The sequence below is a fragment of the Triticum urartu genome, chromosome 5A (genome assembly GCF_056163025.1).
Source record: "Triticum urartu cultivar PI428250 chromosome 5A, HENAU_Tu73, whole genome shotgun sequence".
Lineage (NCBI taxonomy): Eukaryota > Viridiplantae > Streptophyta > Magnoliopsida > Poales > Poaceae > Triticum > Triticum urartu.
In genome coordinates, this window is record NC_141877.1 from 658709898 (window position 1) to 658781986 (window position 72089).

Sequence of the window (72089 nt, forward strand, 5' to 3'; positions counted from 1 at the left end):
CTGCTATTGGTTATTGACCGGAGACGTGTCTCGGTCATGTCTACATAGTTCTCGAACCCGTAGGGTCCGCACGCTTAAGGTTACGATGACAGTTATATTATGAGTTTATGCATTTTGATGTACCGAAGTTTGTTCGGAGTCCCGGATGTGATCACGGAAATGACGAGGAGTCTCGAAATGGTCGAGACATAAAGATTGATATATTGGAAGCCTATGTTTGGAACTGCTCCATCTCACGTGATGATCGGACATGGTTTAGTTGATATGGATCACGTGATCACTTAGAAGATTAGAGGGATGTCTGTCTAAGTGGGAGTTCTTAAGTAATATGATTAATTGAACTTTAATTTATCATGAACTTAGTCCTGATAGTATTAGCATATCTATGTTGTAGATCAATAGCTCGCGATGTTGCTCCCAGTTTATTGTGTTTCTAGAGAAAAATTATGTTGAAAAATGTTAGTAGCAATGATGCGGATTGGATCCGTAATCTGAGGATTATCCTCATTGCTGCACAGAAGAATTATGTCTTTGATGCACCGCTAGGTGACAGACCTATTGCAGGAGTAGAGGCAGACATTATGAACGTTTGGCTAGCTCAATATGATGACTACTTGATAGTTTAGTGCACCATGCTTAACGGCTTAGAATCGGGACTTCAAAGATGTTTTGAATTTCATGGACCATATGAGATGTTCCAGGAGTTGAAGTTAATATTTCAAGCAAATACCCGAGTTGAGAGATATGAAGTCTCCAACAAAGTTCTATAGCTAAAAAGATGGAGGAGAATAGCTCAAGCAGTGAGCATGTACTCAGATTGTCTGGGTATTACAATCGCTTGAATCAAGTGGGAGTTAATCTTCCAGATAAGATAGTGATTGATAGAATTCTCTAGTCACCATCACCAAGTTGGTAGAACTTCGTGATGAACTATGATATGCAAGGGATAACGGAAACGATTCCCAAGCTCTTCGTAATGCTGAAATCAACGAAGGTAGAAATCAAGAAAAATATCAAATGTTGATGGTAGACAAGACCACTAGTTTCAAGAAAAGGGCAAAGGGAAGAAGGGGAACTTCAAGAATAACGGCAAGCAAGTGGCTGCTCAAGTAAAGAAGCCCAAGTCTGGTCCTAAGCCTGAGACTAAGTACTTCTACTGCAAAGGGACTGGTCACTGGAAGCGGAACTGCCCCAAGTATTTGGCGGATAAGAAGGATGGCAAAGTGAACAAAGGTATATTTGATATACAGATTATTGATGTGTATTTTACTAGTGTTCGTAGCAACCCCTCGGTATTTGATACTGGTTCAGTTGCTAAGAATAGTAACTCGAAACGGGAGTTACAGAATGAACAAAGACTAGTTAAGGGTGAAGTGACGATGTGTGTTGGAAGTGGTTCCAAGATTGATATGATCATCATCGCACACTCCCTATACTTTCGGGATTACTGTTGAACCTAAATAAGTGTTATTTGGTGTTTGCGTAGAGCATGAATATGATTTGATCATGTTTATTGCAATACAGTTAGTCATTTAAGTAAGAGAATAAATTGTTGTTCTGTTTACATGAATAAAACCTTATATGGTTACACACCCAATGAAAATGGTTCATTGGATCGCGATCGTAGTGATACACATATTCATAATATTGAAACCAAAAGCTGCAAAGTTAATAATGATAGTGCAACTTATTTGTGGCACTGCCGTTTAGGTAATATTGGTGTAAAGTGCATCAAGAAAATCCATGCTGATGGGCTTTCGGAATCACTTGATTATGAATCATCTGATGCTTGCGAACCATGCCTCATGGGCAAGATGACTAAGACTCCGTTCTCCGGAACAATGGAGCGAGCAACAGATTTGTTGGAAATCATACATACTGATGTATGTGGTCCGATGAATATTGAGGCTCGCGGCAGGTATCATTATTTTCTGATCTTCATAGATGATTTGAGCAGATATGAGTATATCTACTTGAGGAAACACAAGTCTGAAACATTGGAAAAGTTCAAAGAATTTCAGAGTGAAGTGGAGAGTCATCGTAACAAAAATAAAAGTTTCTACGATATGATCGTAGAAGTAAAATATTTGAGTTACGAGTTTGGCCTTCAGTTAAAAACAATGTGAAATAGTTTCACTACTCACGCCACCTGGAACACCACAGTGTAATGGTGTGTCCGAACGTCATGACCATACTTTATTAGATATGGTGCGATCTATGATGTCTCTTACCAATCTACCACTATCGTTTTGGGGTTATACATTAGAGACAGCTGCATTCACGTTAAATAGGGCACCATCTAAATCCGTTGAGACGACACCGTATGAACTATGGTTTGGCAAGAAACCTAAGCTGTCATTTCTTAAAGTTTGAGGTTGCAATGCTTATGTGAAAAAGTTTCAACTTGATAAGCTCAAACCCAAATCGGAGAAGTGCGTCTTCATAGGATACCCAAAAGAAAATGTTGGGTACACCTTCTATCACAGATCCAAAGGCAAGATATTTGTTGCTTTGAATGGATCCTTTCTAGAGAAGGAGTTTCTCTCGAAAGAAGTGAGTGGGAGGAAAGTAGAACTTGATGAGGTAACTGTACCTACTCCCTTATTGGAAAGTAGTTCATCACAGAAATCTGTTCCTGTGACTACTACACCAATTAGTGAGGAAGCTAATGATGATGATCATGTAACTTCAGATCAAGTTACTACCGAACCTCGTAGTTAAACCAGAGTGAGATCCGCACCAGAGTGGTACGGTAATCCTGTTCTGGAGGTCATGTTACTTGACCATGACGAGCCTACGAACTATGAGGAAACGATGATGAGCCCAGATTCCGCAAAATGGCTTGAGGCCATGAAATCTAAGATGAGATCCATGTATGAGAACAAAGTATGGACTTTGATTGACTTGCCAAAGATCGGCGAGCCATTGAGAATAAATGGATCTTCAAGAGGAAGACGGACGCTGATAGTAGCTAGAATTGTCGCAAAAGGTTTTCGACAAGTTTAAGGTGTTGACTACGATGAGAGTTTCAGTACTGGAAACAGGGAATTTGCCATCAGCCAGCTCTTTGCCATCTGCCAGCTGATGGCAAAGAACGTCTTTGCCATCTGCCAGCTGATGTCAAAGAACGTCTTTGCCATCTACTTATAAAAAACAGATGGCAAATAACTGACAGACGGCAAAGAACATGATTGCCATCAGCCAATTCTTTGCCATCTGCTAGTGGATGGCAAAGATTCTTTGCCATCTGCCAGCAGATGGCAAAGAGGTTGGCAAATCCTGTGGCCGTCAAGCGTGCAACGGCGTACCAGCCCCACCTCTTTGCCATCTGCCAGCAGACGGCAAAGATTCTTTGCCATCTGCTGGCAGATGGCAAAGAGATGGGGTTATTTTTTTCCAGGTAAAAAAAACTGTGGGGTTATCCCCTCCCCCTCTCTCCCCACCCATCCAGGTAAAAAAAACGACCTTCGCATCTCATCCACACACCGAACAGCCCCCGTCGATGGCGCTCTAGGCTCGCCCTCCGCCACCCTGTCGCCGGCCCCGTCGCTCCCCCGCCCCGTCGCCGTCGCTCCCCCTCCCCGTCGCCGGCCCTCCCCCGCCCCGTCGCCGGCCCTCCCCCGCCACCCTGTCGCCGGCCCCGTCGCTCCCTCGCCCTGTCGCCGGCCGCGTCGCTCCCCTGCCCCGTCGCCGTCGCTCCCCCGCCCCGTCGCCGGCCCTCCCCCGGCCTAACTATGGGTCAGGCCAGCCGCCGCCGGCGCCAAGCCCCCGAGAGACGCCACGACCTCCACCGAGCAGGAGTAGCAGCTCGCCTTCTCGTGGCGCGGCGCCTACGAGGAGCCGTCGCCGTCACCATCGGTGTCCTCGACGGAGGCGCAAGATCCCGCGGCGCTGCGCGTGGGGATCATTGGGTTCGGCAACTTCGGGCAGTTCATCACCAGGGGCATCCAGCGGCAGGGCCACGCCGTGCTGGCCACCTCCAGATCCGACTACTCTGACTACTGCTCCGCCCACGGGATTCGCTTCTTCAGGTGACCAGCCATGCCAACCCACGAACCTATCTTTCTTCGATTCCGGTCGGGATGCAACTGCAAGGGGATCAATCGATCATGCTGTGAAATGCTGACAACAACAGAAGCTTGGAGGCGCTGTGCGAGGAGCAGCCGGACGGGCTGCTGGTTTGCAGCTCCATCCTCTCCACGGAGTCCGTCGTCCGCGCCACCCCCCTCGCCATGCTCCGCCCCGACACCATCGTCGCCGACGTGCTCTCCGTCAAGCAGTTCCCCCGCAACCTCCTCCTCGAGGTACTTACATCAAATACAAATCTTCAACCCAAACTGTACTTACCATTGATGATCACACCAGTACCAATACCACTATTTCTTCTCGTGCAACTTGGACGAGCTAGCTATTTTTCCTAAACAACAACAACAAATCATTCAGATGGTTTAGACTATAAGTAAATGGCAACAATGTTCAGTGTGAATATCAACAAAGTATAGTTAAACCTGAATGAGGCACCCTTTCATTTTTTTTCATGTTGACCAAGTTATTTTTAGATTCTCTGTTTTGACATTTGTTGAAAATAAGGTGAGATCCACCTTTTAATTTATTGAAAGGAAAGTGAATGGCCTCTGATGGATTACTACCCCGTTGTAGATAACAAAGGAGTATAGGTCAAAACATCCTTGAAGGAGCTAGCGAAGGTGAGTAGTGGACATAACATGGCAAAAATGTGTCCTAGTTGGACTGAATACAAACAATCAATGGCCTATAAGACCCTATGATCTCTCAGCTCACCATGTATGCAAAAGGAAAATTAATCCATTAGGTTCATGACATTTCAGCTCATATTTTTTCTTATAAGAGGGATTATACAGTTTAATACCCTATGACTCCCAGCTCGACATGTATGCAAAAAGAAAATTAATCCATAAGTTTCATGCCATTTCTGCTCATATAGTTTTTGATATAAGAGAGATTCTGGAGTTTAGTAGAACACGGCGTGCACAATTATGTGTTTCCTGTTTTTTAGTACTATTTATTTTGATTTTACAGTACATGAGGGAGCATTTAAACTCTTGTGCAAAAACTCCATGCTCGAAAGAAATAACCTATATTGCCTCCATCTGCTAACTTCTGACTGTTCTGATTTAAAATTTATACCTACTCATGTAGCAAAAAAATATAAAAAACCCCGTCACAGAACATAGTTCATGTCAATATCAACAACAGTATATGAAATCCAGAGGTACATACAAATTATGATCCTTCGCAGCTATTGTTATTGTTCTGTAACAAACCAAGAATCGATTGAGCTGAATAATCAACAGATTTTATTGCTGCATGCAGAGCGGTGCATAAGCACACTTGATGATTGCACCCTGTTATTGTTGACTGAACTTTGTTTTCCCTCTCAAATAATGTTATCACAAAGATTATTTCATTATGAATCTATGTCCTCTTCCTATAGCTTGCGTACCTAACTCCCTGGGATAATATAGCACCTTGCAACATGTGTGATAGTTCAATGATTACTTCATCTTTATAGGCCCAACTTAATGTCAAATCCATCAAAGAATGCAGCATATTCCCTGATCTCTTTCCTTTTTTATCTCCTAGGGTACTACCGCATCTGAGTAAATATGCATAACTAAACAACATATTCACAGGCAGATTACAGAGTCACCAGAATACTTCCCTCCAAAACAATTCAGCTATATGAATCAAACAATATGATTTGTTTTTGTCTTGTCATACATATACCAATTGGTTACCCATATCCATGCAAATGTCTCTTAATTGGAATGGAAATTTAACACACTTTTGATTCAAAAATTGAAACAGAGCAAGGCTGAGCACTCTTGAATTAGTTAGAATGCTTCACAAATCCTGTAAGTTGGTGAACTAAATCACGACTACTACTAATGCATGAATAGCAGCAGATGGTAGACCTTTTTGGGAAAATATATTTGATGCATCTTTATAAAAAGTTGAAATGTCTTGGCTGGAAGTTCATCCCAGCAGCTGGGTAGAAGTCAACACATACAAACAATCTGAAAGAAAAACCTGCATGTGAACTCATCTAGGTTTCAGTACTGAATATGTCCCAAACTCCCAATAACAGTCAAGAAGGCGGCGTTGAACTGGTTGGTGAAAAATCATTGTACCTAGCACCTTGGGTGAGTTTGCATGTAAGTTCACACACATGCAAGAATGGTGTTTATACTTTCCAAGATTTCATGATCAAGCTTGATACCACCTGACACGGAAATATATAAAAATATGATTTCAGCAAGGTACAATCAATATTACGCAAGAGACATGCCATGCATACATATATATAAAATTTATTTTCTTAAGGCAATAAAATTAAAATACCCTTTATACGTATATCTTTTGAGTTGAATCCTAGTATCATTGTCCTAATAAGTTAGAAGCTTATGCTAATTTAGCATGAGGATAGACTGAATTTTCAGTTTACACACGTGATGCTTATGCCTGTCAGTGCATGTGCTGAAGCAGCCAAACCAACATGTTCAACCTAGTGTTAAAACATACAGTGGAATCACGTGGAGGATCTTCCGCATCTTTTCCCTATATAAGAAGTCAACTACAGTATGGCGCATTCAGTAAAGTATTTGAAAATAAGTGACATCCACATCGAAGTTGTGTTTGCTTCATGCAACTACATGCATATACATTATAGCAATCTCACTACAGGAAAAACTTTGTAAGCTGTGTATGTTTCATACATGGCAAAAGTTGTTTCAAACTCGGCGAACTGTAAGCCAAGTGTTACACTCGGCGTATAGCACACAGCTTACAACTGGTCGGCTTAGTTGATTGATAGAGTAAAACCCGCATTAAAGAAAATGACTGCATGTACGTCACCATCATCATAGTTATCGTGATCAATCTCCTAGAAAAGTTGGCAAATTGAGCAGAAGAAAAGTTGGCAAATTGAGACTAAAACCCGCTTTGTTTCGTTTGTTGGTGCTAACTAGAGTAGATGACAACATTAGCATGCACAAGCCTCATGCCTCTGCTTCGCCATGAGTGTACATGAAAGAAAAAAAGTAGCTCTTATAATTTGCAAAAAATAAACAAGAATGGAGTGGCTGCGTAGCATGTTTCGGTGTTGCGGCCAGGCGAACACTTTGGTACGTGGGCACCTGCTAATTAATTCCGTCATTAGCCCTCGTGAATGGTGCGGATGATGGTGGACACCCCACGAACATGTCCACTTGCATCTTGACTTCCTCTGCACCCATCATCGTGACTTCTGACATGGTTTCGTCTATAGGATGAAATTAGATGCTACTCCTTGCGTTTCAAAATAGTTGACAGTCAAGGGTAGAAAGAACTCATAGACATGATCTATATTGACAACTTTAGTTTGGACAGAGATGAAGTAATCAATTTTGGACATGTGGATGGCATTCAAATATGTCGGTTTCGAAACTGAATCAAGAAGGCCACAACACATAAAAATTGTAAACTATGGCAAGCAGTTTGTAATATCTGCTTATTTGGATGAACATATTTTAGCTCCTAAATATCTTCACATGCTTAGCTAGCTCCAAAATGACATAATAACCTTACTTAGCTCTAGAATGACCTTAGCATGGTTTACACCAAATGACTTAGTATGCTTAGCTAGCTCAAAATGACATAATAACCATACTTAGCTCGAAAATGACCTATTTTACAGATATAAGTTGCATCATAATAATCTTCACATTTTAGTTGCATCATAATAATCTTCTTCTTCTAGTCTTCTTCTTCTAACTTTCTTCTTTCCCATTTTACAGATTTGCTTAAGATCACAGAAGCTTGGGTTGATGGAGTGCTTGTATTTAGTTTTTGTTTTGACCTTGTGAAACTTGCTACCTATGGATGAAACTATGTAATATTGATGAAACTATGTATATGTACGGATGAAACTTGCTACTATTGGTAACATGTATTGGATATATGTGTTCATGACTATTGGTAATATGTGTTGAATATGCTATATTTGTCATATAAACATATTTGTGTTTGATTTCTGTGAAAATGAATTGATATAAGAAAAAACAAAATTAAATGGGGCAATATAGTCACTTTGCCATCGGCTGGCAGATGACAAAGAGCTTTGCCATCAGCTGACAGATGGCAAAGAGGCCACGTGTCATCTACATGTAAAATTTGGGCTGGCCTATTTGGGCTCTTTGCCATCTGCCAGCAGATGGCAAAGCTCTTTGCCATGTGCTGGCAGACGGCAAAGCATGCAGCCTTTGCCATCCGTTGGCGCACGGCAAAGAGCCTGCATACTTTGCCATCTGCTGGCAGACGGCAAAGAGCCTGCAGCCTTTGCCATCTGCTGGCTGACGGCAAAGTATGCCGTTAGCCTTCTAACGGGGCTAACCCCGTTAAGAGGCTTTGCCATCTTCCAGCTGATGGCAAAGCCACAAGCTCTTTGCCATCAGCCAGCAGACGGCAAAGAAGCCTTTGCCGGCAGGGTTTCAGACAAACTGTATGCCATCTGCTGGCAGATGGCAAAGCCTTTGCCATCCGCCGACCATGCCTTTGCCATCTGCCATGGCAGATGGCAAAGTGCCAGATTCCAGTAGTGTTTCTCACTCGTATCTATGCTTAAGTCTGCCCGAATCATGTTAGCAATTGCCACATTTTATGAGATCTGGCAAATGGATAAACAAAACTGCATTCCTTAATGGATTTATTAAAAAAGAGTTGTATATGATGCAAACAGAAGGTTTTATCAATCCTAAAGGTGCTAACAAAATATACAAGCTCTAGCAATCCATCTATGTACTGGTGCAAGCATCTCAGAGTTGGAATATACGCTTTGATAAGTTGATCAAAGCCTATAGTTTTATACAGACTTGCGGTGAAGCCTGTATTTACAAGAAAGTGAGTGGGAGCACTACATCATTTCTGATAAGTATATGTAAATGACATATTGTTGATCGGAGATAATGTAGAATTATTCTGCAAAGCATAAAGGAGTGTCTGAAAGGAGTTTTTCAAAGAAAGACCTCGATGAAGCTACTTACATATTGAGCATCAAGATCTATAGAGATAGATCAAGACGCTTGATAAGTTTTTCAATGAGTACATACCTTGACAAGATTTTGAAGTAGTTCAAAATGGAACAGTCAAAGAAAGAGTTCTTGCTTGTGTTACAAGGTGTGAAACTGAGTAAGACTCAAAGCCCGACCACGGCAGATGATAGAAAGAGAATGAAAGTCATTCCCTATGCATTGTCCATAGGTTCTATAAAATATGTCATGCTGTGTACCAGATCTATTGTATACCCTACACTATTTTTGGCAAGGGAGTACAATAGTGATCTAGGACTAGATCACTGGACAACGGTCAAAATTATCCTTAGTGGAATAAGGATATGTTTCTCAATTATGGAGGTGACAAAAAGGTTCGTCGTAAAGGGTTACGCCGATGCAAATTTTGACACTGATCCAGATGACTCTAAATGTCAATATGGATACATATTGAAAGTGGGAGCAATTAGCTAGAGTAGCTCCGTGCAGAGCATTGTTGACATAGAAATTTGCAAAATACTTACGGATCTGAATGTGGCAGACCCGTTGACTGAACTTCTCTCACAAGCAAAACATGATCACACCTTAGTACTCTTTGGGTGTTAATCACATAGTGATGTGAACTAGATTATTGACTCTAGTAAACCCTTTGGGTGTTGGTCACATGTCGATGTGAACTATGGGTGTTAATCACATGGTGATGTGAACTATTGGTATTAAATCACATGGCGATGTGAACTAGATTATTGACTCTAGTGCAAGTGGGAGACTGAAGGAAATATGCCCTAGAGGCAATAATAAAGTTATTATTTATTTCCTTATATCATGATAAATGTTTATCATTCATGCTAGAATTGTATTAACTGGAAATATAATACATGTGTGAATACATAGACAAACAGTATGTCACTAGTATGCCTCTACTTGACTAGCTCGTTGATCAAAGATGGTTATGTTTCCTAACCATAGACATGAGTTGTCATTTGATTAACAGGATCACATCATTAGGAGAATGATGTGATTGACTTGACCCATTCCGTTAGCTTAGCACTTGATCGTTTAGTTTGTTGCTATTGCTTTCTTCACGACTTATACATGTTCCTATGACTATGAGATTTTGCAACTCCCATTTACCGGAGGAACACTTTGTGTGCTACCAAACGTCACAACGTAACTGGGTGATTATAAAGGTGCTCTACAGGTGTCTCCAAGTTACTTGTTGGGTTGGCGTATTTCGAGATTAGGATTTGTCACTCCGATTGTCGGAGAGGTATCTCTGGGCCCTCTCGGTAATGCACATCACCTAAGCCTTGCAAGCAATGCAACTAATGAGTTCGTTGCGAGATGATGTATTACGGAACGATTAAAGAGACTTGCCGGTAACGAGGTTGAACTAGGTATTGAGATACCGACGATTGAATCTCGGGCAAGTAACATACCGATGACAAAGGGAACAACGTATGTTGTTATGCGGTTTAACCGATAAAGATCTTCGTAGAATATGTGGGAGCCAATATGAGCATCCAGGTTCTGCTATTGGTTATTGACCGGAGACGTGTCTCGGTCATGTCTACATAGTTCTCGAACCCGTAGGGTCCGCACGCTTAAAGTTCAGTGACGATCGTAATAAGAGTTTTTGTGTTTTGATGTACCGAAGGTTGTTCGGAGTCCCGGATGAGATCGGGGACATGACGAGGAGTCTCGAAATGGTCGAGACGTAAATATTGATATATTCGATGACTATGGTTGCACATTGGAAGGGTTCCGAGTGGTTTAGGCATTTTTCTGGAGTACCGGGAGGTTACCGGAACCCCCCGGGAGAAGTTATGGGCCTTATGGGCCATAAGAAGGAAGCACACCAGCCCACAAGGGGCTGGTGCGCCCCCTTTGGGCAGGAGGCCGAATTGGAGAATGTTTGGGGGTGCGCCCCCCTTTCCTTCTCTCCTACTCCTCCTTCCCCTCCTCTCCTACTCCAACTAGGGAAGGGAGGAATCCTACTCCTGGTGGGAGTAGGACTCCTCCAGGGCGTGCCATAGGGGCCGGCCCTCTCCCCCTCCTCCACTCCTTTATATACGGGGGTGGGGGCACCCCATAGACACACAAGTTGATCTTCGTGATTGTTCCTTAGCCGTGTGAGGTGCCCCCTTCCACCATATTCTACCTCGGTCATATCGTAGCGGTGCTTAGGCGAAGCCCTGCGTCGGTAGAACATCATCACCGTCATCATGCCGTTGTGCTGGTGAAACTCTCCCTCAACACTTTGCTAGATCGGAGCTCGAGGGACGTCATCGAGTTGAACGTGTGCAGAACTCGGAGGTGTCGTACGTTCGGTACTTGGATCGGGAAGACGAACGACTACTTCCTCTACATTGTGTCAACGCTTCCGTTGCCGGTCTACGAGGGTACGTAGACAACACTCTCCTCTCTCGTTGCTATGCATCACCATGATCTTGCGTGTGCGTAGGAAAATTTTGAAATTACTACGTTCCCCTACAAGACGTTATGAACGCTTGGCAGTCACGTGCTGATGATTACTCCCTCTTTCAGTGCGGCATGCTTTACAGCTTAGAACCGGGGCTCCAAAAGCATTTTGAGCGACACTTAGCATATGAGATGTTCGAAGAGCTAAAAATGGTTTTCCAAGCTCATGCCCGGGTCGAGAGATATGAAGTATCCGACAAGTTCTTCAGTTGTAAGATGGAGGAAAATAGTTCTGTCAGTGAGCACATACTCAAAATGTCTGGGTTTCATAACCGCTTGACTCAGTTGGGAGTTAATCTCCCGGATGACGCGGTCATTGACAGAATCCTTCAGTCGCTTCCACCGAGCTACAAGAGCTTTGTGATGAACTTCAATATGCAGGGGATGGAAAAGACCATTCCTGAGGTATATTCAATGCTGAAATCAGCGGAGGTGGAAATCAAAAAGGAACATCAAGTGTTGATGGTGAATAAAACCACTAAGTTCAAGAAAGGCAAGGGTAAAAAGAACTTCAAGAAGGACGGCAAGGGAGTTGCCGCGCCCGGTAAGAAAGCCGCTGGGAAGAAGTCAAAGAATGGACCCAAGCCTAAGACTGAGTGTTTTTATTCCAAGGGAAGTGGTCACTGGAAGCGGAACTGCCCCAAATACTTAGCGGACAAGAAGGCCGGCAACACTAAAGGTATATGTGATATACATGTAATCGATGTGTACCTTACCAGTACTCGTAGTAGCTCCTGGGTATTTGATACCGTTGCGGTTGCTCACATTTGTAACTCAAAGCAGGAGCTGCGGAATAAGCGGAGACTGGCGAAGGACGAGGTGACGATGCACGTCAGGAATGGTTCCAAGGTCGATCTGATCGCCGTCGGCATGCTACCTCTACATTTACCTACGGGATTAGTTTTAAACCTCAATAATTGTTATTTAGTACCAGCTTTGAGTATGAACATTGTATCAGGATCTCGTTTAATTCGAGATGGCTACTCATTTAAATCCGAGAATAATGGTTGTTCTATTTATATGAGAGATATGTTTTATGGTCATGTTCCGCTGGTGAATGGTTTATTCTTAATGAATCTCGAGCGTAATGTTACACATATTCATAGTGTGAATACCAAAATATGTAAGGTTGATAATGATAGTCCCACATACTTGTGGCACTGCCGCCTTGGTCACATAGGTGTCAAACGCATGAAGAAGCTCCATGCAGATGGACTTTTGGAGTCTCTTGATTACGAATCATTTGACACGTGCGAACCATGCCTCATGGGTACCAAGACTCCGTTCTCAGGAACAATGGAGCGAGCAACCAACTTATTGGAAATCATACATACTGATGTGTGCGGTCCAATGAGTGTTGAGGCTCGCGGTGGCTATCATTACGTTCTCACCCTCACTGATGACTTGAGTAGATATGGGTATGTCTACTTAATGAAACACAAGTCTGAGACCTTTGAAAAGTTCAAGGAATTTCAGAGTGAGGTTGAGAATCAACGTGACAGGAAAATCAAGTTCTTGCGATCAGATCGTGGGGGAGAATACTTGAGTCACGAATTTGGCACGCACTTAAGGAAATGTGGAATAGTTTCACAACTCACGCCGCCTGGAACACCTCAGCGTAATGGTGTGTCCGAACATCGTAATCGCACTCTATTGGATATGGTGCGATCTATGATGTCTCTTACCGATCTACCGCTGTCATTTTGGGGCTATGCTTTAGAGACTGCCGCATTCACTTTAAATAGGGCTCCGTCGAAATTCGTTGAGACGACACCGTATGAATTATGGTTTGGGAAGAAACCTAAGCTGTCGTTTCTAAAAGTTTGGGGATGCGATGCTTATGTCAAGAAACTTCAACCTGAAAAGCTCGAACCCAAGTCGGAAAAATGCGTCTTCATATGATACCCTAAAGAAACTATTGGGTATACCTTCTACCTCAGATCCGAAGGCAAGATCTTTGTTGCCAAGAATGGATCCTTTCTAGAAAAAGAGTTTCTCTCGAAAGAAATAAGTGGGAGGAAAGTAGAACTTGATGAAGTATTACCTCTTGAACCGGAGAGTGGCGCAGCTCAGGAAATTGTTCCTGAGATGCCTGCACCGACTAGAGAGGAAGTTGATGATGATGATCATGAAACTTCAGATCAAGTTGCTACTGAACTTCGTAGGTCCACAAGGACACGTTCCACACCAGAGTGGTACGGCAACCCTGTCTTGGAAATCATGTTGTTAGACAACGGTGAACCTTCGAACTATGAAGAAGCGATGGCGGGCCCAGATTCCGACAAATGGCTGGAAGCCATGAAATCTGAGATAGGATCCATGTATGAAAATGAAGTATGGACTTTGACTGACTTGCCCGATGATCGGCGAGCCATAGAAAATAAATGGATCTTTAAGAAGAAGACAGACGCGGATGGTAATGTGACCATCTATAAAGCTCGGCTTGTCGCTAAGGGTTTTCAACAAGTTCAAGGGGTTGACTATGATGAGACTTTCTCACCCGTAGCGAAGCTAAAGTCCGTCCGAATCATGTTAGCAATTGCCGCATTCTATGATTATGAGATATGGCAAATGGACGTCAAAACAACATTCCTTAATGGTTTCCTTAAGGAAGAATTGTATATGATGCAGCTGGAAGGTTTTGTCGATCCTAAGAATGCTCACAAGGTGTGCAAGCTCCAACGCTCGATCTATGGGCTGGTGCAAGCATCTCGGAGTTGGAACATTCGTTTTGATGAGATGATCAAAGCGTTTGGGTTTACGCAGACTTATGGAGAAGTCTGCATTTACAAGAAAGTGAGTGGGAGCTCTGTAGCATTTCTCATATTGTATGTGGATGACATACTGTTGATGGGAAATGATATAGAATTCTTGGAACGCATAAAGGCCTACTTGAACAACTATTTTTCAATGAAGGATCTTGGAGAAGCTGCTTACATATTAGGCATCAAGATCTATAGAGATAGATCGAGACGCCTCATTGGTCTTTCACAGAGTACGTACCTTGACAAGATATTGAAGAAGTTCAATATGGATCAGTCAAAGAAGGGGTTCTTGCCTGTATTGCAAGGTACGAGATTGAGCACGGCTCAATGCCCGACCACGGCAGAAGATAGAGAAAAGATGAGTGTCGTCCCCTATGCCTCGGCCATAGGGTCTATCATGTATGCTATGCTGTGTACCGGACCTGATGTAAACCTTGCCGCAAGTTTCGTAGGAAGGTACCAAAGTAATCCCGGCATGGAACACTGGACAGCGGTCAAGAATATCCTGAAGTACCTGAAGAGGACTAAGGATATGTTTCTCGTTTATGGAGGTGACGAAGAGCTCGTCGTAAAGGGTTACGTCGATGCTAGCTTCGACACAGATCTGGATGACTCTAAGTCACAAACCGGATACGTGTATATTTTGAATGGTGGGGCAGTAAGCTGGTGCAGTTGCAAGCAAAGCGTTGTGGCGGGATCTACATGTGAAGCGGAGTACATGGCAGCCTCGGAGGCAGCACAAGAAGCAATCTGGGTGAAGGAGTTCATTACCGACCTAGGAGTCATACCCAATGCGTTGGGCCCGATGACTCTCTTCTGTGACAACACTGGAGCTATTGCCCTTGCCAAGGAGCCCAGGTTTCACAGGAAGACCAGGCATATCAAGCGTCGCTTCAACTCCATTCGTGAAAGTGTTCAAAATGGAGACATAGATATTTGTAAAGTACATACGGACCTGAATGTGGCAGATCCGTTGACTAGACCTCTCCCTAGAGCAAAACATGATCAACACCAGAACTCTATGGGTGTTCGATTCATCACAATGTAACTAGATTATTGACTCTAGTGCAAGTGGGAGACTGTTGGAAATATGCCCTAGAGGCAATAATAAAATGGTTATTATTATATTTCCTTGTTCATGATAATTGTTTATTGTTCATGCTATAATTGTGTTATCCGGAAATCGTAATACATGTGTGAATACATAGACCACAACACATCCCTAGTGAGCCTCTAGTTGACTAGCTCGTTGATCAAAAGATAGTCATGGTTTCCTGACTATGGACATTGGATGTCATTGATGACAGGATCACATCATTAGGAGAATGATGTGATGGACAAGACCCAATCCTAAGCATAGCTTAAAGACCGTGTAGTTCGTTTGCTAGAGCTTTTCCGAATGTCAAGTATCATTTCCTTAGACCATGAGATTGTGCAACTCTCGGATACCGTACGAGTGCTTTGGGTGTGCCAAACGTCACAACGTAACTGGGTGACTATAAAGGTACACTACGGGTATCTCCGAAAGTGTCTGTTGGGTTGGCACGAATCAAGACTGGGATTTGTCACTCTGTATGACGGAGAGGTATCTCTGGGCCCACTCGGTAATGCATCATCATAATGAGCTCAATCTAACCAAGTGGTTGATCACGGGATCATGCATTACGGTACGAGTAAAGTGACTTGCCGGTAACGAGATTGAACGAGATATTGGGATACCGACGATCGAATCTCGGGCAAGTAACGTACCGATTGACAAAGGGAATTGTATACGGGATTGATCGAATCCTCGACATCATGGTTCATCCGATGAGATCATCGAGGAGCATGTGGGAGCCAACATGGGTATCCAGATCCCGCTGTTGGTTATTGACCGGAGAGTCGTCTCGGTCATGTCTGCGTGTCTCCCGAACCCGCAGGGTCTACACACTTAAGGTTCGGTGACGCTAGGGTTGTTGAGATATTAGTATACGGTAACCCGAAAGTTGTTTGGAGTCCCGGATGAGATCCCGGACGTCACGAGGAGTTCCGGAATGGTCCGGAGGTGAAGATTTATATATAGGAATTCAAGTTTCGGCCATCGGGAAAGTTTCGGGGGTAATCGGTATTATACCGGGACCACCGGAAGGGTCCCGGGGGTCCATCGGGTGGGGCCACCTATCTCGGAGGGCCCCATGGGCTGAAGTGGGAGGGGAACCAGCCCCTGGTGGGCTGGTGCGCCCCCCCATGGGCCTCCCCTGCGCCTAGGGTTGGAAACCCTAGGGGTGGGGCGCCCCACTTGGCTTGGGGGGCACTACACCCCCCTTGGCCGCCGCCCCCCTTGGAGATTGCATCTCCTAGGGCCGGCGCCCCCCTAGGGGTCCTATATATAGTGTGGGGGAGGGAGGGCAGAGACACCCTAGCCCCTGGCGCCTCCCTCTCCCTCCCGTGACACTTCTCCCTCTCCCTGAGCTTGGCGAAGCCCTGCCGAGATCACCGTTGCTTCCACCACCACGCCATCGTGCTGCTGGATCTCCATCAACCTCTCCTTTCCCCTTGCTGGATCAAGTTGGAGGAGACGTCTTCCCAACCGTACGTGTGTTGAACGCGGAGGTGCCGTCCGTTCGGCGCTAGGTCATCGGTGATTTGGATCACGACGAGTACGACTCCATCAACCCCGTTCTCTTGAACGCTTCCGCTCGCGATCTACAAGGGTATGTAGATGCACTCCCCTCTCCCTCGTTGCTAGATGACTCCATAGATTGATCTTGGTGATGCGTAGAAAATTTTAAAATTCTGCTACGTTCCCCAACACCAGGCGCCGCCGGATCTCCTTCGTTATCCATGCCAGGTTCGTCCTCTTCCTCAGCATGCAATATTGGGTCAAATTGAGCCATATCTTCGAAATTTTGATCAGTTTGAACACCGTTTTCTCCAGGAACCCGCACAGGCATAAGAGAAGAACCAGTACCAGCAAAAACATCATCACATTGATTAGTACAATTGTTGTCGCCCCCATGATCAAAAGACCGAAGATGTGGAGGAAGAAGGAGGATTTCCTTGCGGAGAAGTGCACCGGCATTTGGATGAAGAGATGCAAAGGGAAACACAGGCTTATCAAACACAACATATATAGATATATAGACCCGACTAGTGGGAACATCAAGGCATTTGACCCCTTTATGCATGGGGCTATAACCTAAGAAGACACATCTTTTTGAGCGGAAAGCGAGTTTACGTGTGTTGTAGGGTCGAAGATTGGGCCAACATGCACAACCAAAAACGCGAAGAGATGTGTAGTTAGGTGTGACACCTAGGAGTCGTGTAATGGGTGTTTCAAATTTGATGAGTTTGCTTGGAAGCAAGTTGATAAGATATGTGGCAGTTAAAAAGGCTTCATCCCAAAATTTGAGTGGCATGGACGCATTTGCTAATAATGCAAGCCCCATATCAACTATGTGATGGTGCTTTCTTTCGGCAGACCCGTTTTGTTGGTGAGCATGAGGACAAGAGACATGATGGGATATGCCAAGTTTTTGGAAGAAAAAGTTCAATTTTTCATACTCACCACCCCAGTCACTTTGCATAGCAATGATCTTGGAGTTTAGTTTGCGTTCAACAAGATTTTGGAAATTGATAAAAACTTGGAACACATCACATCTTTTCTTCAGTAAATAAATCCAAGTAAATTTACTATAGTCATCAATAAAGCTTACATAATAGGAAAATCTACCAACGGAAGTAGGAGCTGGCCCCCATACATCTGAAAAGATAAGTTGTAGTGGAGCAGTAGATACACTAGTAGAAATAGGGTAAGGTAATTGATGACTTTTTGCTTGTTGACACGGATCACAAACTGACTCAACACTAGGCTCATAAGCGAGTTTATTTTTGCTAAGAACATATTTAACTATGACTGAAGATGGATGACCCACGACTATGCCACCTTGATGATGAAAGCTTGGTGACCCACTGTTTATTGGACCACGAAGATGATGATGATATGAGTAGGTAGAGGCCTCCCACACACCGTCCTCTAAGAATGATTCTCCTTGTTCTCAAGTCCTTAACCAAGAAAAAATAAGGATAGAACTCTATAAGAACATTGTTATCAAGAGTTCGTTATCAAGAGTGAATCGATGAACGGAAACAAGATTTTTTGATGTTTGAGGAACGTGCAAGATATTTGTCAAATGTAATTTTTTCACGGGGTTTTCAACAATTGAACTACCAATGTGTGTGATATCCATACCAGAACCGCTTGCCGTGCGAATTTGGTTGCCTCCATTGTACTTCTCCCGCATCGTCAACTTGTCAAGTTCACCTGTGATGTGGTTTTTTGCTGCACTGTCGGCATAGCAATTTGTGTCTACGCCATATGAGGCGGCATGTGCCTCCTTTTCTTCTGGCTCGTTCTCCTCATAGCGCCACCAGCAGACCCGTGCACCTCCTAGATGATGCATGTAGCATATTTGGCACTCATAATAATCATGTTGCTGCTCACACACCTGGTGCTGCTGTTGCTGCTGTCGAGGACGCCCTCTAAAGCCGTTGCCACCGCTGGAGGAAGAGGGTTGGCGGTCACCGCGGTCACCACGGCCACGCCCCCGTCCTCCTCGCCCACGGGATCTGCCGCTGGACTGTCCACGACCTCTGTAGACCGCGTTGGCAGATGAGTGAAATCCGCCTGAAGAGGAATCACCTAGCATCTCCATCCTTTGATCACAGGCAGAGATTTGGGCGAAGAGATCATCAGCGGTGATGGTGTTCTTGACAGCGCCGATCGCCGCCACCACGGAGTCGTAGTCGTGGTCCAGTCCGGCCAAGATGTAGTCCACCATCTCCGGATCAGAGACGGGACGACCGGCAGCAGCTAGTTCATCTCCGAGGCTCTTCATCTTCGCCATGTACGCCGAGCTTGACATGCTGCCCTTCTTAGTGTTGGTGATGGCGATTCTCAGATTGGTAATCCGAGATTGTGACTGCGAGGCGAAGAGGTTTGTCACCGTCGTCCAGAGCTCGAAGGTGGAGTCCTTCCCGACGACCTGCGCAAGAATTTCTGGCGACATGGAATTGAGGAGGTAGGACAGGACCTGCTGGTCTTTGGCGATCCAGGGCCCGTACAGCGGATTCGGCTCTAGGGCCGTGGTCTTGTCAGCCTTTGTGACCTCCACCATCCTGGGCGGAGCGGCATCTGTGTTGTCGAGGAGTCCAGTCACCTGCGCTCCTCGCAGGGCTGGTAGCACCTAAGTCTTCCAGAGGATAAAGTTTCCTCGTGCGAGCTTCTCAGATGGCGGCGAACCGAGGTTGAGGGTGACGCCGGTAGAGGAAGCCATGGAGACAATAGTATGCGGTTTCTAGGTTTTGATTTGTGGGGTATGTGGTTTTCTAGGGTTTTGGTTTGTGGCTAGATGTATGAGAAGAGGCGGCTCTGATGACCATGAAAGATAACGAGCGATCCCTTACTCCCTCGATGGGGAGCGGGTCGTGTATATATTGAGATCGGGCAAGCCTGCCTTGGCATACAAGGAAGAGATACATGAGTTTGAGAAGAATACGAGAAGGAGAAGGAAGGTCGGTTGAGATTACATGTTTTCTCTGACATGACTAACAGCAGCCGTCCATTTTCAAAATGGTTGAGAACACCTGGAATGGTTTGAAAGAATATCCTCTGCTAATTGAAAAGGAAAACACCATCGACGACACTTATGACCCCCTCATCATGAGCCAAACTGTCTTCCTCCTCTTCCCCGTCCACTGCACAAACGTTCAGATCCCAGCAAAGACCACGACGTGGTCTCACTTCCATGTCCATGACGTCACGTTCGTCCTCGTTGTTATGTCGTCGCTTCACCCGTGGGGAGGAAGCGGAAGCTACAGACCTCGAGTCACACACGTCGGAGCTTAGCACCACGATGGCATCCTCCAAACCAACCACGTCGTCGTTGTATCCCCTCGCCATTGTTCCTCCCGTAATCGCATTCTTGATGCGCATTTCCGAATCACCATCCAGTCGGTTGACGCCATCGATCAATATGACGCGGTGAGGGTTCACCGCAATCGCTTCAAACAGCCTCGCCCCTACGTCACCACCATTGCCATCGCCGTCGATGTCCGGTGATCTCTGCCTCTTCAGGGCAAGTTTGCCGTTGTGTGCGGGGATGTCGGGGTTACCCTGAACCTGCAGGGTGGTGAACTCGGCGTAGGAGCCAAACACGAGGCTCGCGAGCTCCCGAGCAACCGCCGTCTTGCCCCCACTATCCCTTCCTCGGAAGAGCAGCCAGGTCGTCGGCCATACGCCCGCCCTCCGCCTCGTCACGCCGGATCGGCACCGGAGCACCGTGCTCGATATGCCGGGAAAGATGTTCGCGTGCCGCGGAACGCGCAGCTCGAGCGCGCCGCACAGGATCTTGAGATTTTGCGCGGTGAGCTCCGTGAACTTCGGCCGGCGGGAAGCAGACTGCATCTGTCACGTGTCACGGATCGTGAGTTCTTGACTTCATGCGTGACTGACATTAGACGCATGTATCTATCTCAATGTGTTATACGTACGTTTGCTTGAAGACTGGCGCCGCAGTACGTTGTACTGGTGTATTTTGTACATTTGTAGCGGTGGAGCCACGGAGGCAGGATCTCCGTCGTTGCCACCACCTCGGTGCCGCATAAGAAAGCCGGCTGCGTTGTTCCTGATTTTCCTTTGCTAGCTTGACATTCACTGTAAGAAAACAGGCATAATTAGTCTATTTCTCAGCCCTAATTAAGTTCCATACATACGCATGCATCTACATTGGCCAAATGGGCTATTGTTGCCTTGTTAGCAACTAGATTTACTTCCAGCACAGACGAGGATATTCGAGATCGATAAGGTTTGGTTGGTCCCAGTTCCACAAACACCCTTTATGTCGGCTCCTAATCTCGAAGAAGTTGGCATATGACAAAGCCAAGATTGTGTAAAAAGTTTGCTATGAGAAGCATGAGCGACAGGATAGAATAGTGCATCATGCAAGGAAAACCGCATAGATGAAAATATAGTACCATTCCTATGGTTGGTCGGACAAAGAGGCCATCATATGTAGTATAGTCGATTAAGAGAGCCCTGGTTACATTTCTAACACTAGAACTGCATGATAACACTCCCATTGTCCATGACTCCATGTAGTGACACCTTACACAATGCCACCGAGTGAAACAAAAATGTTAGAGAACCAGTTAGACATAGACATATTCGCATCATGAACCATATGGTAGGAGGAAGTTCTCTATTCCGTCTATTGTACCAATCTATAAAGTTCGATTCGGGTGAACTGGTTTCATTAATTAAAGTTTGTGGCTTGTTAGATCTCCTTGAAAGTCAAAGTTTTCTCTAGCTAAAGACAATTTGTTCAAATGGGGATATAATGTTAAATAAGATATAAATGCATGTTATGTCATCAAGTGGTAATCATTGAGCAACTTTTCTTTCATAGTGCACTTGCTAGATTTATTCTGTGGAGTTGCAAAATGCACAACTAGAAACTGATAGCTCTCGATAATTTCATAGTGTTAGTTATGTGGCTTATGCATTTTCCTCATAAAGCCAGAGAAGTTGCACTTATAGGAGTTCCTGCGGTATTCTGGTCCATTTGGAAGTCAAGAAACGCGACTTGCTTTTATCACGGTTACCGCGTGATTCCATAGTGTGATATTTCAAGTAGCTCACTAGTTGTACTATTAGGCTGGTTTGCTAAAGGTAAATTTTTCTTCCAAGATGTTTGTTGTGTTTCGAAGTGTGTGCCTTGTAATTGTGAGGGCCTGATCTATTTAATACCCCCTTTGTCCGGAATTACTTGTTGTAGAAATGGATGTATCTAGATGTATTTTAGTTTTAGATATATTCATTTTTATCTAATTATGTGACAAGCAATTCAAGACGGAGGAAGTAATTCGAAAATAAAGAGGCAAAACACTGAACCCTATGTTGCTAAAGATCCATCTATACGCAGGCCGAGCCAACAGTCTAACACATAGGTTCCTCAGGGTCACGGGAGCGGATCCGGGAGAGGTTGCCACTCTTTCCCTTGCGGAACCAGGCGTGATGCATATGTTGTCATTTGTGCCAGTCAGAGCATCTTCAACAGACGCGCTAGATTAGTCGCGCACTGGAAAAAACGACTATACTGCACGCGCGCAACCGAGACTGGCTCTCTAAGTAGACACGCTAAAATCCGGCACGCGCAAAGTAGGTTCAGCGTGCTGGAAAACGGCATCGCGCGCTGCTTATTTGATGCGCCGGCTCGCGTGTGCTGTAAAATCTGGGTTGCTATAGGTGGGGCCGCCAGATTGGGCGCCCTGTTTTTACGCTTTTGAAAAAGCAAAACACTAGTCCGACGTGCTAAAACTCTATTTCGGTGCCATAAAAAAAATTAACGCGCCGCGCAACCGAGTCAGTTGGAGATGCTCACAGGAAGAAGGAAAAAGTCAATCATAGACGTGCATGCATGCCGCACTCTGGAGCTAGTAGGCTACGTACTTTCCGTCCGGGACGACGTGGGCGATGACCGACGGCTGAAGTTCCATGATGTCGCAACTTGCCTTACTCGGGTGCTCCCAAGAGACGGCGGCGCTCACTATGCTGGCCCCGGCCTGGGACTGGGAGCTCGAGAAGCCGGCCGCGCGCATGACACGGTCCACGCTCGGGTCGTCAAGGATGGAGAGGACAAGCTGCTCGAGCTTGCCGACCACGGCGCCCCTGCGTCCCCGGTGCACCTGCGCCCGCTTCAGCGCGGCCACGAACGCGTTCGACGGCGCCGGCTCGACGCGGTCGCCACCGTGGTGGATCACGGACGCTGGCCTGGCCAAGGGGAGCCAGCCGAGCGCCACGTCTAGGCGGAGGCCGAGCGGGTTGTGCTGCTGTAGCGGGTGGGACTGGGACCTGGCGCAGGCCGCGCAGAGGATGGCTGCCGCTGCCGGGGACGCCGAGAGCATGGCGCTGGCGATGTGGAGCGGGGTCACCTGCGCGTGCCCCCGCAGCCTCGCCAAGCTCAACGCCTGCCGCACCACGGCGGCCGCCTCCTCCCCCAGCGCGTGCTCCTGCCCGCCGGTGATCCGCATGCTAGACCGAGCGTTCGACGCGCGCTAGCTAGCTACTCCTACGTACTTTCGGGTGTGGTAAACATACCCACACGCCGAGATTTATGCAGGTGAGGCCGTGATCGAAGTCGTGGTTTTCATGATGCATTATTTCGGTTACGTACTTACGATAGATCTGAGTACCCCGTCAGTGTGTATACCCCGCAAATCCTTTGTGGTCACTAGTTCCGGCACAGGATCGACCGTACATCATCCTCATCCATGTACATGCAGTCATGGCAGAAGGGTGCAGTATATGTAAATATATCTGTGCCCATTTATATCCATGTGGGTGTGATCATCGGCAGTAATCATGGTGGACATGACCGTGTGATTATTGCCGAACATACGAAGGACAGCAGCTATAATTTGTTTGATTGTTACTACTCCCTTCGTTTCCCTACAAATTTTTCTCGGCAAACTTTTGATCTATTCATCTTCAATCATGACAATGCACTTAACACCAGAACTAGTAAAAATTACATCCAGATTCATAGACCACCTAGCGACGATTGCAAGCACCGAAGTGAGCCGAAGGCGCGCCGCCGTCATCGCTCCTCCCTCGCCGGAGCCGGGCACAACTTGTTGTAGTAAACAGTCGGAAAGTCGTCGTGCTAAGGTCCCATAGGGTCAATGCACCAGAACAGCAACCGGCACCGATGAAGAGAAACTTAGATTGGAAGAATCCAACCTAAAGACACATGAAGAAAGACGAACAAAGACCGGGTCCGATAAGATCCACAAAAACAACCACCGACCGAATCCCGCAAGATCCGACAGAGACACACCTCCACACGCCTTCCGACGATGCTAGAAGCACCATCGAGACAGTGGCTAGACGGGGAGAACCTTATTCCATTTTCAAAAAGCCGCCGCCATTTCGTCTTCCTAAGAAGGACACAACCCTTTACAAAACTTGAAGAGACACCTACAAATGAAGCCCTCTCGCCGGCAAGGGACGGGATCCACCACCCACCCATGTCCCTAAGGCCACAGGAGACGTGGCAGATCGGCAGCGCGTCTTTCGGTCGATCTTGTATAACTTTGTATACGGAAAAGGTTTTCAATGGTATAACTTTCTTGTCCGGTCGTCACTTCAAGATCGGCTGGCATGCTCGAATTCTTTCTCGGATATCCTTCGGCTCTAGCTTGGGTTGATCCCGATGGCATCCTATCTCTTACACATGACGTCGTTGTCATTGCTCTTGGTCCTCGTTGTCTCCTGGTAGGCTCATCGCTCCACGATCCTGAGCGATCGAGAGGGCAAGGGACCCTCTCCGGTGACAACTTGGGATGTGTGTTGCATTGATGTCCGGTGGTCTTTCGAGGAGGCATGGTTTCTCTTCTAGTCATAGCTTTCAGGTGTTTCTCGTGGGGTGCGGGTTCTGCTGTTTTTGTTTTCTATCTTTGATCTTCTTTGTAAGAGGTTTCTCTCTTCACCTTATACCGGTTCAGCTGTGTGGCTTTATTTATAAAACCAGATAAAAGCCTTTTTTTTTGGTAGTTGTCGAGGGGTTCTCACAAGGGGTTCTTTTGCAATGTTATGTTCCATATGTCATGGCTTGAAGTTGTTGCATGTTGGTAGTGTCAACCAGGCCGCCTTTGCGGGTGTGTGATTTTATGCTTTGGGAGTAGCTCGCAATTCGCATGTGGACATGTTTGTAACGGTTTTCATGTGTTTTCTGTTAATTAACCAAGAAATTATCTCCTTCATAATTAATTGAAGAGGCAGATCTTTTGTCTCCGTTCAAAAAAAAGATTAATATAAAGGATGAGGCAAATCACTTAAATGAAGTGAGTAGTAGTACTTATGTTTGTAGAACAAAACAATATTGTGTGTGCATGTGCATGTATCATTGTGTAAAGAGTGAAGTACCCTAATGGTTTCAGGGTTAGCCCCTCAACACTAAATTTGGTTACTTAATCCCCCGAGTTTACAAAAACAAAATAAATCATCCCCAAAGTGACCCTCAAGTGGTTTTGAGAATGTTTTCGCAAATACTCTCTCCCTTTCGGTTTAAAGAGCATATATCAAAAAAATTGGATTTACATTATAATAGCCCCACCTTAGGTCCCATTTAGTTGTGTTTTGAGTCCCATGCCATATTTAATCCATTGAGACGAGAGAGGATAAGAGGCCACACATGCACTCTTATTTTACATGTACTAGTAGAGTGCCCGTATGTTGCTACGGGCCAACAAATGAATTTACTAAAAAAAGATCTCTCCCGCTTCATTATATATAAAGCATGACAAACATACACGCAATCATATACAACACGTCACCACCACACACAACACATACACAAGGTAAAAAAATAAGGATGGCAAGGAACAACACCACCTCCCAATCGGCCACTAAGCACACTACAGATGGACCAATTGCTTGAAGTCGACAGAGACCTCCATCGAGAGCTAGGCAACATGAAGAGGTGAAACCACACACTGACGAAGCATGTACTTCAAAGTGGTGCCTAGAAGATGGATATTCCACTGGAGTGCCATCACCGCCCGATCCTGGGGATCAAGATTTCACCCAGAGCAACCTAAAGGACAGGGCGCCACCATGAAGGAACCTCTAAAGAGGTAACTACACCCACACAGTCATGGGAACCATCGGTCTGCCACAAATTGATCAAGTTAGCCCCTGACACTCACATATCTTTGTTGAACCAGACACCAAAACATTAGCAGCACCAAGGTCATGGTATGCGAGAGACCAATGACCATGCCACTCGCGTGACCATGGCATCCAGCCCGCACCAGAGACCCGAGACACGTGCTCCTTCCACAAACGATGTGTCCCTTGCCGCCAGGGCCGCCGCCCTGCATCTAGACAACTCCAATATCATCCAATGGCCCGGGCTTTGTCCTGGCTAGCAGCCCCAATTGACGAAGATGCCAACGACCACCATGCCCTGAACATGGTCGGATATGAGAAACCAAGCACTCGGCCGACAAAAAGGTGAGGAGAAGGAGCGGATCTCACCCATGACCAGCGACCCCTCACCAACGACGGGTGGCTTGAGCACCATCGAAGCCTCCCATCCCTCCAGCCAACCTCCCCACCAGACACCTTGCGTCGCCCCACAACACCAGCCAACTCAAATCCACACAAAGCCATGAGCACCACCTGCAACCAAGAAATTCCACAGGAAATGCCATCCCGCGCCGCTCACCGTCATCCAGGTGCCGCAGCTGAAAGGGCCCGCCCGGACTCCGGCCAGCATGCCTCACCACATCCCGATTCACATAGCCGCACCGCCAGTAGATGCCCCTAGTTAATTCCATGTGCATTGCAGCCCCTAGTTAATTCCTTGTGCATTGCAGCGGGTATAAATACGCATGTGGTTCAACATTAATCGTGTTAAACATTTAGTTTTTGTATCATTGTGCACATTAAGCAATAATGTTCATTTTTGGTACCATTAAACCACTATTCTTCTTTGTCTTCCGTCTTCTCCTTATCTTCACCCACTATCTCTACCTTCCCCATCCAAGCTCGCCGCAACCATCAATGACGCGTCAAGCTAAAAAAAAATCGTCCACATCCACACCATCAAGGGATCATTTGCCATTTTATTCACCTATCAGAGTCGTCATACAGTAATCAATGTAAAAGTAATTAGCGGAAACTCCTTTATGCCCACACACATCCTCTACAACTACAAACTCTCCTGTCTCGCCTACATGACCTGCATCCACTCCCACAATTTTTCCCTTACACTGGTGAGGCCGACATTACCTCCAAACATTAATTTCCCATCACGGATAAGTTGGCATGCGACACACAAACATATGTGATAAAAGTCCGTGTGATATAACAATACAGAGGTAGAGCAACATGAAAAATAAAAGATCATTCTTCTCATCTTCAGACTTCTACAGTTTCAACAAATGTTGATAACCTTACCACATTTTTCAGACTCACGCCCATATTGAAAATAATTTATGCATTAAGGAACACCACATAAAGTAAATTGGAATCCAAGAGAAACTAACAGCAAGCGACGACGACATGGATGGTTACCGGATGGCATGAGTCGTTGCCAGATGCAAGAAACAGTCCCGACCATGCAAAGCTAGCCAAGAAACATTGGGTAAAAACCAGGGTGTTGGTACCTTGCACAACGACCCCCTCGCGTTGGCAAGTGCCCAACCCAACTCCTCGTGGCCACCTCGGCCACCGCATGGACATCCTCATCTGCCTCCTGGACGCATGCCTCTAGAACTTGCACGCGTTCCGAATGACATCCTCCCCGCTTCCCGAGCACGATGATCAGCCATCGTAACTTCTGCAGAGCGAATCCTTCCATAGGCGCTCTCGAAACGTCTAAAAAACTGCACAAAATGCAGAACATGTAAATCATACCAACCTTAATCAATAGATCTTTTCTGAACCATGGTCGACTCTGTACATGGTCCATAGACTGGATTATAATGAAAACTAAACATTGGGTTAGCCTTTCACATATGTCTTTTGAAGAAGAAAATCAGAAGCATTAGCACCTACTACGTGGAAGACAAAACCCTTCAGAAAAAGTTTGGCATGTAGATTATGATTCAGATTTCAACCGTACTCAGGACAATACGAATGGCATCTCAATGATCTAGTTAAATACCTGGACCAAAACTCGATGAACAACCACAAAATCAGTCGAAACAAAACATGAAAATTTGGAACTCGCTGACTTTATGTTAGTCCAGTAGTAATAGTAGTACAAGCGCAATGTAACTCTCAAGGTGCATATATATACGCTATTGTCCTTTTGTTAGTGTTTTGAAGAAAATTCTCGTGAACAGAAGATACAAATGATATGACAAAAACATTTTCACGTAATAAAACTGCAGCCAGAGAAGTAGATAACTGCATAGGCTATTGTAATCGCCAACATTAGCAAGCCAGCAACAATAAATACCATATATGAGTTGACAGAGTCAACCCAGGAATAACATGTTATTCTTTTGAAACAAAAAAACAAGCAAGCTCTGCATGATATTCCTGGGGTAAGTCTCTTCTTCCTCCATTACCCTGCCGAGCTAGACTGTCATGCAAGACATAACTTTAATTTGGCGTGTATTATCTGAAAGTCAAACTTACGTGTACACATCTCCTGTAATATTTAAGTCGAAATTCCATGCATGGACCAGGTGGTTCCACATTATATATGTGTGTAACTCGTTACAGGCAAATAAATATTTTGCTCGAGCTAAGTAATTTAGTATAAACAGAGTTCTCCTAAGCAATCACTCAAATCAAACTTATGCACCTGGATCATATGCCACACGCATCTCCAAGAATCCCTGGTAAATACCGGTGCCATCACCTCCACGAAGCTGTGTGAGTTGTGTAACACCCCGAGACCGTTGCGCCAGGTGTCTTCCAGTTATTCGCTGTTACCTTGTCATTTGTTTGCGTGTTGCATATTTGTCATGTCATCATGTGCATTGCATCATCATGTTTTCGAAACTTGCATCCGTCCGGGTTCCCCCAGTTCCGCCCGTTGTCCGTTCTGAGTCCAGACACACTTGCACGCGCCCGCGGCACGTTCGAATATTATTTTATAAGTGGCCGGAAAATATTCTCGGAATGAGATGAAAGTTGGCGTGCGGTGTTGTTTTGTTGTTAGTAGGCCGCCTGCCAAGTTTCATCGCATTCGGAGTCCGTTTAATGCCCCAACGGATAACTATAGCGGCACCGCTGCCGGTCTAACGTCGGGCGTTTTCGGTCTCCGAAAACAGTTGCCGGGTCTCTCTCTTCTCTTCTCTCAGCCCAAAGCTTTCTGCATAGTCCGCTGTCAATCGTCAGACCCCGAAACCCTCTCTGCACAGTGCATCGAACCCCTCACGTGAGCGTCCGAAACTGTCCCGAACCCGACCCGCTCTGTCGTTACCAACGGGTCCGGATCATCCCCAAACGTCTACAAAATATCACCGTTTTCTTATTTGGACTCCCGAGCCTATTTATTCTTGTCCGTCAGATTTTGATCGGATGATCCAACTTCCTTCTTTTCCTGTATATACACTCTACCCCTAGTCTATTTTCGGACCAATCCCTAATCCCTAGGGATCCTCCTAGCCGCCGCCACCGCACTGTCTCTTCTCTATTTTCCGTGTCCGACCAAATTTCGCGCTCCGTTCCTCGATCTCCTCGCCCGACAAACTGCAAGCCGCGGCAGCAGCAGTCCGTGTCCACCTCGCCTTCGCGCTCCCGGAGACATTCAACGCTCGCAGCTCCTCGCGTCCGCGCACCGCAGAGCATCAGCAGCAATCTTGAGCGCCTCGTTCCCTCGTCTTGTACCTCGATCCAGGATGGATCGGGAGCAGAGTTGCTCTTCACTCGTCGCCGGCGTCCTCAACATCTGGATCCGCCGCCGCCTACCCCAGGTCACGCCGCCCAAGCAGTGCAATTCGCCTCCCCTTCTCTTCCTTTCTCCGGTGCCCTCCTTCTGCTCTAAGTGCCGCCACCATTTTTCTTGCTGGAGCCAACGCCGAACTCGTTGCCGGCCTCCTCGGCCACGTCCTTCGCCGGATCTAGGTTCCCCATGCGCGGATACCTCGTTCATGTCCTTCCCCGCCTTGCCCCGTCGTCGTCCCCGCCGAATCACCTTCGCCGGCGCGGCCGTTCCGTCGCGAGCCGCCACCGTCCTCACAGCGGCCTCGCTCGACCTCTTGTGCGGGGGAGAGGACCGAGCCGCTGCCTCCCTGGGCCAGCCCCGCGCTCATGGGCCGCGCCAAGGCCCAGCCTCCCGCTGCTAGCTTCCCCTGCAGGCCTCCCTCTCCGTCCAGCAGGCCGTGGCCCATGTGAGCAGCAGCCCCTTCTCTCTATCGGGCTAGCTAGTTTTGGCCCGACTCATGTTTTTTTCCGAGGAGTGATTTATCTATTTATCCAGTTAAAACAGAATTGCAGAAAAGCCCTCAAACTCCATGCATTTAATAACTTCACAACCGTGCATCGGATCTAAATAAATTATATATGAAAGTTGCCTAGAATTTTGTCTAGTTTAATAATATTCAATTTTCATCCATGTTTAAAATGCTGTTTGGTTAAATTTGCTCCTATGTCATGTTAAAATGCTTTAATTCATAACTAAATAACCGTAGCTCAGTTTTAAATAAACTTTATATGTAAATGGGGTAGAAAAATGCCTAGTTTAACATGGTTCACTTTCTTTACATGTTAAACTACTATAAAATTGTGTTTAGGGCAGAACAGTTCCAAACCTTAAAATATGCACATGAGCATTTTCCGGACTTGTTGTTTGTTGTTCCAGCCTCATTTAAACTTGCCTAGATAGGTAGTTTTCTTTTGCTTCACCTCTTGCCATGTTAATCAACACTTAATATTTTTGGGTACCTAAATGAGAGAGAACTAAATTAGTCATGTGGTGTTCCGTCAATATGCAACGAGCTCCACTTAATTTGTAGGATTGCTTGTGCACTTTGCCATGCCATGCATAATTAAACCGGACATGCATCATACTTGGTTGTGTATCATGCCATGATTATGTGGTGGTTGTTTACTATGTGGTTTGCTTCTTTCCGGTGTTGCTTCTTCGGGTTGGTTCTGATAACGTCGCGTTTTTGAGGATCCGTTCGACTACGTCCGATTGTCTTCTTCATGGACTCGTTCTTCTTCCTTGCGGGATCTCAGGCAAGATGACCATACCCTCGAAATCACTTCTATCTTTGCTTGCTAGATGCTCGCTCTTTTGCTATGCCTATGATGCGATACCTACCACTTGCTTATCACGCCTCCCATATTACCATGCCAAGCCTCTAACCCACCTTGTCCTAGCAAACCGTTGTTTGGCTATGTTACCGCTTTGCTCAGCCCCTCTTATAGCGTTGTTAGTTGCAGGTGAAGATTGGAGCTTGTTTCACGTTTGGAACATGGTTATTTTGTTGGGATATCACAATATCTCTTATTTAATTAATGCATCTATATACTTGGTAAAGGGTGGAAGGCTCGGGCTTATGCCTGGTGTTTTGTTCCACTCTTGCCGCCCTAGTTTCCGTATTATCGGTGTTATGTTCCCGGATTTTGCGTTCCTTACGCGGTTGGGTTATAATGAGAACCCCTCGACAGTTTGCTTTGAATAAAACTCCTCCAGCAAGGCCCAACCTTGGTTTTACCATTTGCACTAACAACCTACCACCTTCCCTTGGGTTCTGCAGACTCAAGGGTCATCTTTATTTAACCCCCCGGGCCAGTGCTCCTCTGAGTGTTGGTCCGAACTGAGCTGCCTGCGGGGCCACTTCGGGGAAACTTGAGGGTTGGTTTTACTCGTAGCTAGTCTCATCCGGTGTTGCCCTGAGAACGAGACACGTGCGACTCCTATCAGGATTTGTCGGCACATCGGGTGGCTTTGCTAGTCTTGTTTTACCATTGTCGAAATGTCTTGTAACCGGGATTCCGAGTCTGATCAGGTTGTCTTGGGAGAAGGAATATCCTTCATTGACTGTGAGAACTTGTGATGGGCTAAGTTGGGACACTCCTGCAGGGATTTGAACTTTCGAAAGCCGTGCCCGCGGTTATGGGCAGATGAGAATTTGTTAATGTCCGGTTGTAGAGAACTTGACACTTAACTTAACTAAAATGCATCAACCGCGTGTGTAACCGTGATGGTCTCTTGTCGGCGGGGTCCGGGAAGTGAACACGGTGTTGGAGTAATGCTTGAGGTAGGTCGTTCTAGGATCACTTCTTGATCATAGTTGTTCGGCCGTGCTTTTGCCTTCTCTTCTCGCTCTCATTTTCGTATGTTAGCCACCAAATATGCTAGTCGCTTGCTGCAGCTCCACCTCATACCTTTTTACCCTACCTATAAGCTTAAATACTCTTGATCGCGAGGGTGTGAGATTGCTGAGTCCCCGTGACTCACAGATACTTTCAAAACCAGTTTGCAGGTGCCGATGATACCGTGCAGGTGATGCAACCGAGCTCAAGGAGGAGCTCGATGAAGTTTGTGTTCGCTATGTTGTTCCGTTTCCAGTTGATCAGTAGTGGAGCCCAGTTGGGACGATCGGGGATCTGTGTAGCATTTGGGGTAGTATTCTTTTATTTTGGTTCTGTAGTCGGACCTTGATTGTATCTGGATGATGTAATGCTTTATTCATGTATTGTGTGAAGTGGCGATTGTAAGCCAACTATGTATCTCTTTCCCTTATGTATTACATGAGTTGTGTGAAGATTACCTCACTTGCGACATTGCTTTCAATGCGGTTATGCCTCTAAGTCGTGCTTCGACACATGGGAGATATAGTCGCATCGAGGGCGTTACAAGTTGCGAACTTGATTAATTTATGTGCATCCTAAACAGAAATGGCCTTGCTATTGATTGTAGAGGGAGAGTAACTGGTGCGGCTATATGAACTGTTTTGAACCATTGCTGGCGTTGAGTTGAGTATATCAAACTGCAACCTGAACAGTGTAGTTGGGCTCCTACCTACGACATGGCTTCTCTCTGTGCCTCACTCATCTCAGTTAACCTTGAGGCATGGCTCCCTGGTGAAAAGAAGTGAAGGCACCATGCATGGTTGTTGTGATCTTTATAATGAACTAATAGCCATTGCACGACCGACAATAAACTATAAACGATAGCACAAAGATCAATATTAACTAATAGCCATTACTAACCACTATAATTACTAAAGCTTGAAAAATACATAAAGATTATAAAGAACTAAAGGTTGCAAAATTTCACCATGTGATATGAATAAGGAATATGTCTTTGAAGCAAAGTGTACTCTTAAACGATAGCACAAAGATCAATATGAACTAATAGCCATTACAATAAACTATAAATGATATAATAAAGATCAATAAATTAGTATCAAGGGACATGGGTTGTACCGCCACCCCACAATAGCTTCGGCCAATAAAGTGTAGCTAAGAAAAACAAGAAGATGTGATGCACGGTATTTTGATTAAAGAAGCTACAACCTACAGAGATCACTACATGGAAAAAAATTGTAGACATCAAGATTGTATCGTGATTAAAGCAGTTATATGCCTGTGGATATGTTTTACTGTCTTCCATTAATTGTATTTTTTGGCCAGACTGGGACTAAAATGGGTAGAGCAAATCAGATGGCGGTGATGGTGCTCATCAAACTGAGGCTAAGACCTGCTGACCAAAGGTTTAATACATTCATGGACGAACATAAGAAAGAGGATCGGTAACCAGGTGGCTTATAACTGGATTGCAAATTAAAAAAGCCCTTACTATATATCCATATGAATCCATTTTTAGATGACAAACAGCGAAATAAGGCAAAAAATAATAATCAATAATCAATGACTCTAGGCTGGGGAATAGCATGAGTCACACCTTGCACTAAGCCACGCATGCATCATACCATAAAGCTGCACCATAGGGGAAAATCCTATGAACAGAATGTACAGGTCAGCAAAATATAAAACATTATGCATCATATCATAAATCTGCACAATAGAAGAAGCTGGACTAAAAACGCCACGAACAGAGTGGTCGATGCTTGATAGGATGGACATCTGACCATGTCATGAACTCAAGTAAAAGAAGATTATTTTATCTATCGGCAAGAAGCCAAAAACTAAAAGAAGATAATTATCTCATTTCAGTCCTTACTATATTGATTACAGAAGCAAACAAAAGGCCTATCCACGCGTCGATTAAAATTCACAACACAACACATATTTCTAAATTTGAACCAGCTCCTTGATTTAGTTTTCTTAACATAAATGACTATTGACAATGTCATCATGTGAAAATGTGAAACACTTAAGCTATAATATTATAGACGTCTCAACGAACACATGGCTTAGTCTCACCTCCAATCCTACCTTCGAGGGCCTTTAACAAAACGGGAGATAGGAGCTGCAATGGCGCTCTCAGCCCGATGGCCCCGCTCGACGGCACTGGCACGGAACCCACGAAAGCCATGTTGTGCACTCTAAGATGGAGTCGATTTGTAAGTGTTGAAGGAGAAGGAAACGACCGGCAGCCATGCTGGAGCATGCGACGGTCATCGTGCACTTCTTATTATCTTATATGATGGTGATATCAATCGTTGTCCGGATGTTAGTTTCTAGATGAAAAATAAGAAGAACACAAAAGAATTCATTGAAGAAAAGAACAAAAATGAACAGAAGTGTTTACTGCTATCTCTCAAAGTTACACAAGTAAAACTTAGAATACCAGAAAATTAGTTGGAAACTGCAAATAAAAAAATGACAGCCAGAACTTCAGCTGCAGCATCCTAACAATGAAAAATTTATCTGATGCATCATCCTAGTTAGGAAATACGAAGTTAGGAGCACACATGTGGCATAACTTTGTAATAATCTTTGCTTGGAAATAACACAAACAACTCAACTGTAGTAAATAGAAGCAATTGTTAACTAATACAGACGATGACAAGAAGCTTCTTTAGGTGTTTAGCTTGCAATAGGTAGCCTGGTTTGTCGTCAACATCTGGGGTGTGCCATGGGATATGCAAGCTGCAGCTGCTGCGTCGGCGATATCATCGTTGAAGAGAACTATCCGGTCCTCACCATTCGAGCAACCATGAAACGCCCACCAACTCGATCATCAGCATTATCTTATAGTCAGCATTTCGCTACTTCCACATCTTGGGGATAAATGTTCACTAGGCTGGTGTAGTTGATGGACTGTGCACCCAGTGATATATATGATATGGAAACTTAGGTGTTAGAAACCAGGGGCACCTGAAATGACAAGGATAGCCACATCAGGGTTTGACAATAATCTACATAGCCCTGCTATCATCAAGCACAACAAAATAAACCTTGAAATTGCACAAAAAACTACTATCATCAAGCACAAGAAAACAAAGCTTGAAGATGCATAAATATCAAGTACCATCACTTGGAACAGTGGCCAATTTTTTATCTATTCAATTCATCAAGAAAGCGCACAAGGAAAATAGTACTCACATCCAGAGTTAGGTACCTCAACAACGTCAAGCTACCCACAATAAAGAGCCTAAGCTCAATCGTCCCTGTCATTAAAGAAAAGAGTGGATCAGAAAATTGCATCCTCGAATCATATCCCATGAAAGTAAATCCATCCCCCAAGATTAATTCCCCATTCTGGAGTTCACACAAAAAAATCGTAGGGGTGTACATCAAACTATAAACTGTCCAAACCAGGGAATGAATGGGAAGTTGGGAACACATATGGCATCAAATTGAGAGGGAAGCTCACCTAAGGGAACCCATAGATAACTCTATTTTGGTGCTTTACATAGAACCACAATTTGAGCCAAAACACGACTCAGGTAATACACTGTCCATATACGGGCAAGGTAATGATGATGGCAGGTACGGTCACGGACACATAAGAAATATAAGTATGTTGATGAAACGACATAACTGAATTTAGCTAGTCATAGACACACAGTGACCTCGGTTATCTTAAAACGAATGGAGTACAACTGCGTCGTAAACTCTGAAATGTCTGCCTTCTTGTTCTTCTCGAACTTCTTCACCTGTAGATAAGAAAAAAAGGTAGTCTGAAGGCAGTAACTCCCTGGTCTAGACTCACATTCCAATTGCATAGTACTACGTCACACAAAATAGTCCCACAATTTATAGACCATGAGTTAGAAACAATCATGCTGCTTGAAATATTTGACACGGTATGAAACACTTCTCGCCCAACTAACAGTAACTGATGGTGTAAGTTCATCTAGTGCCCCTTAGTGATTTTGGTCTATTGAAGACTTATATGTTAAGGGACTGATGCATTTGTGAATGTACACAGGTCTATAAGTCTATGAGGAGTTTGATATTTACAGAGAGAGTCGACCCCTAAAAATGAAGTTCTTCGACTAAAGACTTTGGATTTCTGAAGACTTTCTGAAGACTTTGAAAGTGAAGAAATTGGTATAATCCTGAAGACTTGGTATTCATTCGAGGAACATGAAGCATGAAGACTTTTGTTTTCATAGTTTCATTTTCTCTTTCTTGAGTCATAGGAAACACCATACTGTTAAAGGGGTCGAGGAAATACTAAGGAAAATTTTCCAAGTGATGCTCAACTCAAATCCTACACCTACCAATCCTTTCGAGTGAAGCCATTGGAAATCACATACAGTTCAGTCAATTTCTTCAGTGACAGAGACGAAGTTCTTCTGGTCTCTGAGGAATTTGTTCTGACTAAGGAGTTAGGAATTCGCCAATGCGGATTGCCTACATAGTGAGGAACATGATAGCCCTGAGGAATTTAATACTCAAAATTCCGACCGTTGCTGTGCTATCCGCCAGCTGTCCCAAAATATCTACCCACCTAACGGTCATATCATTGAAGGGCATTTATGTCTTATCATGTCGTGCTGCTCCCTAGGCTATAAATAGCCGCCCCTACAACCACTAGCTGGTTGGCTGCTCCGAGAGAAACTGACACTTGTCATTTGAGAGCATCCCATCCTCCGAGGACTTTGAGTGAAAATCATCAAGTGACGAAAACCCAAACCCAAACACCTACAAACCCAAAGTGATTGAGCATCACTGAAGAGGTTGATCCTGCGTGGATCCGACGCTTGTTACCTTTGAAGACTGTGCATCTTCCAGACGGTTAGGCGTCATGGTCTAGAGCATCCAAGAGGAAATTGTGGATCGCCGAGTGACCGAGTCTGTGGAGGTTTGGAAGTCACCTGAAGACTTACCACGAGTGATTGGGCGAGGTCTGTGTGACCTTAGCTCAAAGGGAATACGGTGAGGACTGAGTGTCCTGAGCTGCGTGTTCAGGACTGGGTGTCCGGGACTGTGTGTCCTCAGAATTAAATACCTATCCGCCCTAACTAGATGTACAACTGTCACAACAGTTAGAACTGGTCTACCAAATCATTGTCTTCACCAAGCTACCTGGTTCCATTTCCTCAACCCTTCCATTTCCTCATTTCTGTGTTGTGTGCTTGTCCATATCTGTTTGAAGACTTTGACTGAAGACTTTCTCTATTTCCCAAGTTCAATTTCTTCAGTCTGTTTGTCTTTATCCTGTGTTATCCCATGTTTACGCTTTCTATACTTTGTGCTTGTTTTCATTTCATCATGAAGACCATGCTCATGCACTGTTATGTTTACTTCTGAGTACTTATTCCGCTGCAAGTAGTTCTTCACTCAGGAATTTCCTCACCCTGAAATTCCTAAGTGAAGAATTCATAAAAATCACCTATTCACCCCCCTCTAGTCGATATAACACACTTTCAATTGGTATTAGAGCAAGGTACTGCCTTGTTCTGTGTGATTTTGGTTTAAGCGCCTAGAGTTTTAGTTATGTCGACCACAAGAATGAAGACTGTGACTTGCCCCATCTTTGACGGTCATGATTATCCCAAGTGGAAAGCCATGATGAAGAAGCGCCTCATTGCGATGAATAGCAAACTCTGGACTATCACCAAGATTGGTCTTACTGACCTATGCAAGATGGCGGAGGCTGATGATATTCGCAAATACACACTTCTCAACCTCACGGCGAAGGACATCATCTGCTCCAGCTTGTCACAAAATCAGTTCAGGAACGTTATGCATCTCAGCCATGCGAAACTCATCTGGGACCGACTCTATGAGGTATAGGAAGGTCATCGATCTCACCCATGAACCCTGGTTCGAAGAATTCATGGAATCGCGCAAGGCTATGACTTTCAATCCAGAATCATCATCCTCTGCACTATGCCTTATGGCAAAAGGTGCCAAGGTAACTGATTGCTACGTATCTGAGTCAAGTGATGATGAATCTGGTGATGAATTTGGACCCAGTTATGTCAAACTTGCTTCCCTTGCCACTAAAGAACAAAGAGCTTTGGAAAAGGTTCAAAACATGCTAAATGAGAGCGACGATATGTTGGGCGAGGAAATGGATCGCACTAAAATTTTGACTGAAAATCTTCAGAGACTTCAATCCAAGTTTGACAATCTTCAAGGTCATCATAACACTCTCCTATCTGATCATGAGAAGCTTTCTTATGAATTTCTTCAAAGAAAGCAAGATCTTGAGCAGTTAAGAGTGAGTTATGAAGATCTTCAGAAGGAGCGTGATTCATTACCTGGTCAACAGATCAGAGCGACTCAGGATGAATTTATTCCTCCATGTTTGAAGTGCATTGAACGTGAAACTGCTAATTCTTCACCTGAATGTGCTCAAATGCTTCCATTGTTGCAAATTCTCAACTGTCTCTTCTATCACTAATTCCTCATCTGAGGTCATTGCTAGTATCAGTGATGATGCAGGGCTGAAGGAATTGTATATGACAGGCATGTACAAAAGCCTCAAAGGGCATCAGGCTCTTTGTGACGTGCTTAAAAAGTAGATCCTCAACAGGAACCCTAGGAAAGAGGGTATTGCCTTTGAGAGGAAACTCAATGCTGATGGGACCTACTGGAAACCTGAGCAGTATCCCAAAACCTCATGGGTTGCTGCAAAGGGACCTTCAGTGGATCCATCTACTTTATCTGGCTTTACATGTGAATCTTCATATTCTTCTGATTAGTCATTTGACTCCAATTATAAACTGTTCAAAAATCAGAATGGTGAAGTATTTGCTAGATGTGTTGGCACTAACTGCAGGAACGGTTCTCCTATGAAGAAAATCTGGGTTCCCAAAGGGTGCCTTGAAAATCTTCAGGTGAATGTCATCATGACACCACCTGTGAAGAATAGGAACCCTAGACCAAATTCTTCATATGGATCCAAGTCCTGATACGGACCAAACTCCTCACATGGATCAAATTCCTCAAAAGGATCAAAGTCCTCATGTGAACATCATCGTGCTAACCCGTATGTTTCGCAGGGAAGATCTAAGGATTATGGATATGTGCATTATTCTTCAAATCATTATGTTCATAAGTCCTCGAAGAATTTCTTTGCTTACTCCTATGCTTACCCTAACCCCTCTTATGGGAAACGAAATGGATTGGCATCTATGCCACCTTTCTCTTATGGAGCTCGCAGAATGATGAACTCTTTGCCACCCCTTCAGATGTGGGTGGTGAATAAAAAGAAATAACCTCTTATGCAGGGTCAGGTCTTCAGACGAACTTAATCGTCTGAAGAATTTGCTAGAGACCTGAATTTGCTTGAAAGGACGCAAGCTAATCATGAAGAAATGAATTTTCATTTCTCACGTCCTCATACTGCTTTATCTGTTCTATTGATCTGATGAAATTGATACCATATCCTTCACTACTGAAGTATATGAGTTCGTAAGTTGCACTAATTCATCTGCAGGATGATTAACTCAAAGCCACTGAGTGGGTCCTCGATAGTGGATGTACAAATCACATGACTGGTGACAGGAGCTTATTGATGGACTCTGCTTTATCTCCATCACATCCGAAACATATCACCTTGTTGGGGAACGTAGTAATTTCAAAAAAATTCCTACGCACACGCAAGATCATGGTGATGCATAGCAACGAGAGGGGGAGAGTGTGATCTACGTACCCTTGTAGATCGACAACGGAAGCGTTAACTTGGTTGATGTAGTCATACGTCTCCACGATCCGACCGATCAAGCACCGAAACTACGGCACCTCCGAGTTCTAGCACACGTTCAGCTCGATGACGATCCCCGGACTCCGATCTAGCAAAGTGTCGGGGAAGAGTTCCGTCAGCACGACGGCGTGGTGACGATCTTGATGTACTACTGCAGCAGGGCTTCACCTAAACTCCGCTACAATATTATCGAGGATTATGGTGGAAGGGGGCACCGCACACGGCTAAGGATATGATCACGTGGATCAACTTGTGTATTTGGGGTGCCCCTTGCCTCAGTATATAAAGGATGGAGGAGGAGGAGGCCGGCCAAGGTTGGTGCGGCCAGGATGTGGAGTCCTACTAGGACTCCAAGTCCTAGTAGGAGTCCACCAAGAGGGGAGGAAGGGAGAAGGAAGTGGAGGAGAAGGAGTGGTGGCCGGCCCCCTTTTCCCTAGTCCAATTCGGACTAGAGGGGAGGGGGGGCGCAGCAGCCCCTTGGCCCTTTCTCCTCTTCCCAGTAAAGCCCATCAAGGCCCATTGCTTCTCCCGTAACTACCCGGTACTCCGAAAAATACCCGAATCACTTGGAACCTTTTCGATGTCCGAATATAGTCGTCCAATATATCAATCTTTACGTCTTGACCATTTCGAGACTCCTCGTCATGTCCCCAATCTCATCTGGGACTCCGAACTCCTTCGGTACATCAAAACTCATAAACTCATAATATGTCTGTCATCGAAACCTTAAGCGTGCGGACCCTACGGTTCGAGAACAATGTAGACATGACCGAGACACGTCTCCGGTCAATAACCAATAGAGGGACCTGGATGCCCATATTGGCTCCTACATATTCTACGAAGATCTTTATCGGTCAGACCGCATAACAACATACGTTGTTCCCTTTGTCATCGGTATGTTACTTGCCCGAGATTCGATCGTCGGTATCCAATACCTAGTTCAATCTCGTTACCGGCAAGTCTCTTTACTTGTTCCGTAATACATCATCTCGCAACTAACTCATTAGTTGCAATGCTTGCAAGGCTTATGTGATGTGCATTACCGAGAGGGCCCAGAGATACCTCTCCGACAATCGGAGTGACAAATCCTAATCTCGAAATACGCCAACCCAACATCTACCTTTGGAGACACCTGTAATGCTCCTTTATAATCACCCAGTTACGTTGTGACGTTTGGTAGCACCCAAAGTGTTCCTCCGGCAAACGGGAGTTGCATAATCTCATAGTCATAGGAACATGTATAAGTCATGAAGAAAGCAATAGCAACATACTAAACGATCGGGTGCTAAGCTAATGGAATGGGTCATGTCAATCAGATCATTCAACTAATGATATGACCTCGTTAATCAAATAACAACTCTTTGTCTATGGTTAGGAAACATAACCATCTTTGATTAACGAGCTAGTCAAGTAGAGGCATACTAGTGACACTCTGTTTGTCTATGTATTCACACATGTATTATGTTTCCGGTTAATACAATTCTAGCATGAATAATAAACATTTATCATGAAATAAGGAAATAAATAATAACTTTATTATTGCCTCTAGGGCATATTTCCTTCAGTCTCCCACTTGCACTAGAGTCAATAATCTAGATCACATCACCATGTGATTAACATCGATAGTTCACATCATCATGTGATTAACACCCATAGTTCACATCGCCATGTGACCAACACCCAAAGGGTTTACTAGATTCAGTAATCTAGTTCACATCTCTATGTGATTAACACCCAAGGAGTACTAAGGTGTGATCATGTTTTGCTTGTGAGAGAATCTTAGTCAACGGGTCTGCCACATTCAGATCCGCATGTATTTTGCAAATTTCTATGTCAACAATGCTCTGCATGGAGCTACTCTAGCTAATTGCTCCCACTTTCAATATGTATCTAGACCGAGACTTAGAGTCATCTAGATTAGTGTCAAAACTTGCATCGGCGTAACCCTTTACGACGAACCTTTTTTTTCACTTCCATAATCAAGAAACATATCCTTATTCCACTAAGGATAATTTTGACCGCTGTCCAGTGATCTACTCCTAGATCACTATCGTACTCCCTTGCCAAACTCAGTGGTAGGGCATACAATAGATCTGGTATACAGCATGGCATACTTTATAGAACCTATGACTGAGGCATAGGGAATGACTTTCATTCTCTTTCTATCTTCTGCCGTGGTCGGGCTTTGAGTCTTACTCAACTTCACACCTTGTAATATAGGCAAGAACTCTTTCTTTGACTGCTCCATTTTGAACTACTTCAAAATCTTGTCAAGGTATGTACTCATTGAAAAAACTTATCAAGCGTCTTGATCTATCTCTATAGATCTTGAAGCTCAATATGTAAGCAGCTTCACCAAAGTCTTTCTTTGAAAAACTCCTTTCAAACACTCCTTTATGCTTTGCAGAATAATTCTACATTATTTCCGATCAACAATATGTCATTCACATATACTTATCAGAAATGCTGTAGTGCTCCCACTCACTTTCTTGTAAATACAGGCTTCACCGCAAGTCTGTATAAAACTATATGCTTTGATCAACTTATCAAAGTGTATATTCCAACTCCGAGATTCTTGCACCAGTCCATAGATGGATCGCTGGAGCTTGCATATTTAGTTAACACCTTTAGGATCGACAAAACCTTCTAGTTGCATCATATACAACTCTTCTTTAGTAAATCCATTAAGGAATGCAGTTTTGTTTATCCATTTGCCAGATTTCATAAAATGCGGCAATTGCTAACATGATTCGGACAGACTTAAGCATAGATACGAGTGACAAAATCTCATCGTAGTCAACACCTTGAACTTGTCGAAAACCTTTTTGCGACAATTCTAGCTTTGTAGATAGTAACACTACTATCAGCGTCCGTCTTCCTCTTGAAGATCCATTTATTCTCAATTGCTTGCCGATCAGTGGGCAAGTCAACCAAAGTCCATACTTTGTTCTCATACATGGATCATATCTCAGATTTCATGGCCTCAAACCATTTCGCGGAATCTGGGCTCATCATCGCTTCCTCATAGTTCGCAAGTTCGTCATGGTCTAGTAACATGACTTCCAGAACAGGATTACCATACCACTCTGGTGTGGATCTTACTCTGGTTTACCTACAAGATTTGGTAGTAACTTGATCTGAAGTTACATGATCATCATCATTAGCTTCCTCACTAATTGGTGTAGTAGTCACAGGAACAGATTTCTGTGATGAACTACTTTCCAATAAGGGAGCAGGTACAGTTACCTCGTCAAGTTCTACTTTCCTCCCACTCACTTCTTTCGAGAGAAACTCCTTCTCCAGAAAGTTTCCGAATTTAGCAACAAAAGTCTTGCCTTCGGATTTGTGATAGAAGGTGTACCCAACAGTCTCCTTTGGGTATCCTATGAGGACATATTTCTCTAATTTGGGTTTGAGCTTATTAGGATGAAACTTTTTCATATAAGCATCACAACCCCAAACTTTAAGAAACGACAACTTTGGTTTCTTGCCAAACCACAGTTCAGATTGTGTCGTCTCAACGGACTTAGATGGTGCCCTATTTAACGTGAATGCAGCTGTCTCTAATGCATAACCCCAAAACGATAGTGGTAGATCGGTAAGAGACATCATAGATCGCACCATTTCTAATAAAGTACGGTTATGATATTCGGACACACCATTATGCTGTGGTGTTCCAGGTGGCATGAGTTTGTGAAACTATTCCACATTGTTTTAATTGAAGACCAAACTCGTAACTCAAATATTTTACTTCTGCGATCATATCGTAGAAATTTTTCATTTTTGTTACGATGATTTTCCACTTCACTCTGAAATTCTTTGAACTTTTCAAATGTTTCAGACCTTTGTTTCATCAAGTAGATATACTCATATCTGCTCAAATCATCTATGAAGATCAGAAAATAATGATACCTATCGCGAGCCTCAATATTCATCGGACCACATACATCAGTATGTATGATTTCCAACAAATCTGTTGCTCGCTCCATTGTTCCGGAGAACGGCGTTTTAGTCATCTTTCCCATAAGGCATGGTTTGCAAGCATCAAGTGATTCATAATCAAGTGATTCCAAAATCCCATCAGCATGGAGTTTCTTCATGCGCTTTATACCAATATGACCTAAACGGCAGTGCCACAAATAAGTTGCACTATCATTATTAACTTCGCATCTTTTGGTTTCAATATTATGAATATGTGTATCATTAAGATCAAGATCCAATGAACTATTTTCATTGGGTGTGTAACCATATAAGGTTTAATTCATGTAAACAGAACAACAATTTATTCTTTTACTTAAATGAATAACCGTATTACAATAAACATGATCAAATCATATTCATGCTCAACGCAAACACCAAATAACACTTATTTAGGTTCAACACTAATCCTGAAAGTATAGGGAGTGTGCGATGATGATCATATCAATCTTGGAACCACTTCCAACACACATCGTCACTTCACCCTTAACTAGTCTCTGTTCATTCTGCAACTCCCGTTTCGAGTTACTAATCTTAGCAACTGAACTAGTATCAAATACTGAGGGGTTGCTATAAACACTAGTAAAGTACACATCAATAACATGTATATAAAATATACTCATGTTCACTTTGCCATCCTTCTTATCTGCCAATCACTTGGGGTAGTTCCGCTTCCAGTGTCCAGTCCCTTTGCAGTAGAAACACTTAGTCTCAGGCTTAGGACCAGACTTGGGCTTCTTCACTTGAGCAACAACTTGCTTGTTGTTCTTCTTGAAGTTCCCCTTCTTCCCTCTGCCCTTTTCTTGAAACTAGTGGTCTTGTCTACCATCAACACTTGATGTTTTTCTTGATTTCTACCTTCGTCAATTTCCGCATTACGAAGAGCTTGGGAATCGTTTCCGTTATCCCTTGCATATCATAGTTCATCACGAAGTTCTACTAACTTGGTGATGGTGACTAGAGAATTCTGTCAATCACTATCTTATCTGGAAGATTAACTCCCACTTGATTCAAGCGATTGTAGTACCTAGACAATCTGAGCACATGCTCACTAGTTGAGCGATTCTCCTCCATCTTTTAGCTAAAGAACTTGTTGGAGACTTCATATCTCTCAACTCGGGGATTTGCTTGAAATATTAACTTCAATTCCTGGAACATCTCATATGGTCCATGACGTTCAAAACGCCTTTGAAGTCCCGATTCTAAGCCGTTAAGCATGGTGCACTAAACTATCAAGTAGTCATCATGTTGAGCTAGCCAAACGTTCATAACGTCTGCATCTGCTCCTGCAATAGGTCTGTCACCTAGCGGTGCATCAAGGAAATAATTCTTCTGTGCAGCAATGAGGATAAACCTCAGATCACGGATCCAATCCGCATCATTGCTACTAACATCTTTCAACACAATTTTCTCTAGGAACATATCAAAATAAACACAGGGAAGCAACAACGCGAGCTATTGATCTACAACATAATTTGCAAAATACTACCAGGACCAAGTTCATGATAAATTTAAGTTCAATTAATCATATTACTTAAGAACTCCCACTTAGATAGACATCCCTCTAATCCTCTAAGTGATTACGTGATCCAAATCAACTAAACCATGACCGATCATCACGTGAGATGGAGTAGTTTTCAATGGTGAACATCGTTATGTTGATCATATCTACTATATTATTCACGCTCGACCTTTCGGTCTCCGTGTTCCGAGGCCATATCTGCATATGCTAGGCTCGTCAAGTTTAACCCGAGTATTCTGCGTGTGCAAAACTGGCTTGCACCCGTTGTAGATGGACGTAGAGCTTATCACACCCAATCATCACGTGGTGTCTGGGCACGACGAACTTTGACAATGGTGCATACTCAGGGAGAACACTTCTTGATAATTAGTGAGAGATCATCTTATAATGCTACCGTCAATCAAAGCAAAAATAAGATGTATAAAAGATAAACATCATATGCAATCAAAATATGTGACATGATATGGCCATCATCATCTTGCTTCTTTGATCTCCATCTCCAAAGTACTGTCATGATCTATATCATCACCGGCATTACACCATGATCTCCATCATCTTGATCTATATCAATGTGTCGTCACGTGGTCGTCTCGCCAACAATTGCTCTTGCAACTATTGCTATCGCATAGTGATAAAGTAAAGCAATTATTTGGCGCTTGCATCTTATGCAATAAAGAGACAACCATAAGGTTTTTGCCAGTTGCCGATAACTTCAACAAAACATGATCATCTCATACAACAACTTATATCTCATCAAGTTTTGACCATATCACATCACAACATGCCCTGCAAAAACAAGTTAGACGTCCTCTACTTTGTTGTTGCAAGTTTTACGTGGCTGCTACGGGCTTAAGCAAGAACCAATCTTACCTACGCATCAAAACCACAACGATAGTTTGTCAAGTTGGTGCTGTTTTAACCTTCGCAAGGACCGGGCGTAGCCACACTCGGTTCAACTAAAGTTGGAGAAACTGTCACCCGCAAGCCACCTATGTGCAAAGTACGTCGGGAGAACCGGTCTCGCGTAAGCGTACGCGTAATGTCGGTCCGGGCCGCTTCCTCCAACAATACCGCCGAACCAAAGTGTGACATGCTGGTAAGCAGTATGACTTATATCGCCCACAACTCACTTGTGTTCTACTCGTGCATATAACATCAACACATAAAACCTAGGCTCTGATAGCACTGTTGGGGAACGTAGTAATTTCAAAAAATTTCCTACGCACACGCAAGATCATGGTGATGCATTGCAACGAGAGGGGGAGAGTGTGATCTACGTACCCTTGTAGATCGACAATGGAAGCGTTAACTTGGTTGATGTAGTCGTACGTCTCCACGATCCGACCGATCAAGCACCGAAACTATGGCACCTCCGAGTTCTAGCACACGTTCAGCTCGATGACGATCCCCGGACTCCGATCCAGCAAAGTGTTGGGGAAGAGTTCCATCAGCACGACGGCGTGGTGACGATCTTGATGTACTACTGCAGCAGGGCTTCACCTAAACTCTGCTACAATATTATCGAGGATTATGGTGGAAGGGGGCACCGCACACGGCTAAGGATATGATCACGTGGATCAACTTGTGTCTTTGGGGTGCCCCTTGCCTCAGTATATAAAGGATGGAGGAAGAGGAGGCCGGCCAAGGTTGGTGCGGCCAGGATGTGGAGTCCTACTAGGACTCCAACTCCTAGTAGGAGTCCACCAAGAGGGGAGGAAGGGAGAAGGAAGTGGAGGAGAAGGAGAGGTGGCCGGCCCCCTTTTCCCTAGTCCAATTCGGACTAGAGGGGAGGGGGGGCGCAGCAGCCCCTTGGCCCTTTCTCCTCTTCCCACTAAAGCCCATCAAGGCCCATTGCTTCTCCCGTAACTACCCGGTACTCCGAAAAATACCCGAATTAATCGGAACCTTTTCGATGTCCGAATATAGTCGTCCAATATATCAATCTTTACGTCTCGACCATTTCGAGACTCCTCGTCATGTCCCCGATCTCATCTGGGACTCCGAACTCCTTCGGTACATCAAAACTCATAAACTCATAATATAACTGTCATCGAAACCTTAAGCGTGCGGACCCTACGGTTCGAGAACAATGTAGACATGACCGAGACACGTCTCCGGTCAATAACCAATAGCGGGACCTAAATGCCCATATTGGCTCCTACATATTCTACGAAGATCTTTATCGGTCAGACCGCATAACAACATACGTTGTTCCCTTTGTCATCGGTATGTTACTTGCCCGAGATTCGATCGTCGGTATCCAATACCTAGTTCAATCTCGTTACCGGCAAGTCTCTTTACTCGTTCCGTAATACATCATCTCGCAACTAACTCATTAGTTGCAATGCTTGCAAGGCTTATGTGATGTGCATTACCGAGAGGGCCCAGAGATACCTCTCCGACAATCGGAGTGACAAATCCTAATCTCGAAATACGCCAACCCAACATCTACCTTTGGAGACACCTGTAATGCTCCTTTATAATCACCCAGTTACGTTGTGACGTTTGGTAGCACCCAAAGTGTTCCTCCGGCAAACGGGAGTTGCATAATCTCATAGTCATAGGAACATGTATAAGTCATGAAGAAAGCAATAACAACATACTAAACGATCGGGTGCTAAGCTAATGGAATGGGTCATGTCAATCAGATCATTCAACTAATGATGTGACCTCGTTAATCAAATAACAACTCTTTGTCTATGGTTAGGAAACATAACCATCTTTGATTAACGAGCTAGTCAAGTAGAGGCATACTAGTGACACTCTGTTTGTCTATGTATTCACGCATGTATTATGTTTCCGGTTAATACAATTCTAGCATGAATAATAAACATTTATCATGAAATAAGGAAATAAATAATAACTTTATTATTGCCTCTAGGGCATATTTCCTTCACACCTACGCTGACAAAGGCAAAAGCAAGGTATTGGGTCTAGGTAAGGTTGCAATCTCAAAGGATCGACACATGGACAAAGTCATGCTTGTCGAGTTCTTAGGGTTCAACCTCATGTCTGTCTCAATGCTTTGTGATCTTGATATGGTTGTTGTATTTGGCAAGTATCGTGGTGTTGTGATCATGGAAGCTGACAATTCCAAAGTCTTCGAAGGCTTTAGGAGAGGAGATTTATATATTGTTGATTTTTCTACAGGACCACAACCTGCTAGATGTCTACTTGCAAAAACTTCAGAAGGCTGGCTATGGCATTGATGACTTGGTCATGCTGGCATGAGAAATCTGCACACGCTCGCGAAGAAGAAGCGTGTCATTGGCATTGAGGGTGTAAAATTCCTCAAGGACCATTTGTGTGGAGCCTGTGAAGCTGGAAAGATGACCAAGGCCAAGCATCCAGCGAAGACTATCATGACTACTACTCGACCATTTGAATTGCTTCACATGGATCTCTTTGGCCCTACTCACTATGCCACATTTACTAATGCTACATCTTTATATGGTTTTGTCATTGTTGATGATTATTCTTGATATACATGGGTGCATATCATCACTTACAAAACTGAAGTGCAGGAAGTCTTCAAACGATTTTCCTCGAGGGCCTCAACCAACTTTGGTATGAAGATCAAGCACATCAGAAGTGATAATGGAACTAAGTTCAAGAACACTGGTCTTGATGACTATCTTGACGAACTTGGTATTACTCATGAGTTATCTGCTCCTTATACTCCTCAGCAAAATGGCGTGGTGGAGCGCAAGAACATGACTCTTGTTGAGATGGCCCGCACTATGCTTGATGAGTATAAGACGCCTCCTCGCTTTTGGCCTGAGGCAATTGATACTGCGTGCCACATCATGAACAGGGTATATCTTCACAAATTCTTCAAGAAGACTGCATATGAACTCCTCACCGAGAAGAAACCCAATGTGAGTTATTTCAAAGTCTTCGGTGTAAAATGTTGGATTAGAGATCCTCATCACAATTCTAAATTTGCACTGAAAGCACATGAAGGTTTTATGCTCGGTTATGGTAAGGACTCGCACACCTACAGAGTCTTCAACACCTATCACCACAAAGTTGTTGAAACTGTAGATGTGCGGTTCGATGAGACTAATGGCTCGCAAAGAGAGCACCTACCTTCTGTGACAGATGAAATACCTCCTGAGGAATCTATTAAGTTCAAGGCTACTGAGGATGTCATTCCTACCGAAGAATCTACTGAAGAAGTCATTCCAGAACATGAAGAACAACATGCTCATGCACCTGAGGAAAATGGTGCTGAAGAAAATACTAATCAAATTCCTCAACGACAACCCGCTCATCCTCGCGTCGCAAATGAAGTGCAAATTGAGAAAATCATCAGCGACATCAACATTCCAGGTCCTCTCACACGCTCAAGAGCTTCACATTTATCTAACTTTTGTGGGAACTTTGCTTTCGTCTCTATCACAGAGCCTACTAAGGTAGATGAAGCATTTCTGGAGCCTGAGTGGATTCAAGCTATGCAAGAGGAATTACATCAATTCGAGCTCAACAACGTCTGGGAACTGGTCAAACGTCCAGATCCTCGCAAGCACAACATCATCGGCACAAAGTGGATCTACCGCAACAAGCAAGACAAAAATGGCCTTGTGGTGAGGAATAAGGCACGGCTTGTAGCTCAAGGCTACACACAGGTTGAAGGAATTGATTTCGATGAAACTTTTGCACCTGTTGCTAGACTTGAAGCTATTCACATATTAATTGCTTATGCTAACCATCATGATATCATATTATATCAAATGGATGTGAAAAGTGCATTCCTCAATGGCAAGCTTGAGGAAGAAGTATATGTTGCTTAGCCCCCAGGTTTTGAAGATCCAAAGCATCCTGACAAAGTCTTCAGACTCAATAAGGCCCTCTATGGCCTTAAGCAGGCCCCACGGGCGAGATATGATACTTTGAAGGAATAACTCATGAAGAAAGGCTTCAAACCCGGTTCACTTGACCCAACTCTTTTCACTAAATCTTATGATGGTGAATTGTTTGTGTGCCAAATTTATGTTGATGGTATCATTTTTGGCTGTACTGACCAACGTTACAGTGATGAATTTTCCTATATGATTGATACGTCTCCAACGTATCTATAATTTTTCATTGTTCCATGCTATATTATATCCTGTTTTGGACATTATTGGGCTTTATTATACACTTCTATATTATTTTTGGGACTAACCTATTAACCGGAGGCCTAGCCCAGAATTGCTGTTTTTTTTGCCTATTTCAGAGTTTAGCAAAAAGAGAATATCAAACGGAGTCCAAACGGAATGAAACCTTCGGGAACGTGATTTTCGGAACAAACGTGATCCAGAGGACTTGGACCCTACGTCAAGACATCAACCAGGAAGGAACCAGGTATGGGGGCGCGCCTACCCCCCCAGGCGCGCCCTCCACCCTCGTGGGGCCCATGTTGCTCCACTGACGTAGTCTTTCCTCCTATATATACCTATGTACCCCCAAACTACCAGATACGGAGCCAAAACCCTAATTCCACCGCCGTAACTTTCTATATCCATGAGATCCCATCTTGGGGCCTTTTCCGGAGCTCCGCCGGAGGGGGTATAGATCATGGAGGGCTTCTACATCAACACCATAGCCTCTCCGATGAAGTGTGAGTAGTTTACTTCAGACCTTCGGGTCCATAGTTATTAGCTAGATGGCTTCTTCTCTCTTTTTAGATCTCAATACAAAGTTCTCCCCCTCTCTTGTGGAGGTCTATTCGATGTAATCTTCTTTTGCGGTGTGTTTGTTGAGACCGATGAATTGTGGGTTTATGATCAAGTTTATCTATGAACAATATTTGAATCTTCTCTGAATTCTTTTATGTATGATTGGTTATCTTTGCAAGTCTCTTCGAATTATCAGTTTGGTTTGGCCTACTAGATTGATCTTTCTTGCAATGGGAGAAGTGCTTAGCTTTGGGTTCAATCTTGCGGTGTCCTTTCCAAGTGACAGTAGGGGTAGCAAGGCACGTATTGTATTGTTGCCATCGAGGATAACAAGATGGGGTTTATATCATATTGCATGAGTTTATCCCTCTACATCATGTCATCTTGCTTAAAGCGTTACTCTGTTCTCTTGAACTTAATACTCTAGATGCATGCTGGATAGCGGTCGATGTGTGGAGTAATAGTAGTAGATGCAGGCAGGAGTCAGTCTACTTGTTCGGACGTGATGCCTATATACATGATCATACCTAGATATTCTCATAACTATGCTCAATTCTGTCAATTGCTCAAAGTAATTTGTTCACCCACCGTAATACTTATGCTCTCGAGAGAAGCCACTAGTGAAACCTATGGCCCCCGGGTCTATTTTCCATCATATTAATCTTCCAATACTTAGTTATTTCCTTTGCCATTTATTTTACTTGCATCTTTATTTCTCTTTATCATAAAAATAACAAAATATTATCTTATCATATCTATCAGATCTCAAATTCCTAAGTGACCGTGAAGGGATTGACAACCCCTTTATCGTGTTGGTTGCGAGTAGTTTATTTGTTTATGTAGGTGTGAGGGACTCGTGCGTGGCCTGCTACTGGATTGATACCTTGGTTCTCAAAAACTGAGGGGAAATACTTATGCTACTTTGCTGCATCACCCTTTCCTCTTCAAGGGAAAACCAACGCAGTGCTCAAGAGGTAGCAAGAAGGATTTCTGGCACCGTTGCCGGGGAGTCTACGCACAAGTCAAGACATACCAAGTGCCCATCACAAACTCTTATCCCTCGCATTACATTATTTGCCATTTTCCTCTCATTTTCCTCTCCCCCACTTCACACTTGCCGTTTTATTCGCCCTTCTTCTATTCATCTTTCCATTTGCTTTGATGTCTTACTTGGCTCGTTTGCTCGTTTATTTGTAATAGTTGTTTATTTTTTGCTAAACAGAGAACCTAAGATCTATGGATCCTCATCCGCTTGCTAATCTTTTTAAGAGATCCAATTATGACGAATCAATTGCTAGTGAGTTTTGTGCACTAGATTATCTTTATGAAGTTTTGCTTGAAATTCGTGAATCTGAAAATTGTGATGAAGTACTTTATGGAGTTATTCACGATGGATCTTTGAATAGAAAGCATGATTGCAATAATGATAGTATAAATTCTATTAATGTCAATTGTGCTTATAATATGCAAAACCCTAAGCTTGGGGATGCTAGTTTTGCTTTGTCTACTACTTGTTGCAATGATCATGATTGGGGTGATTCTTCTTATGATCTTGAAAATTTATTTAAACCCCATGATGAATATGAGATTGATTATAATGTTTGCAATAATACTGAAAGTGGGTATGGAAGATGTCAACTTGGGATCCCACATATTTGGAGAATGTTCAATCTTATGAAGTTTTTGATAAAAGTGGGTTTGGAGAGGTCATGACTTTAGTTAATGTTAATCCCACTATTTTGGAAGAGTGTCAACTTTGCATACATGTGGATCGTGTTAAGAATATGCTTTGTGATAGCTATATTGTTGAATTTTCTTATGATCCTACATGTAATTATTATGAGAGAGGAAAATATGGTTGTAGAAATTTTTATGTTACTAAATTACCTCTTGTTATGTGAGATTGCTATTGTTTCTTTCCGCTTCCTTGCATATGCTAGTTTTTTGCTTGCCTTGATAATTTGTTTGCCTATAATATTCCTATGCATAGGAAGTATGTTAGACTTAGATCTGTTTGCCAGGTGTTTTATGATACTCTCTTTGTGCTTCAATTCTTGTCTTTCATATGAGCATCATTAAAATTATCAATGCCTAGCTAAAAGGCTTTAAAGAAAAGCGCTTGTTGGGAGACAACCCAATATTTTTCTTTGCTTTTATTAAATAAATAATTTATCTAGCCTCTTTTTTGGTTGTGTTTTTGTGTTTATTAGTGTTTGTGCCAAGTAGAACCGTTGGAAAGACATGGGGAAAGTCTTTTTAATCTTGCTATAAAAAACAGAAACTTTGGCACTCACGAGAATTTCTGTCATTTTTATTTGGAAAGTTATATTTAGTTAATTCATTTTGCAGATGATTAATAGATAAATTACTCACGTCCTGTAATTTATTTTAGAATTTTTGGGGTTCCAGATCTTGCGTTAGCTACAGATTACTACAGACTGTTCTGTTTTTGACAGATTCTGTTTTTCGTGTGTTGTTTGCTTATTTTAATGAATCTATGGCTGGTAAAATAGTTTATAAACCATAGAGAAGTTGGAATACAGTAGGCTTAACACCAATATAAATAAATAATGAGTTCATTACATTACCTTGAAGTGGTGTTTTGTTTTCTTTCGCTAACGGAGCTCACGAGATTTTCTACTTTATGTTTTGTGTTGTGAAGTTTTCAAGTTTTGGGCAAAGATTTGATGGATTATGGAACAAGGAGTAGCAAGAGCCTAAGCTTGGGGATGACAATGGCACCCCAAATATAATCTAAGGACACCTAAAAGCCAAAGCTTGGGGATGCCCTGGAAGGCATCCCCTCTTTCGTCTACTTCCATCGGTAACTTTACTTGGAGCTATATTTTTATTTACCACATGATATGTGTTTTGCTTGGAGCGTCTTGTATTATTTGAGTCTTTATTTGTTAGTTTTCCACAATCATCCTTTTTGTACACACCTTTTGAGAGAGACACACATGATTCGGAAATTGTTAGAATACTCTATGTGCTTCACTTATATCTTTTGAGTTATATAGTTTTTGCTCTAGTGCTTCACTTATATCTTTTAGAGCACGTTGGTGGATTTGTTTTATAGAAACCATTGTTCTCTCATGCTTCACTTATATTATTTTGAGAGTCCTACAAAACAGCGTGGTAAATTGCTTTAATTATGTTAGGCATTCAAGATTAATAATAAAATTTTCTTATGAGTGTGTTGAATACTATGAGAAGTTTGATACTTGATAATTGTTTTGAGATATGGAGATGTTGATATTAGAGTCATGCTAGTTGAGTAGTTGTGAATTTGAGAAATACTTGTGTTAAAGTTTGTGATTCCCGTAGCATGCACATATGGTGAACCACTATGTGATGAAGTCGGGGCATGATTTATTTATTGATTGTCTTCATTATGAGTGGCGGTCGGGGACGAGCGATGGTCTTTTCCTACCAATCTATCCCCCTAGGAGCATGCGCGTAATACTTTGCTTTGATAACTTGTAGATTTTTGCAATAAGTATATGAGTTCTTTATGACTAATGTTGAGTCCATGGATCATACACACTCTCACCCTTCCACCATTGCTAGCCTCTCTAATATCGCGCGCCTTTCGCCGGTATCATACACCCACCATATACCTTCCTCAAAACAGCCACCATACCTACCTGTCATGGCATTTCCATATCCATTCCGAGATATATTGCCATGCAACTTACCATCGTTCCATTTACTATGACACGCTCCATCATTGTCATATTGCTTTGCGTGATCATGTAGTTGACATTGTATTCATGGCAAAGCCACCGTTCATAATTGTTTCAGACATGTCACTCTTGATTCATTGCATATCCCGGTACACCGCCGGAGGCATTCACATAGAGTCGTATTTTGTTCTAAGTATTGAGTTGTAATTGTTGACTTGTAAGTAAATAAAAAGTGTGATGATAATCATTTTTAGAGCATTGTCCCAAGTGAGGAAAGGATGATGGAGATTATGATTCCCCCACAAGTCGGGATGAGACTCTGGACTAAAAAAAGAGGCCATAAAAAAGAGAAAAGGCCCAAATAAAAAAATGACAGAAAAGAGAGAAGGGACAATGCCACTATCCTTTTACCACACTTGTGCTTCAAAGTAGCACCAAGATCTTCGTAGAGAGTCTCCTATGTTCTCACTTTCATATACTAGTGGGAATTTTTCATTATAGAACTTGGCTTGTATATTCCAATGATGGGCTTCCTTAAAATGCCCTAGCTCTTCGTGAGCAAGCAAGTTGGATGCACACCCACTTAGTTCTTTTTGTTGAGCTTTCATATACTTATAGCTCTAGTGCATCCATTGCATGGAAATTCCTACTCGCTCACATTGATATCTATTAATGGGCATCTCCATAGCCTGTTGATATGCCTAGTTGATGTGAGACTATCTTCCCCTTTTTGTCTTCTCCACAACCACCATTCTATTCCACCTATAGTGCTATGTCCATGGCTCACGCTCATGTATTGCGTGAAGATTGAAAAAGTTTCAGAACACCAAAAGTTTGAAACAATTGCTTGGCTTGCCATCGGGGTTGTGCATGATTTAAATACTTTGTGTGGTGAAGATGGAGCATAGCCAGACTATATGATTTTGTAGGGATAACTTTCTTTGGCCATGTTATTTTGAAGAGACATAATTGCTTAGTTAGTATGCTTGAAGTATTATTATTTCTATGCCAATATTGAACTTTTGTCTTGAATCTTTCGGATCTGAATATTCATACCACAATTAAGAAGAATTACATTGAAATTATGCCAAGTATCATTCCACATAAAAAAATCTGCTTTCATCATTTACCTACTCGAGGATGAGCAGGAATTAAGCTTGGGGAAGCTTGATACGTCCTGAACGTATCTAGAATTTTTGATTGTTCCATGCTATATTATATCCTGTTTTGGACATTATTGGGCTTTATTATACACTTTTATATTATTTTTGGGACTAACCTATTAACCGAAGGCCCAACCCAGAATTGTTGTTTTTTTGCCTATTTCAGAGTTTCGCAGAAAAATAATATCAAACGGAGTCCAAATGGAATGAAACCTTCGGGAACATGATTTTCGGAACAAACGTGATCCAGAGGACTGGGACCCTATGTTAAGACATCAACCAGGAAGGCACGAGGTAGGGGGCGCGCCTACCCCCCCAGGCGCGCCCTCCACCCTTGTGGGGCCCATGTTGCTCCACCGACGTACTCCTTCCTCCTATATATACCTACGTACCCTCAAACTACCAGATACGGAGCCAAAACCCTAATTCCACCGCCGTAACTTTCTGTATCCACGAGATCCCATCTTGGGGCCTTTTCCAGAGCTCCGCCGGAGGGGGTATCAATCATGGAGGGCTTCTACATCAACACCATAGCCTCTCCGATGAAGTGTGAGTAGTTTACTTTAGACCTTCGGGTCCATAGTTATTAGCTAGATGGCTTCTTCTCTCATTTTGGATCTCAACACAAAGTTCTCCCCCTCTTTTGTTGAGATCTATTCAATGTAATCTTCTTTTGCGGTGTGTTTGTTGAGACCGATGAATTGTGGGTTTATGATCAAGTTTATCTATGAACAATATTTGAATCTTCTCTGAATTCTTTTATGTATGATTGGTTATCTTTGCAAGTCTCTTCGAATTATCAGTTTGGTTTGGCCTACTAGATTGATCTTTCTTGCAATGGGAGAAGTGCTTAGCTTTGGGTTCAATCTTGCGGAGTCCTTTCCCAGTGATAGTAGGGGCAGCAAGGCACATATTGTATTGTTCCCATCAAGGATAACAAGATGGGGTTTATATCATATTGCATGAGTTTATCCCTCTACATCATGTCATCTTGCTTAAAGCGTTACTCTGTTCTCTTGAACTTAATACTCTAGATGCATGCTGGATAGCGGTCGATGTGTGGAGTAATAGTAGTAGATGCAGGCAGGAGTCGGTCTACTTGTCTCGGACGTGATGCCTATATACATGATCATACCTAGATATTCTCATAACTATGCTCAACTTTGTGAATTGCTCAACAGTAATTTGTTCACCCACCGTAATACTTATGCTCTCGAGAGAAGCCACTAGTGAAACCTATGGCCCCCGGGTCTATTTTCCATCATATTAATCTTCCAAAACTTAGTTATTTCCTTTGCCATTTATTTTACTTGCTTCTTTATTTCTCTTTATCATAAAAATACCAAAAATATTATCTTATCAAATCTATCAGAGCTCACTTTCATAAGTGACCGTGAAGGGATTAACAACCCCTTTACCGCGTTGGTTGCGAGGAGTTTATTTGTTTGTGTAGGTGTGAGGGACTCGTGCGTGGCCTCCTACTTGATTGATACCTTGGTTCTCAAAAACTGAGGGAAATACTTACGCTACTTTGCTGCATCACCCTTTCCTCTTCAAGGGAAAACCAACGCAGTGCTCAAGAGGTAGCAATGTTGAGTGAATAATATCAAATGTCTATGATGGGAGAATTAAAATTCTTCTTAGGTCTTCAGATTCGTCAACAATGCAATGGCATATTCATATCTCAGGAGAAATACCTCAATGATGTATTGGGGTAATTCGGCATGCAAGATTGCAAAGGAGCCAAAATCCCTATGCCCACAAATGGCCATCTATGCGCTGATGAAAATGGTATTGACTTCGATCAAAAGGTATACCGCTCCATGATTGGTTCTTTATTGTAATTATGTGCATCTAGGCCATATATTATGCTTAGTGTTTGCATGTGTGCCCGATTTCAAGCTACACTGAAGGAATCACACCATAAGGCTGTGAAGCATATTCTTCGATATCTAGCTCACACACCAATACTTGGATTATGGTATCCCAAGGGCTCGGCTTTTGATCTCATTGGATATTCAGACTCTGACTATGCTAGTGATTGTGTGGACCGCAAGTCAACATCTGGCACATGCCATTTCCTCGGACGGTCCTTGGTCTGTTGTTCCTCGAAGAAACAGAATTGCGCATCAATGTCTACTGCTGAAGCTGAGTACATTGCTGCTGGTTCTTGCTGTGCTCAACTGCTATGGATGAAGCAAACTCTCAAGGACTACGGCGTCAACGTGAAGAATGTGCCACTCTACTGTGACAATGAGAGTGCCATCAAGATTGCTCATAACCCAGTTCAACACTTGAAGACAAAGCACATTCATATTCGTCATCATTTTCTTTGTGATCATGTATTGAAGGGCGACATCTCTATTGAGCATGTGAAGACTGAAGAACAGCTAGCCGATATCTTCAGTAAGCCCTTGGATGAGAAGAGATTTAGCAAGTTGCGGTGTGAGCTAAGTATCCTAGAATCTTCGAATGTTCTTTGAAAAGGACACTCATCCTAACACTTATGCAAAATTGATGACTTAGATGTGCAACACATGAAGAAACGTTTTTCTTCAATCAATGAAGAATAATACTCTAAGTGTGAAGAAATTAACGAAGAATTTGATTCTCAGAACCCTATGACAATTGTACGCGGTGTCTGAAATCATCATTCCTATACGGTGGGTCACGCCACCACCAAAAGTTGAAAATCTTCAATTTGAAGTTTTCCTCAGCTTTGAAATTCCTCTGTTGTTTTTCAACTTGCATTGTCTTCACCATATATATACGAGTTTATGTCCTCTACAACATTCACTTATTGCTATTTCTTCAACTTGCTTGTTCTGCTAAGTGAATGTGATCGGACCCTTTCCCCCTCTATGCTAAACTCAACCCAGTCTATTCACAAATTCTTCATGTGCATTGTATTTGAAACTCGTTCAAAATCTTCACCGTGTCCTTGTCAGCTGAAGAAATTGAGAACGAAACTTTAAACTTATCTTATTTGAATTTTCGGCCATTGCCGCTCAAATCGTTACACATTCCACGATAATACTTATCCTATTTACCCACGATCAGACACGATCGTCACCTCTCAGTACGTGGGTGACACACGTCAAGCGAATGAGAAGGGTCTGGGGCACGTTCATCCTACTTCCGCGGGCGAGCAGTTTTTCACTTCGGCTATAAATAACCCTCTCCCTTCCTCACTTCACTTTTACTCCACTCGAGCTCCCTCCCTCTCTCGAGCTCTCAAACCCTAGCGCCGCCGCTACTTCCATCGTCGCCGGTGAGGAAGAGCTTCACTGCCTCGACCTCATCGCCGCCGTACTTACCACTACTAGGAAAATGCTTATACATAGAATTTTAGCAGTAGCGCTTGTTTGGGCACATACGCTACTGGTATTTACCAGTAGCGCCGGCCAGGACGGGCGCTACTGCTAGTGAGTAGTAGCAGCGCTGGTTGGCGTGAGCCGCGCTGCTGTTTAGCGGGCCGCCGGGGCCAAAGGGCAGGCCACTTAGTTGTAGCGTTTGTTCTGTGCCAGCGCTACAGCTAGTGGGCTTAGCAGTAGCGCTGGCCCATTGCCTGCACTATTGTTAAGCCCACTCACTCTCCCCCCGCGCGCCCCCGGCCCGGCCTGCCTCATCTCTCACTAAAGCTCACTCAACCTCTCCACACTCCTTCCTCTCAATCCCCCGCGCGCCGCCGTCGACCCGCACGCTGCCGTCCCCCGGGCCGGCCCTCCTCCTTGCTGCTTCGGTCGCCCTCCACCGCACCAGCCCTCCTCCTCGCCAGACGCCCTCCCCCGTGTCGGCCTCCTCCCCCGCCGACCGCCCCGGCCCCCGCGCCAGCTCTCCTCCCGCGCCGGCCCTCCTCCACCGTACCGAGAGGTACTCCTCCCTCTCCTTCCTCCTCCTCCCCCCTAGCTAGTAATAGTTATTAGAGTAGTTATTTTGAATCCTATGTAGTTGAAAAAATGTAGGTTATTAGAATAATTAGGTATGAACCCTAGTTAATTCGTATGAACCCTAGGTTTTTAAATTTAGCTAGGTTTTAAAGTTAGGACAGAAATTTAGCTAGGTTTTTAATTAGGTGTAGTTAATAGAATTTAGGTGTTTTAGTTGTTTTAGGTGTAGTTAACAGAATTTTAGGTGTTTTAGTTGTTTTAGGTGTAGTTAACAGAATTGTAGGTATTTTTTTAGTTAAAGCAATTGTTGTTATTTTTTTAGTTAAAGCAATTTTTCCTGTTATATGCAAATTTGCAGTGGACATGTCATATTTGGAACATGTCACATGCTGGCCTATGTCATATTTTTCTGAGTGGCCTATGTTTTGCCAGAAATGTCGATTCGTTTACGTTCTGGAAAATTTCAGGCGCTCAATATGTCCTATTTTTAGCAAAGGTCATGCCAAATTTTGCTAAGTGTTTATTAATTTTGTTTTCATAATTAAGCATTTAGTTCTCGACGTCGATGATGCCTATCCCGCATCCTCGTCGTTGACTCGATGGAGGACTCCTGGTTGAGCCGAGGGGCCATGTGCGGGACTGGGCTCCGCCGGGCTGGTACTGGGTTGTGCTACCTTCTAGTGAGCGCAGCTTAGTGAATAGCCAGACCGTCGTCGACCCGGAGCTTCTTTGGTGGCAGTCACGTGGGCCTGCATCCATGTAGAGGCTTGAGTCCCCCGCGCAGGTGGTACAACACCGTGTCACAGAGGAGAACGCGCACGTCCAGCGCTACTTGGTTGCGTTGGCGAACGGCCGGTTCTCCAATACCTGGTAGATTATTTGGGGATCTCACCGGAGCTATGATCCGGTGACTAGTGACCAACTTGTTATATGATGTCTCATTGACGAACATTGTTTGATGGTGATGACAAGTGTGAAGGAAATATGCCCTAGAGGCAATAATAATGTTATTATTTTATTTCCTTATATCATGATAAATGTTTATTATTCATGATAGAATTGTATTATCCGGAAACATAATACTTGTGTGAATACATAGACAAAACCAAACGTCACTAGTATGCCTCTCCTTGACTAGCTCGTTAATCGAAGATGGTTAGGTTTCCTAACCATAGACATGTGTTGTCGTTTGATTAATGGGATCACATCATTAGGAGAATGATTTGATTGACATGACCCATTCCATTAGCTTAGCACCCGATCGTTTAGTATGTTGCTATTGCTTTCTTCATGACTTATACATGTTCCTATGACTATGAGATTATGCAACTCCCGTTTGCCGGAGGAACACTTTGTGTGCTACCAAACGTCACAACGTAACTGGGTGATTATAAAGGAGTTCTACAGGTGTCTCCAAAGGTGAATGTTGGGTTGGCGTATTTCGAGATTAGGATTTGTCACTCCGATTGTCGGAGAGGTATCTCTGGGCCCTCTCGGTAATGCACATCACATAAGCCTTGCAAGCATTACAACTAATGAGTTAGTTGCAAGATGATGTATTATGAAACGAGTAAAGAGACTTGCCGGTAACGAGATTGAACTAGGTATTGAGATACCGACGATCGAATCTCGGGCAAGTAACATACCGATGACAAAGCGAACAACGTATGTTGTTATGCGGTCTGACCGATAAAGATCTTCGTAGAATATGTAGGAGCCAATATGAGCATCCAGGTTCCGCTATTGGTTATTGAATGGAGACGTGTCTCGGTCATGTCTACATTGTTCTCGAACCCGTAGGGTCCGCACGCTTAAGGTTTCGATGACAGTTATATTATGAGTTTATGAGTTTTGATGTACCGAAGTTAGTTCGGCGTCCTGGATGTGATCACGGACATGACGGGGATCCTCGAAATGGTCGAGACATAAAGATTGATATATTGGATGGCTATATTCGGACACCGGAAGTGTTCCGGGTGATTTCGGAGAAAACCAGAGAGCCGGAGGGTTACCGGAACCCCCCGGGAGAAGTAATGGGCCATATGGGCCTTAGTGGAGAGAGAGAGGGGCAGCCAGGGTGGGCCACGCGCCTCCTCCCCCCTGGTCCGAATTGGACTAGGAGAGGGGGGGTGGCGCCCCCCTTTCCTTCTTCCTCCCCACTTCTTTCCCCCTCCTAGTAGGAGTCCTACTCCTACTAGGAGGAGGACTCCTCCTTGGTGCGCCATAGGGGCCAGCCGGCCTCCTCCCCTTGATCCTTTATATATGACGGCAGGGGGTAACCCCTAGACACACAAGTTGATCTTCAAGATCGTTCTCTTAACCGTGTGCGGTGCCCCCTTCCACCATAATCCTCGATAATATTGTAGCAGTGCTTAGGCGAAGCCCTGCGACGGTAGTACACCAAGATCATCACCACGCCGTTGTGCTAAAGGAACTCTTCCCCGACACTTTGCTGGATCGGAGTCCAGGGATCGTCATCGAGCTGAACGTGTGCTAGAACTCGGAGGTGCCGTAGTTTTGGTGCTTGATCGGTCGGGCCGTGAAGATGTACGACTACATCAACCGTGTTGTGCTAACGCTTCCGCTGTCGGTCTACAAGGGCATGTAGATCACACTCTCCCCTCTTGTTGCTATGCATCACCATGATCTTGCATGTGCGTAGGAATTTTTTTGAAATTACTACGTTCCCCAACAGTGGCATCCAAGCCTAGGTTTTATGTGTTGATGTTATATGCACGAGTAGAACACAAGTGAGTTGTGGGCGATATAAGTCATACTGCTTACTAGCATGTCATACTTCGGTTCGGCGGTATTGTTGGACGAAGCGGCCTGGACCGACATTACACGTACGCTTACGCGAGACCGGTTCTCCCAACGTGCTTTGCACAAAGGTGGCTAGCGGGTGACAGTTTCTCCAACTTTAGTTGAACCGAGTGTGGCTACGCCCGGTCCTTGCGAAGGTTAAAACAGCACCAACTTGACAAACTATCGTTGTGGTTTTGATGCGTAGGTAAGATTGGTTCTTGCTTAAGCCCGTAGCAGCCATGTAAAACTTGCAACAACAAAGTAGAGGACGTCTAACTTGTTTTTGCAGGGCATGTTGTGATGTGATATGGTCAAGACATGATGCTTAATTTTATTGTATGAGATGATCATGTTTTGTAAGCAAGTTATCGGCAACTGGCAGGAGCCATATGGTTGTCGCTTTATTGTATGCAATGCAATTGCGCTGTAATGCTTTACTTTATCACTAAACGGTAGCGCGTGGAAGCATAAAATTGGCGAGATGACAACAATGCTACGGTGGTGATCAAGGTGTCGCACCGGTGACGATGGTGATCACGATGGTGCTTCGAAGATGGAGATCACAAGCACAAGATGATGATTGCCGTATCATATCACTTATATTGATTGCATGTGATGTTTATCTTTTATGCATCTTATCTTGCATTGATTGACGGTAGCATTTTAAGATGATCTCTCACTAATTATCAAGAAGTGTTCTCCCTGAGTATGCACCGTTGCGAAAGTTCTTCGTGCTGAGACACCACGTGATGATCGGGTGTGATAGGCTCTACGTTCAAATACAACGAGTGCAAAACAGTTGCACACGCAGAATACTCAGGTTATACTTGACGAGCCAAGCATATACAGATATGACCTCGAAACATAGAGACCGAAAGGTCGAGCGTGAATCATATAGTAGATATGATCAACATAGCGATGTTCACCAATGAAACTGCTCCATCTCACGTGATGATCGGACATGGTTTAGTTGATTTGGATCACGTAATCACTTAGAGGATTAGAGGGATGTCTATCTAAGTGGGAGTTCTTTAGTAATATGATTAATTGAACCTAAATTTATCATGAACTTAGTACCTTATAGTATCTTGCTTATTTATGTTTGATTGTAGATAGATGGCCCGTGCTGTTGTTCCGTTGAATTTTAATGCGTTCCTTGAGAAAGCAAAGTTGAAAGATGATGGTAGCAATTACACGGACTGGGTCCGTAACTTGAGGATTATCCTCATTGCTGCACAGAAGAATTACGTCCTGGAAGCACCGCTGGGTGCCAGACCTGCTGCTGGAGCAACACCAGATGTTATGAACGTCTGGCAAAGCAAAGCTGATGACTACTCGATAGTTCAATGTGCCATGCTTTACGGCTTAGAATCGGGACTTCAACGATGTTTTGAACGTCATGGAGCATATGAGATTTTTCAGGAATTGAAGTTAATATTTCAAGCAAATGTCCGGATTGAGAGATATGAAGTCTCCAATAAGTTCTATAGCTGCAAGATGGAGGACCCTCGAAGAAATATGTCAACTTATGACCTTCTGTCAGTGACCCTCGAAGAATTGGTCATAAATCTATGACCATTTTAGACCAATTGGTCAAAAGCTGTTCAGGGGGCTCCAAACCCTAAACCATTGCGACCATTTTGGTCAGAAAGGTCGTAATTTCCTTACACGAAATGGTCACAAAGCAAACAGTGCCAGTCCGCTGCCTTATTTCTAGCTGATCATGACCAATATAGATGGTCATAGCCTTGTAGATTGTGGTGGGTTGTGATGACTTGGCGCCATCTCATCAGTTTTGCCTATGTGTCATGTCCATGTGGCAGTTTTTGCCCTAGGTTGTGAAGCAACCTATATTTCTATCATTCCCAAAATTCCCAAAAAAAACTCATAAATTCTTTGGGTCATATCTTCATCAAATATGTAAAAATACTTCCTTGCCTAGTTCAAAACTAATTCAACAATATTCATTTTCCTATTATGTTCACAACAACACTTTATGAAGGAAGTGCTATTTATATATTCTTGATTGCCCTAGGAATTTTTGGGCACTCTTTCCTATCCAAATCGTTACCGCATGACAAAATTCAGCTCCATTTGCCTAGCAAATCTTCCTCGGCAAATTTCCAAAGTTTTAGTCCACCTAGAAGCATTGTGAAGGAAGTACCTTTTTTATATCTCTAAATGACATGAAATTTATACAGTTCCTTCATATGCCCAAATTATCACCGTCCTCCAAATTGCATCTCAGTCAAATCATCTATGTGAGCCCAGGTTCAATTTATATTTTATGGCCAAATTGGCACGTTGCAAAGCAAGTGTTATATAGACCCCTTCTATTACCCTCAAACTTTTCGGGCACTCTTCCATACCCAAATCATTGCCACATGATAATATTCAGCTCAATTTTCCTAGTAAATCTTCCTCGGGAAATTTCCAAAGTTTCTACCTCGAGAGAAGCTTTGTGAAGTAAGTACTAGCTAGGCCTACCCAAATGATCTGAAAATTTACCAGCATATGACCATACCTAAGTAACTTACCTACACCAATTTTGAGATCATTTCATTCATCCAATCTCTCTCACTAGTTTTCCCAAGTTTCTGTCCATAGAAGAGCATTGTGAAGGAAGTACTACTTTGGCATGTCCAAATGGTATCAATTTTCTACAATGCTTTCCTATGCCCAAATAACCATCCTCCACAAAATTTCAGCTCAATCCATTCATTATTTTGAGCCCAGCTTCAACTTTCATATTTTTGTCTAGCGTGGTACTTTGCAAAGCAAGTACCACCTAGGTCCTCCTTTTGAGCTAAAAATTTGTGAAGACATTCTCCTTAGTAGATGATCATCCTCAGCCAAAACTCACGCCCATTGGCCATGTGCATTTCCCGTACTGCTAATCAAACACTTGGCTGCTAATTCATGTTTGAGCATCGATCGGTCTCCTCGTGAGAATCTTATGTTGTAGTTTTCTTCCTAGCACCAACCTGGGGAGTGCCCAACCCACTAGACATGCCTAGGCCACCCAGAACACAAGGCAACATTACGGTCACGCGGTGACCACGCGACGGGCATGCGAGTTTACGCGCTCTAGAGTTGGGGCCCTCGGCCACCGCCCAAACCTCAACGTATCGCCACCAAACCATGTATTTATGATTAAATAGGTCCTTATGTAACTAGAAATGATATTTGGAAAAAATAAATAGCAAACTATGAGGCAGCTGCAGTTCAAATTTGACCCGCTTCCAACTGAATCGGCGGAAATTTGTCTTTTTCAAGAGAGGTGGATCAAAAAATTTTACACCCAACCATTTTGTTAATTGTGCATTAAATATGGACTAGTATTTTATAAAAATGATTTGGTCCAATTTTGCAACAATTATTTGGTAGTTCCTTCACAAAAAAAACCTCCTTTCGGGAACTCGCAAAATGGAAAATGGTTTTTTCGTCCAACGAAAATGAAAACTTCCTTAGGCAACATTGTTTGCCATTCCAATATTCACCCTTGTGCACAATATGAGATCATTTGAACAAACTATGCCATGAATGTGGCCATAAGATTGATCATTTGGCTTGAAAGCCATGAATCTTCAGACATGATAGCTCATTTCTGAGAACACTTTTTTAAAATAATTATCGTATTACAAGTTTATTATTTTTCCCGGAAACTTGGTCATATATAATGACACAATGCGAAGGTTTGCCAATTTTTTTGATTTTTTTTGAGTTTTTTATGCCCGTTTCAAAATGTGGTCAAAACGGCGGGCTTGGCCGTTCCTAGCAAGCGGTTGAATCTTGGAATTTTTTTGGTGTTTCTCTGATTAAATAGATACTTATGTACCTAGAAATAATTTTTGTAAAAAATGAAGAGCAAACTACGAGGTAGCTACAGTTCAAATTTGACCCGCTTCTAGCTGAATCGACGAGAATTTATCTTTTTCACCAGAGGTGGATCAAAACTTGTCACACCCAACCATTTGGTCAATTGTGCATTAAACATGGCCTAGTATTTTAGAAAATTGATTTGGTCCAATTTCGCAACAAATATATGGTAGGTCCTTCACAAAAAGAACTCAATTCGGGGACTCGGAATATGGAAAATGAATTTTCCGTGCAAAGAAAATAAAAAGTCCCTTAGGCAACATTGTTTGGAATTCCAATATGCACCCTTGTGCCCAATATGAGATCATTTGAATAAACTATGGCATGCATGTGGCCATAAGATTGATCATTTGGCTTGAAAGCCATGAATCTTCATGCATGATAGCTCATTTCTGAGAATAATTGTTTAAAATAATTGCCGTATTACAAGTTTATTATTTTTCCTGATAACTTTGCCACATATAATGACACAATGCGAAGGTTTTCCAATTTTTTGAATTTTTTATGTCCGTTTCAAAATGCGGTCAAAACAGCGAGAATGACCGTTCCTAGCTAGTGGTTGAATCTTGGAATTTTTTTGATGTTTCTCCGATTAAATAGATACTTATGTACCTATAAATTATTTTTGGAAAAAATAAAGAGCAAACTACAAGGCAGCTACAGTTCAAATTTGACCCGCTTCCAACTGAATCGGTAGAAATTTGTCTTTTTCACGAGAGGTGGGTCAAAACTTTTTACACCCAATCATTTGGTCAATTGTGCATTAAATATGGCCTAGTATTTTAGAAAATTGATTTGGTACAATTTTGCAACAATTATTTGGTAGGTCCTTCACAAAAAGCTCATTTTGGGCGCTCGAAAAATGGAAAATGATTTTTTCGTCCAAAGAAAATGAAAAATTCCTTAGGCAACATTGTTTGCCATTCCAACATGCACCCTTGTGCACAATATGAGGTCATTTGAACAAACTATGCTATGAATGTGGCCTTAAGATTGATCATTTAACTTGAAAGCCATTGATCTTGACACATGATAGCTCGTTTCTGAGAACACTTTTTAAAATAATTATCATATTATAAGTTTATTATTTTTCCTGGTAACTTTGCCACATATAATGACACTATGCGAAGGTTTTCTATTTTTTTGATTTTTTTGAATTTTTCATGCCGGTTCAAAATGCGGTCAAAACGGCGGGCATGACCGTTCCTAGCTAGTGGTTGAATCTTGGAAAACTTTTGGTGTTTCTATGATTAAACAGATACTTATGTACCTAGAAATGATTTTTGGAAAAAATAAATAGCAAACTATAAGGTAGCTGCAGTTCAAATTTGACCTACTTCCAACTGAATCGGCCAAAATTTATCTTTTTCACGAGAGGTGGATCAAAACTTTTGACTCCCAACTATTTGGTGAATTGTACATTAAATACGACCTAGTATTTTAGAAAATTGTTTTGGTCCAATTTTGCGACAATTATTTGGTAGGCCCTTCAGAAAAAACTCATTTTGGGCACTCAAAAAAGGAAAAATAATTTTTCGTGCAATGCAAATGAACACCACAAAATCATCATTGTTTGAAATCCTAAGATACACATATGTGTAGAATATTGGGTCATTTAAACATACAACATGAGGCTAATATGTTGAGTGTTTACCCGAAATAAGAGGGTAAAAAAATATAAAAGAGACAAAAGAAAGAAACATAATTACATAAGCTGGATTTTGATTGGTGGAACCATGTATGACACGGATCGATGACATGGCAGACATCCTACCATCCATTGCTAGCAGTCCCACGTCCATCCATCCATCCATCTGAAGAAAGGAGAAAAAAACCCACCGCACCCACTCCTCGTCCCCGCGAACCCTGCCTAGCCACTCGTCGCTTCCCATCCCCTCCCCGCCGCCACCACCGACCTCGCCTGTCGCACCGTGCCCCAACCTCCCCTCCCCTTCCTTCCCTCCCTCCCTATGTCGTCCGCCTCCATCTCCATGTTTGGCCGCACACAAACTCCCTCATCCTTCCCAAACCAGTCGTCGTTCCCCCACCCAAATCAGCCGCCGCCGCCGCCCCCGACCCCAAATCTCCCACCGCCGGCGGTCTCCGTCCCTCTCTTTCTCACCCAAGGCTGCAGATCGAGCCTTCTTGCGGCCAGATTCGCCAGCCTTGGGGGAGATGGAGAGTGGGATGGGAGGGATGCCACCACCGCACCGTCGTCGGTCTCCCTCCGTCCGTGCAGGTGGTTGGTTGGGGCCAGCACCAGCACTTCCGCCATGGAGACAGAGATAGATCCCTTCTCCCCAACCACCATGCAGTGCAGCGGCAAATGACCCCTCCCCGGTGGCTGGCTAGGGTTTCGGTCGCCTCCCACACTGGCGCCACTCCGACGAGTCTGCAACATCTCCGACGATGCCCATGGTACTCACGCCCTCCTCCCCTATCCTGCTCATCTTCTTCTCCCCTCCCCTCCCCTACCCTCCCCTTCCCTCATCTTATTCTTCTGCATCTGTCCATCTGATTCCTGCGCTTGGTTTGTGCAGCAGGCCATCACCATGGAAGCTGCTACCTGCGGCTGTGACCTGTGATTGATGGAGGAGGAGCACCATGGCGGGTGTGAGTGCAGGTGCAGCCCATTTCCATGGAAGCAAGGCCCGCACTCTCTTCATGTTTCTTCATCTACAGCTCGGAGACGATGAGCACCCCTGGCTCGGCAGCGTCACCGGCGGTGAGAACCCCCCTCCCTCCGCGGTTATGGATGAACTGGTTTGCGTGTTACTTGCTGCCTTTTGTGCTCGTGTTGCGGTGGTTAGGTTAATGAAAATTGAACTAGTTAACTATGGTAAGCGATTCTACAATTGTTTGTGGATCTGGCAGCAAGCAGTATGAACCTAGTTTAGCTGCTTCAGATAACTACTACTCTAGTTAATAATTATTACTAGGACTTTAAATCTGAAATAAAAATTACCAATATACGTATAGCTTAATAACATAGAGATGTATAACACCATCCATGTGTCAACTCACTGGTCACAAGAGGCAGTAGTGTACAAACAATACCTTGCAAAGCAGACCCTGGATGATGTACACTTTTCAATATGGCTGCCGTTATCAACCTTATTATACGCTTGTGAACATTATTAGAATGAGGTGTGGTTTGCCAGCACCAGCAGTTCCTTTTATGCACCAGTTCAGATCACCTGCTGGATACGCTTGTGCAATCCTATTCCAGTTCAAATAGAAACGCTAAACATATTATAAATGATGCACCTTTTGCATTCTTTCAGTCTTGTATTTTTACGAAGCATTTTAAAATGACGGATCATGCAGCCCCCACATAATACTCATGTAGCCCCCACATAATGTTGTCTAACAGATTGCTTTGTTAATATACTGTTCTTCCTTGCGTAATGTTCTTGTTGTCGATAATAGGGCCTGTAGATAGCAAGTTATTTTCCTAGTGATTACTTATGCCTATTGTGTATCACATTGAAAGAGAAAATGCACAATGAGCTTGTTTGATCTTTTCTATGCTTATGTATACTTGAGGAGGGCAGTCCTATTTCCTGTGATCTTTCCTATCATTTGCTAGTGTGATGCTTGAAGATGAATTTTTTTAAAACCCAAACTGGTGTGTGCTGTCATGCATCTCCAGATTATTGGTTTAGTGTACCATAGATATGTGTGATCATTTTGTCTAACTATCTTCCTTGTGTATGCTTGTTCTTGAACTGCAGGGCGCGGAGGTTCTGCTGGTAACAAGTTCCGATTGTCGCTGGGTCTGCTGGTGGCAGCCACTGTCAACTGCGCTGATAACACTGGTGCCAAGAACCTCTACATAATCTCCGTGAAGGTAATCAAGGGGCTCCTGAACAGGCTCCCTTCTACCAGCATTGATGACATGGTTATGGACACTATCAAGAAGGGAAAGCCACACCTGAGGAAGAAAGTCATGCCAGCTATCATTGTGAGACAGCATAAGCCATGGCGCTGAAAGGACAGTGTCTTCATGTACTTTGAAGGTACTGCCAAGTTCTTATGATGGCTTCAGTCATTCTGCACTAGTGTACTGTAGTGATTTAATTTGCCTTTCTAAAACTGTAGCCAAGCTGTACCTCCTGCTACTGGAACAATAAAGATGAATGAATTCTTTCTCCTGCTCAACTCTTTCCTCTCTGTCCATCCACGTAGTAGGATTTATGCACCAAGCCCAGAACCTGGATCTTTTATTTAGCTGCTAGTAAACCAGGTTGTACTCTTTCCAAGTGCAAGTTGGATAGAACCTGCAATTAAGTGCATGGACATATATGGATTCTGGTTCAATTCGTATGTATGTTTGTATGTGCATGCTTAAGACTTTGACTAAAACTAGTTAATTCATTGTTCTACCTTGAAGGTGACCAGTCCCTAGCTGCGCGCTTTGGTCGGTCCTGCTAATTTCAGTTCCTATGATTTTTAATCTTCGTTTTCTATTTTCCCCAGCTACCAAGACACTGAGATTGTGGTGCTGGGAGCGGACACGGAGCCGATCGAAATCTTCCCCCACCCCCTGTTGCTCCTCGATGATAACAAGGTAGAAATTTTGTCCGTATGCTGCATCATATATAGTACTGCCAATTAGTTTGTATGCCGTTGCTTGCGTGGTATGGTTAGATCGACGACTGTCAAGCTCATAATTCTATATGATGTGTTAAAGATTAACAGAATATATGATATGAATTGTGTGCTGGCCTCTAGTACCTTGCTCATCTATAATTTGTCTGTTGTACGCTTGCCTTTCTTTGGCCTGCTATTTTTATTCATCAAATGAAAGGACATTCTGTTTGGCAGTGGGCGGTTTTGCTCAAAAATAAGTAAATAAATTGTATGTGCATGCTGAAATGTTAGATGTCTGTTGGTTGATGTATATGGGAAAGATGAATTGAATCTTGCTGTGTACTTGTCAATTCTAGCTTATATTGGTGTCTTGCGATCCTAAAAAAATATTGAATCCTGCTGTGTACTTGTCAATCCTGCTGTGTATTCATATTGTGTCTCTGTTTTCTTGTATGAACGAGTTATCTAATTTTAACTAGCTGGAGAACAAAAAGCATGGTACTAGCTCAATTTGTGTTATCATTCTAAATAAGTTTCCTTTTCATGAATGGTCTGTTCATAATATACTTGCCTCACTTTTTCTGATTCTTCTCTACTGATTCATGTAACAGGGCAACCAAGGAAGGCATGTTGTCTATTTTCTTGAAGGCCGTTTTGTTTGTTCCCAGCCCTAACTACGGTTGTCCAGCTAGCTCGGCATGTTGTTCATATCACTATGGTAGTCCAACAAGTTTGGCATGTTGTGAGTTTGGCATGTTCATGACGGGAGAGGGTGCCAGTTTGTGATTGCTTGTAAAGCTTGTAAAGTACTGTTTTACACTTGTAGTCATTACTGTGATTGCCATTGTATTACACTTGTAAGGATCTGGTTGCTTTTATTTGAAGTATTATGTGTGCTTTTTGTCTGCCCATTTAAATACTGGTTCAAATATGAAGAATATGAGCCTGATAGATGGGACCCACTTACCAGAACATGACAAATGGGACCAAGTTACCAGAACCAGACAACTGGGACC

At 43.6% G+C, this 72089-nt stretch overlaps 1 protein-coding gene and 1 non-coding gene across 3 annotated transcripts; one reads left to right on the forward strand and one right to left on the reverse strand.

The window, feature by feature from the left end:
• Window positions 1-3479: 3479 nt before the first annotated feature.
• On the forward strand, window positions 3480-7992 carry LOC125507581 (uncharacterized). 2 transcript variants are annotated; one of them, XR_015603030.1, is made up of 4 exons: window positions 3480-4031; window positions 4136-4304; window positions 4660-4706; window positions 7815-7992. It is a non-coding gene; the product is annotated as an uncharacterized LOC125507581 (transcript). The 2 variants fall into 2 exon arrangements; XR_015603029.1 differs by lacking the exon at window positions 4660-4706.
• Window positions 7993-19964: 11972 nt separating this feature from the next.
• On the reverse strand, window positions 19965-23431 carry LOC125507583 (uncharacterized). Its single transcript, XM_087525116.1, has 3 exons — window positions 22800-23431; window positions 20843-21005; window positions 19965-20750 (listed from the first exon to the last, which is right to left on the reverse strand). Exons 1-3 carry the CDS (start codon window positions 23378-23380, stop codon window positions 19965-19967), a joined length of 1530 nt encoding a protein of 509 aa, XP_087381242.1. The 5' UTR covers window positions 23381-23431.
• Between the last annotated feature and the right edge of the window lie 48658 nt (window positions 23432-72089).

Coding starts and splice junctions, on each gene's coding strand:
- LOC125507583 (XM_087525116.1), bottom strand. CDS start 23,380: ATGCGGATCACCGGCGGGCAGGAGCACGCGCTGGGGGAGGAGGCGGCC. Junction 21,006..22,799: donor CACGTCGTCCCGGACGGAAA/GTACGTAGCCTA, acceptor GTTTTCTTACAG/TGAATGTCAAGCTAGCAAAG. Junction 20,751..20,842: donor GCGCCAGTCTTCAAGCAAAC/GTACGTATAACA, acceptor TGACAGATGCAG/TCTGCTTCCCGCCGGCCGAA.